The sequence below is a fragment of the Lonchura striata genome, chromosome 19 (assembly GCF_050655825.1).
Source record: "Lonchura striata isolate lonStrDom1 chromosome 19, ASM5065582v1, whole genome shotgun sequence".
In the NCBI taxonomy this organism is placed as follows: domain Eukaryota; kingdom Metazoa; phylum Chordata; class Aves; order Passeriformes; family Estrildidae; genus Lonchura; species Lonchura striata.
In genome coordinates, this window is record NC_140721.1 from 9385566 (window position 1) to 9457003 (window position 71438).

Sequence of the window (71438 nt, forward strand, 5' to 3'; positions counted from 1 at the left end):
ATCTTACAGATGGGCAGGTCAATAAAATGTTTGTCTGGGTGTCAGGGTTTGGTGCTGGAGACCAATCTCACCCTGGATGAGCCTGCCTGCCCCAGCCCTGCAGATGCTGCTGGCTCACGGCCCCAGGTGACACCAGGGCCACCTGAGAGGGTCCATCTGCTCCTGGCCAGCCTGCAGCTCTGTGCCACAGCTGTGCCACACGGGCACACCCTCCCAGCTGCAGGAGTGACCCCTCCTGCTGCTCGTGCCTCTGCCTTTCCAGGCTGCAGCACAAAGCTCCCCATTTATGTGCTGCGGCCACGCTGTCAAAGTATAAGTAATAACTTTCATACTTCCTGAGCTGCATGGTCACCAAGGTGCAATATCTGATGGGCAACAGATGTCTGCTTTCTCCCAGAGTTTACAGCCCTGTGTTATTGCTGTTATTTGCTCTGGCTCCACGCTGCCGGGGAGTGGAGGAGGGGCAGGTCCTGATGCTGCCTGCTGAATGAATGGCACCTACAGTCTTCTTTTTGCTTTTGGGGGGGGTCTGTTTGAAGTGCTGAATAATAGCCAGTGCTCACAGATTGAGCTTCTCTCTTCAGAAATGAAATCGTGTCTCCTGCAGTGGAAATTCCTGGTTTATTCAGATAGCCTTTACCCGAACACAGCTGTGTTCAGCTGAGGGAGACTTGTTGCATTTCTCAAATCTCCCCGTGCCTGCACAACGCTGCTGAAGATAAAATAACCTGGGAATAAGATGGGGACTCCCCATGAGAGGCAGCCTCTCATGAATATGACACAATTTACCATTGCATGAGCTGTCTGTGCTCAGGGACCGAGGGGAGCTATGCCTCCCATGGTGCCAGCAGCACTTCAGGCACAGAGTGTCCTGCTTTATCTTGCTTGATGGAGAGAGTCAGGTGGTGCCTCTGACTCTGCTCTGCTGCTGCTGCATCCTTTTTGCTTTTGAAAAACAGTTGTGCAGCTGTAAAATTCCACTTCGATACCCTCCAGGAAGCCTGGCTTAATGCCTCATGTGAAGGACATGATATGAGTCATTAAAAGCAATTTTTAGAAGTCTGGAGATGACCTATGGGGCTCCAGGAGACTGACTCCTGTGCAGCAGCAAGCAGCCAGTTTGTACCTCCCACCTCTGAGCACCTCCTCGGCAGCTCTTGGCACAGCAGCTCTTCGTCTGGGGAGAGGACTGGGATAATCCTGAGCTGTTCCAGCATCTCCCGTGGGAGCTGATGAGCAGTGGGCTACAGGGACAGCCATGGCTCAGAGAGACTAAATTCAATCCAAATGCTTCCTAGTGACTGCTCAAGCAGCCCTGATGAGCACTTTAAGCTCTTTGCCCCACATTTCAGGAGTGTTGAACTCTCTACTCTGATATCTTCTGTGCAGAAAAAGAGACTAGATCTGTCTGCAGCAGGACCCTAATCTGCAGGGTTGTGGATATTCTCAGTTCAGTCAGAAAGAAAACGGAGGGTTTCTAACCAGGCAGGAGCTTGGGAAACAGTTGGAAAAGAATGCAAATAATTCTTTATCTCTTTTATTGTTCACATTGTTTATAGATAAGTTCTGCCACTGAGCATTATTCACTGCACACCAATGTTTTGAGATGTTTTTACTCTGGGACCAATGGAATTTGTCTAGACGATGGTCTCTATGAAAGAGTGATGTATTTGAAATAAATCAGTTTTACTCTCTCACCTTCTGGAGTTCTTTTGTTCCATCCTGCCTCAACATTGTCACAGGGTACCTGGGGAAAGGCTGGGGACATGTGGCCTGTCCTCCCTGACATCATGTGCCATCTGAGTGCTCTGTGCACTGGTGTGATGAGGGCACATCCAAGGACACTGTCTTGGTTTGAAAAGACAGGAGTCTGTGAAGGAAGGCAAGAGCCTCCTGTGAAATGGAAAAGGTAAACCCCCTCCCTCCCAATTACCACAATTTCAAAATTAAAAGGCTCTCAGGCAAAGATATGGGAATGGGAATAACAGTTCTTTACTAGGAAAAAAACTAAATTAAAAAACTGTAATTAGTACAAACAAAACTAGTGATAGAGTCAGAAACCTGACACCCTGAGGAGTCAGGGTGTTGGTCACAGTGCAGTTAAATGGTGGCTGCTCCTCCTGGAGGGGCAGATGAAATGCTGCTGGAGCAGGGATCTGGAGAAGGGTGGAGTTTTCTCTGAATGTCTGGGGATGGAGTAGCTGGGCCTGGTCTTCCTCTGGGAATCCAGCAAAGAATAAATTGCTCCTCTGGGAATCTAGCTGAGAGGCTGTTCTGATGTCCCAAAAAATGCTGATTTTATACAGGTAGGAATGCTTGGCTACTCCCTCTGGGTGGAGCATCTCACCATGGGATGATGGAACTTTACCAGTCATGCAGGGAGTCATTCCATGGCCCATTAACAGAAGATATCTCCCCGGAGGGAGACATTGTTCTTGGGAGAGATAAGAAAACTGCCCAGCCTCCAAGAGATGGCAAATAGAATCCATGCTGGTCTTACAAACCAGGACAGACACCCAGCTCAGCCACTGTGGAGCTGCCTTGGTCCCTTTCCATGGAGTTACTGCTGGGAGTAAAACAGGCTTTACAAACTCCTCTGCCCCACCCTGTGGGTGCTGTGGCACCCACCAGGGGCTCAGCTGGGGCTCCCCTATCCCCTGTGGAAGGGCTCAGACTCACAGCTGGCTGCCTCTGTCCCTTCCCAACCCTACCACCCACAGCATTACCAGCATGGCCCTGGTGCAAGGGATGAGTCAACATTTCCTGACACTTTGCTATATGGCAACCACAGGCAGTTTGTTTTGGCTGGCAGCTAGGCTTTAAAAGCCTCAGGAGGCTGGGAGGGTGATAATGGCTGTATCCCCCTCCATGAGTGCATGGTTCAGGCATTACAGCTGGAGCAAGGAAAAGAAATGCCAGCTCAGGGATGTAATATAGCTCCATGGAAATACCTAAGCCTTATTGAGCTAATACTTGTGGTAATAGGTATTAAACTGGCTCATGTAGACATGGTCCTGAAGGGCAAGGAAACAACTTCACATCTCCTTTGTAATGTGTCTCTTTCCAAGTCAACCCTTTTTCCTACTTCAGGTGTAGTGTCTTTATGGCTGTTCAGGCTTTGCTGTAGTCTGGAGGTGCTCAAGGAGCCTGTGCCAGGAGCCATTGCACATTTGGGAGGGAGACCCACAAGGAAGGGTCTAAAATCTCTGCAAACACAGCAGGAAAACAAATCCTTCCCATATCTTACAAAAAAAGGGTTTGTAGGGGATTAAATTCCAGTGGCTGTGGTCCTTGGTGCTGCTCTCTGTGGAGCTCTGTTTGCTGGTAGAACTTGCTGCAGGAGAAGAAGTGGCTCCTAAATCACAATATGAGCCCCAGCCTCCCTGCCAGTGCTGGGTTATTTCAGCACACCTGGCTAGAAAATGCCTGGCTTAATCCATCCCTGTGTCTGGAATAGCATCCCAGGGCAGGAAGGAAAAACTTGACTGTGCTATCAGAGATAGAATATGAACCTCCTTCTGCAGCCAAATCTGGTGTTTGGCCACAAAAAATCTCAGGAGAGAGCTTTTCCAATCCAATGCATTCATCTTTGCTGCAATCTGTTCAGGGAGAGGCATCCACAGCCACTGCCTGGCAGGTTGGTCTCTGCCTTCTCCAGAGCAGCAGTACTCTTTATTTTCAAGATGAAAAGGCTTTTATGTGATCTTTCTGAATAACAAGTTCCAGGGTCACAAAGTGTTGTCATCACCCAGGTTAGCTTTGAAAAGCCAAATGCTTTGCCCATTGTCTTTGTAGGTAAACAAAGAGAAGTGGCATCTTTCTACAACCTGGGGACAAAAAAACCTCTGTGAGCTGCTGAGGTGCTGCTTGAGTGGCATCTCAGTCACAGACCTCTTGCAAGGCTGGCTCTCTGGTGGTTCAGGAGCTGTGCATCTGATCCAGCTCCTGCAGCCCCAGGTTCCCACTGTCACTGTGAGGATGGCAGTCAGCAGGGCTGAGCTGCCTCCAGCTGACTCCACCATGGGTGTGCCTGCCTCATGGTGGGATTTTTGCATTTTATATGTCATTTAAAATGGACTGTTCAGATCCTGTTTCTTCCACAGGCCTCTCTTAGCAGGAGAAATGGGCCCCAGCTCCTTTGGTGACATCCAGGGCTGTGTGCATCCATGTTACAAAAGCATTTGCATCTGGACTCCTGTTATGACCAGATTAGAAAGTCTCCAAAGCATGAAAGTCTCTTGGTCTCTCTCCTAGACTGGGCCTTTTTCCAAGATAAATGCAAGTATTTGCAGACAAGCTGTGGGAATGAATGCCTTACCCACTCTGGGGAAGAGGAGAGGGGTCTGGAGAAGTGTTGCAAATTCCTGGCTTGAATGGCTCTTCCTGTCTTTTCCAGGGGCTGTACCCAAAGCAGGACAGCACTGAGTGATTTCAGTGGTGCACTAACAGCCAGATTAGTTTGTCAGCTATTCTCCTCAGCAGGATTGTATTCTCAAGGATCTTTGCTTTTAATTGCTGCCTTTCCATTCCTGGTGACATCTTCCAGAGTGAGCAATGGACTGTGGGAAACCTTGGGCCATTCTGTCTCCACCTGATGCCTGGAGAGGCTACCTAGAACAGAGGCTAGACAGAGTTAAATAATTAAATAGGGATTTATTGAAAGGCCTTAAAGGGTACACCTTGGGCAGTGTGGAAGCCTGGCAGAGGCTACACTCAAGATGGACAAGGGTCACAAGTTTTTCAGGCACTTATAAGTTTGGTCTATTTGCATAACAGAGCTTAGTTGTCCAATTATAGCTTCAGGTAATGAAGTCACATTCCCCTGGTTTGCTTCTCCCCCAATTCACTCTTGTTTATATTTCCAGGCCTGAGGCTCTGAAGATGACCTTTGTTCCCAGGTCCAGAAGGATTGTTTAGTCTGACCAAAAAGTGAAGAGCTAACTAGCATTCTATATTGAGCTCAGAGATACACACTAATGCAGTACAGAATCTGAAAAATGTAAAAGCTAAAAACTTAAGGCATCACATTGGTGTACTGAAAAGAAAATTTGCACACCTGACCTGCCCCTGCTTAACAGTGGAGAAGAGCTGTTTGGTCCTTGTTATGACAGCAGAGCTCTCATGATGACTCAGAGGATGAAGATTGATGAGGATGAAGAGTCCCAGGAAAGGTGCAGCCATCATCTGTTCTCCATTAGACCACCACCAAGGTACCCCCATCCCTTTATCACCTGTACCTGGGCTGCTGGACATCACTTTCAGTACAGCAGAGGGAAAATCCCACAAACTCTCCCAAGATGTCACACGGTCACAGACAGGTTTGGGTTGGGAGGGACCTTAAAGCCCATCTCCTTCTACCCCCTTCCATGGCAGGGACACCTTCCACCATCCCAGATTGCTCCAAGCCCTGTCCAACCTGGCCTTGGGCACTTCCAGGAATGGGGCAGACACAGCTTCTCTGGGCACCCTGTGCCAGGGCCTCAGCACCCTCACAGGCAGGAATTTCTTCCTGCTGTCCCATCTAACCCTGCCCTCTGTCAGTTTAAAGCCATTCCCTCTTGTCCTACTGCCCATATAAGAAGTCTCCTTGCTTCATTTGTAAACCCCAATAAGGTACTGGAAGGCTGCAATGAGGAACCCAAAGAAATGTTTTCACACTTCTTCTCCAAAGAGTTTAGGAGTGTAGAAAGTCATTTATAAATACTAAGGGGAAGGAGGAGAGAGAAAAAAAGCACTGTTCTTATAATCATAGAACATCCTGAGTTGAAAGGGATCCACAAGGATCTTCCAGGTTTTATGGCATGGATCAGCTGCTGCCCTGGTCAGATGCAGGTGTGTGTCTCTGAGCTCGGGGGCAGCCCAGGACCTGAGCTCTGGGGAGGTTTTAGGGCCCTGGGGGCACTGGGACAGCTCTTCCTTCTGCTGTGGGACGTGGCCCTGCCCTCAGGGGAGCCCTGTGACCCGTGGGGTCAGGGAAGTGTGCATTGTGCTGGTGTTCCTGGGTGCCACCCCCGTGCAGGAATGTGATAGGGATGGGAAACCTGTTCCCCCTGGGATTTGTACAGATGTAAAAAAAGAAATCAGGCTCAAAGGGGCTCTCCCCACGTCCCATGGGCTGTGCAGCCTCCGTGTCCAGCCTGTTCCAGGGCTCTGCACAGAGGCTGAGCCTAAACCCAGAATGGAGAGCGCTGAATCACCCAGGAGATTAAAAAACCCAACAATCTCCAAAAGGTTATGCTTTAGTTTGAGATGCTTTGGCCTGAAGTTTCTAAATTCTTCCCCCTTTTCAGCCCACCTCTGGTGCCAGCTCACAGAGATGTGGCCAAGCAGATTTTGATCCCTAAAGCTGCACAACAAATCTTTAGGAGTATTGACTAGGCCGGATGTATTTCCTTCCTCATCTCTTAGCCCTCCATGACTTGGAGATCACTACACAGTGGTGGAGGAGCCTTGGTTTGAAAGGTTTTCTCACTTGGGATTTTTTGGCAACTCTGGTCAATATTTTTAGATTACTTTGAGGTCCTGGAAGTCCCTCCAGCAGCAACAGGTTTGGGCCCTTCTCCTGCAATAAGGTCTGAGCAAATGATCTCTGATATTAGTGCATATGGTATATCAACGGGTTTGGTCTGGGCTGTGAAATATATTCTGTATTAATCTCCCCCTTACCTGTAAACCAGATGAAAAAGCATACACAAACACACCAACTGTTTGATGTTTCTCCTCTGAATCAAAAAGACCTGTCTCCATGGTCCTATTATCTCCTCTTATTAAGTATGTTTTCATGCTGTGCTTTTTTTTTGTGCCCACAGTCAATAACAATTTAAATGATACTCTTTGATGACCTTTGTTCACATCATTTATTTCCATCTCTTTATCTGATTTTGCCAACAGGACCTAATTTGAAAGAGGCTGCAGTTCAGCGGCAGGAGGGATTTAAACACTGTTAAGACTGACATTTTCCCTCATCTCACATCCCGTGGGGTACCTGATTGCAAATTTATAATACACCAGAGGTCTTGCCATCAGAAGATACAGACTTACAGTAACAGCAACTAATTTAAAAAAGATCTCCAGCGCATCAGTGTCTGGGGCTGGTTTACACAGACTAATTAATCCTTATTTGACCTGAATTAACTCTTAATCTGCGTGAAATGAGAGAGCTTTACTGGGATATAGAAAATTTTAAAAGATGGAAAATCCTTTCAGAACAGGAGGTTTCTGCAGCTGAGTGACTTGTGGATTAAAATACTTGTTGGCTGCTGCTATTGTGGAAAATTAGCCACTTCATTTTTCTCCTTTTCCCCCTCCCCTGATGCTAACCAGAAAGAAGAGGGGCAGCAGATTTTTTTGCCACCAGCAGTTGCTGTCCCTTGGTAAGTAGAGCAGCACTGTTGTCCTTGCTGTTTCCTGCTGATATCTTGGGTTTATCAAAGACATCAGCAGCCTGGCACAAGGGAGGAAGCTCATTTTGGTGCAGAGCTCACTGCTGACCCATCCCCTTGCAGAAGATGTCACCACATGGCACGGCAGAAGTGTCACCCTCCCCAGTCAGTGAGCTGTAGGAGGCTTGAAGTAACCACTTAAAGGTTAGCCAGTGCTGCTGTTATCTCTATTTCAAATTACCCCCACTTGTTGGCTTTGAGGTCTTTAGTGTGGCACATAAATCAGTGTGCTGCTCCATCACTCAGTGCTGCCTGACGTGACAGTCTCAGAAGATCACACGATTATAGGGATGAGGGTCTAGTTATAAAATGTGCACCATTTCCCAGTCAGATCTTTGACCTCAGACTGCATTAATGTTGGGCCATTTTTAGGTCCAATGCCAATCTCTGTCTTGCAACATATCATCATTGTAATGCCTGATTTACACTCTGAATTACGGTAATTTATTGTAATAGCATGATTCGACCTTTCCAGTATTTCCTGGTTATATTGGCTGTTGCAACCCTTTCCCTAGAGGTTAGAGGGACTCTGGGGATAGAGGAGGAGGTGGAAGAGCCTAAAAAAGCACATAATGCTGGAAAGGGCAAACCACAAGAGCATCCTGCTAATCCAGGGGCTGGGGAACACATGGAAATTTTGAGTTGATATTTGTGACATGCCCCGTGCCAGGAACAGACCTGATGTGTTGTCAGCCTTGGAGAGGAAAGGGCATCTTCAGGGATGGCTGGAGCCATGTCCAGGAACCTCCAGGAGTGGAGCAGGGCTCTGGGGAGCCTGGCTGTGCCTCACAGTGCCAGCCCACCTGGTGTTTATGGTGCCAGCAGTGTGCAATGCCCCTGAGAGGGGATGAGCCTGTTATAGAGGAAATGAGCTTTGGCAATCAGCGTGTATCCTGGTGAGAGAGCAGAAATGTAAAAGGCCAAGATGGAAAGTGCAAATACAATCCCAACAGTTTCTCTCTTTATTGCTCTCTGCTCAGAAACACTGCTTCTCCAAGGTAGGATTTGCAGGCACAAGAAAAGAAACTGATAACTTACTAGCAAAATAAAAAAAAATTAAAAAAAAAAAAAAAAAAGAGAGAGAGGAAGAAAACCCAGAAACACTGAAATAATCCTCTACAACATAAAGCTTTGATAAAAGCAAAGCTGAGCCTGAGGGTGATGGTACTTTTTCACCCTGTTCTCCAGGACTGAGTTTGTTCCAGAGGACCCAGCCTTTCCTTTCAGGTTTGGAGTGAGTTATTTATTTTCTTAAGGACTGCCCTCTGGCATTCCTTTTGAAATGAATATGTGTGCCTGGCTCTGGAAAACAACAGCAAAAGCAAGCAGCCAGCTCTTCTAATGGCTGTGCTGCCTTCCAGGGAGCAGCATCTTCAGGGTTTGCTCTCAAGGGCTGGGAAGGCACTGATGGGCTGGGGCTCCAGCCCTCCAAGAAGCATTTTTAAACTTTTGAGAATAAAGACTCGGACAAATACAGATGTAATTCTGCTCCAGAGGAGTGGTGGCTGCTGGTACAAAGTTTTGATGGGAAGCAAGTATAAAAAACCACTATAAATAAATAAATAAATAAATAAATAAATAAATAAATAAAATACAGGCTGGAAGAGCTGCCAGAGGTCAGCCTAGAGAAGAGAAGGTTGCAGGGAGAGCTCAGAGCCCCTTCCAGTGTCTAAAGGGGCTCCAAGAAAGCTGGAGAGGGACTTGGGACAAAGGCCTGGAGTGACAGGACACAGGGAATGGCTTCCCAATGCCAGAGGACAGGGATGGATGGGATATTGAGAGGGAAATTCCTCCCTGTGAAGGTGGGCAGGCCCTGGCACAGGTGCCCAGAGCAGCTGTGGCTGCCCTGGATCCCTGGCAATGCCCAAGGCCAGGCTGGACAGGGCTTGGAGCAACCTGGGACAGTGGGAGGTGTCCCTGCCATGGCAGGGGTGGAACAAGAGGAGCTTTAATGTTCCTTTCAAGCCAAATAATTCTGGGATTCTATAAAAATAAAGAAGCCAAGCAGGTGCTGAGAATCTCTGTTCCTGGAAGGGAGGGAAAGGGGTAGAACAGATTGGAAACAAAATGGGACTGGGGTCATCCAGTACCCCCTTTGGACACTTGTCATAGCAATCATGGATTGCAGGTGCCTGAATTTGCTCAAAAGCAGAGGCAGAAGTAACAAATGTGCCTGGAGGAGTGCTGGTGCCAGCGTGGATGTGCTGAGAGCTGCAGGGAGGGACGGGTGGCACAGCCAGGGCTGGAGCTGGAGCTGCAGCACTGCTGGCCCCAGGCAGCAGATGGAGGCCAGGTGATGGATTAGCAGTGACACCAAGGGAGACCACAACATGTATATTGTGCATCCAAGGAATTGTATTTTCAGGTGATTTGTTTTCTCTTGAGCCATCCAGCTCATCTCCTTCAAAGAGGTAATTTATGGTGTTTACCCAAAATGATGGGGTCCAGGGCAGAAGATGGGGTGGAGTCTCCTGGTAAAAGGTCTCCCTTCAGTTTTAGCTGCTGGACACACAATTCTTCTTGCTCTGTGTCTGCACCAGGTGTTTTATACCAGGCAAACATCCATCATTTCCAATTAATCCCAGAGGCCATTTCCATTACCCCTCAGTGGAGCTGACTAGAAATAACAAAGTTTCCCAGAGCTGAGCTCCAGTAAAATATTCTGAGTATCTCATAAGAGATGACTTCCTCTTAATACCAGTGAGCACTTTGTACCTCTCAGACAATGTTTTATTTCATTGTCTCTAATGGGATTGTACTCCCAGAGGCTGAGCTCCTCCCCTGGATTTTCCCTGCAAGCTTGCACTCGACAGTGACACAGTCCCTGGGCTTTAGCTGACATTTTTTCTACAAGTCACGGCCCAAGTTACAACACTGGTAGGAGTTAAGTGCCTCTGAGACTTCTGGCCCTGTGTCAAATCTGGTTAAAATTGCTCCCAGCTCATCTCTCCTAATGAGTACTGGTACCTGTAGGCAGCTCTTTAGAACCTCCCTGGTACCTGGATGCATTTGGCTTTTAAGGTGTGAAAAACCATTATTAAAATGGTCTTTGATCTGATCACACCAAAGCCCCAGATGAAGTTTGTCCTCACAGAGAAGTACTCTTCTGCCCTATAAAGTGTATTTTGTGCTTGCACTGCATAACAGCCTGTCTCAGGAAGGAGAGGCAGCTGAGAGGGGCTGGTGGAATTCAGGAGCTGAGGTTTTTCCACTGATTTCCTCAATGACTTGAGACAGATTTCCCTCATTTTGATATTTGTTCACCTCAAGTGCAGCCAGGTCAACAACAGCCAGCTGGGATTTGACAAGGTGTTTGCACAGGTCCCATGAGGTCCTGATTTGGGGCTTAATGTGAAATTTGCTGGTTAAATAAAAATGCACCTGGGAGGTTTGATGCAGACAACTGTTCTGTAGGTCCTAATCAAAGCTCAGAGCTGATCTCCACACTGACCAGTCCGTACCTAAAGGATGAATCACTAAATACAGGAGATGCATACTGTGATTCTGGGCTGACAAAATCACTGCTTGCTGCAAGGGAAGCTAAACCAGGGGCAGGCATTTCCAATTTCTCAGCTTTCCAAGCAGCCTTCAGGAAAACCCTGCATGTAGTGTGGTTTTATTGTACATTTTCAGTCCATTCCACTGATACAGCCAGGAGTACACACAATCACCTTCATTAGTTTGATATGCAAATGGTTACTTAGAGATACTTCATATCTGCAGTGAGTGGTTTCAAACCTCTCCACACAGGGACACAAAGCTCTGCAAACACATTGTGGATGCCAGGACCTTTGAAAACAGCTCCTTTTAAGCTGCCACTTGCATTCTGCTTCTGAACTGGGATTTTGCACAAATATTTTTAGGTCATTGTTTTAACATTTTCATGCTTGCTTTTCAAGTAGATCATCCTCTGTGATCACAGACAATGGCAACAATTGTTCAGTGGTCTCTTACTCTAATCGAGTCAATTTGCTTTGCTGGGATTTCCCTCTCCCCTGTATTCAGCGTTCAGGACCAAACAGAGTGAAGCAGATCTAATTAACTTTTCTCAAGGGTATTGACTGTCTGCAAAGGAAGAGGAAAGCAATGAGGAATTCATTATGAGAGCCTATTCATTGCCAATTCACACACAGGAGCACATCTTCCTCCTGCAAAGCCGAGGTTTACACAAATTTCCTTATTTGATTGTATTTCCTGTTGCAGAGTGGCACCAGGGGCTAAGTGAACTCCTACGGGTTCTGGAAACAGAGTCAAAAGGAAATAAAGAAAAAGTGCTTCGTATAAACAGTGGAAATTAGAAATTTCTAATTAGCCCTTATTCATTAGGAGGATAAGAAATGAAATGTACTGTAGGCCAGTGCATTATGTTCTCTCCTTTAAGACACAGAAACTGAGCCTGACTAATATCAGATGCTGCCTTCACCTCCCTGGAACACTGTGGGAAGAGTGAGGACTTCACAGCCATGCAAGACAAGTCCAAAGTTTGAAAAATTATGCAGACACTGTCCAAAGTGTAATGGAAAATCATGTGGACAAGTCCAAAGTTTGGAAAATCACGTGTCTGGAAAATCAAAGTGTTTAGGAAATCATGTAGACAAGTCCAAATTTTGGGAAATCATGTAGCCACTGTGTCTGGCAGGCAGCTTTGCCCGGGAGCTGCTGCAGTGTGTGCAGGGAGGCTGGGCTGCCCTGGGTGCCATCACTGCCAGTTCAGTGCAGAGGGTGACAGGAATTTCCATCCATTTGCCTTTGGGGGTGGCTAAAGACCAGAATTTCCCCAGAGGCAGTGCCTCATTTTCCCCAACATGCAGCTGCTCTCGGACACTTCTGCCAGCAGCACAGGCAGCAGTGCCCACCTGTGTGCCAGGGGTAAGAACATCCCTGGGCAGGTGGGTCATACCCGGGGTGAGCCATCAGCACCCCATGAGATGTGAGATGGCAGCAGCCTTCATCCCTGAGGGAGTGTTTGCCAGGGAATTGTTGTGAAATGGCCACAGAGGTGACATTGTCACCTCAGGCTAACAGGAATTCCTGTTTGTAGCTGAAAGTCACTCTCAGCTATTGACACAAACTCAAAAGGACTTTCCAGGTAACCTTGACATTCTGGTGGGAATATTTGCTTGCAGGATGTGCAGGTTCCTCCAGCCATAGCATTGTCATAGGGTCACCTCTGCTTTGGGGACCTGGACCTCTCCAGGCAGGGAGAAGCAGGGGGAAGCTGAAATAGGGTTACTTTGGCTCTGTGAACCTTTAGCTCTCTCTCCTGTGAAGCATTAGGCAATGAGTGAGTCCTTCTGACCACTGCACTAGGAGAAGATAAATGAGGATGGTGTGTCACGCTAGCCAAGGTAGCCTGTGAGCATCTGGGAGCTGTTTTCAAATGTCAGAAGTTAACAAGGCACTGGCTCTTCTGCTAAATTGAAATCCTTTCTGAACCTCCCCACTTCTGACACAATCTGTTGATTGTCATCTCTGCTATACCATGTGCAAATAAATACATAATAGCATCTTGTCAAAATGTATTGCCATTCAAATTGTACCTGTAATCTGGGTGTCTGACACAATCTCAGTGCTTCCTAACAAATACATTTCCCTACCAATTTCTGCAGGATGAGAACCCATTGCAATTTATTCAGCAGTAGGGCTGAGAGCAGGGAGAGGATCAGGGGTGAGGAAGGAAGAGGGAAGAGACATTGTCAGCAACTGCATCAGCACAGCATCAACTCAGATTTCAAGAGACATTCAAGGTATAACCAGAGCAGAATAACCCTCTTCTGGACACAGGTGTGAGCAACATCAATGCTCCCAAAATATTTTGCTGGTGCAGCATCACCTGTTTAACAACAGGATGTTCTACAAGCCTTTAAATTCCCTGGTGTCTTAGCAGCTCTTAGGAAGGCCAGGCTGGGAAGGAGGGAGCTGCAGCAGCTGCAGTGCTATTTGCATTACCCCAGGCTTGTGTGGGCTCTCCATGCCTGCAGCCCTCTCTGCTGCACTGGGGGATGTCCAGCTCTGCAGCCCCACGGGGCTGTTCCCAAAATAAAAGCTGGCTGCTTGCTCAGGCAGTAGAAAAGTAAGAATCACTCCCAGTGGGATAGAGAGAGGAGTGCTGAACTGGGGTGGCTGCCTGGTGTTAGCAGAGCAGTGTTTCACTGGGAGTGGACCAGTCAGGTGCCCCAGGGCAGACAAGCCCTGTCCCTGGGCACTGAGGTGGTACCAGCAGCATTAGGCCACCAAAACCAGCACAAGGGAAAACAGAACCAGAGTTCTGACCAAGGCAAATAGCAACAAATCACCCTCCAGTACATTTTCTAAACAAATAGAAAGCATATTTGCTGTCAGCAAAGTGTTTTATGGTTCCCACCTCGTTCCTGCTGGTCTGACAGCATTTGCAGCTCAGCCTGCTGAGCTGGCTGTGGTGGGACAGCCCTGGCAGGGAATGACAAGGCTGAGCTGTGGTCCTGGGATGGTTTAGGAGCAGCAGTGCCTGGGTCTGGGTTAGAGCACTGAGGAAAGGCAGATATGATGATGGAGAGGCATGAAGCAGCTGCTGTGTTCCCTTCCTCTCTGCCAGGGTGAAGGGATTCATGTGCATTAGGAGGAGCAGCTGCTCACACCACCATGTATTTACACCCTGTTTTGCCTCTGTGAGTGGTGCTAAATTAATCTAAGACACCTGTAAGAGCAATGGGTTCTAAGTGCAATAATTACCTGTATGCATGCCCTATTTACATTCCAGTATATTCTGTTCAATGTGTTGTGACACTGCATTTAGTAAGTGGAGCACAAGGTGCTTTATAGGCCAGGGCTATGCATTTATCAGCTTTCTGCTGTGGTTATCAATGAAATCATTAAATAATGAACAGATTGGCTCAGCTCTATGAAATTACAATCTTCAGTCCCATACATTCTGTAATTTCTGCTGTGTGTGCTGGGAGGCTGCATGGGCTCCTCTGACTACAAGCACCAAATCTGGGAGAGCTGCTGAGAGAAGCTGGAGTTTGCTGCATGGCAGAGCAGGGATTTGGGATTTCATTTCATGACCTTCTCCATGCCTGGGCAAGTAAAGCTGCAGCCCCATTCTCTAGACTCTATGTTAGTAAGAGTTTTACCCCCAGCAGTCTTTGGCTGCCTTTTTCTCCTGTAGGGACCTTAAATCTAATGCCAGAAAAAGCAACCTGGAGAATTGTATTTTACTGAGTCCCAGAATGATTTGGGTTTGAAAGGATCTTAAAGATCATCCCCATGTGCAGGGGCACCTTCCACTGTCCCAGGCTGCTCCCAGCCCTGTCCAGCCTGGCCTTGGGCACTGCCAGGGATCCAGGGGCAGCCACAGCTGCTCTGGGCACCTGTGCCAGGGCCTGCCAACCTTAACAGGGAAGGATTTCTTCCAATATCTAAACTAAACCTGCTCTTCTTTCTTTGTTGCCACAAATGCCAGGAGACTTTGAGAGACCAAGTTTTGGGGTTTTGTGGTGAATGTGTTACATTTGGCCTTTCCCTGCCTCACATATGCAATGTGAGCAAGACTTCACCCGAGGGATATAAGGAAAAATCAATGTTTCCATGACATTACTGTAGGGTACCACTGCTCATGGCTGGAGGAAGGTGTACTGCACCAAGATTAATAAATTAAATGTGTCCTGGGCCATTTCAGGGAACAAGAGCTCACATGTAAGGGTCTGAGTGTGTGTCTGCAGCCTGTGAAATGGGGTGGTGGATGCAGCACTCCTGGTGGGAAAAGCCCTGTGACTTGCCAGGTGAAACCGTGTCACATAAGAAAATACTGGCCACTCCACAAGTTAAAAAACAAGCACACAGATGTGAATTACACAGAGATCCTGACTTACACCTGACATCTTGTACTACACCCACAAAAGTCTGTAAACTTAAAAAAGCCTGTAGAATTTACAGTCAAGGCAGTGAGAGCACTCTGAGCACTGCAGCTTGAGCACAGACAGGGCTGAACCCACCTGAGTGCTCAGGGACATCCCCATCCCTGCTCACCCACTGCACTGAAAGGGCACAGACATGGAAATTTGGGTCCCTTAGACTCATGAAACATGTTCCTTGTGCCTGAGGCCATGGTCAGTGCAAGGCTGATGCAGCAAAATCCTTCTGACAGGAGAACAGTGCACCAAAGGTACATTTTAGAGTGCAAAACATTAATTTTTAGAACAATCCTACTCCTCAGGAATCCCATCAACTCCTGCTGAGTGAGTGAGAGCAGTACCTGGCCCTTGCTGGGCTGGCTTACCTGGACATGGCAGTGCTGTTAACACCCTTCAGTGCTTTGTAAGAAGCACTCTTTGGGATGATTTGGCAGGAGGGAAGGTGTTTCTTCAAGTGCCAGTCTCCTGATTCCCTGCCTTAGAAAAGCTGCACTAATTAAATTGTGGTTGCCAGCAGAGAGGGTATTTTTCCTGGCAGTTTAATGCCTGGATGATCTGAGGGCCCCAGGCAAAGCCGAAGGTATTTGATCCAGCAAGATGTTAACTGCCAGGAAATATCCCAACAAGACAGTGCTGTAATATGCTTAATAAAACATCCTGGTTTTCCTCTGGCACTGGGAAGGCATGGAGACAACATACAACTGCTTCTACACCTAATCCAGCTCGGTGGGCAGAGAGCAGGAGCTGCAGGACACTGCACTGTGGCAAGCACATTTCTCTCCCTCTCAGGATTTTTCATAGTGGTGCACAGAGAGAAATGAAAGAGAAAACAATTTCTGTTTCTGCTCCTTGTTTTTCCCATGTGGAATGTGTTTGGAGAATTGTTTACCTGGGGTGATGTCTTGGTTGGATTCTGGTGAGGATTGTTTGAGCCCGATGGCCAATCCAACCCACCTGGGGCTGGACTCAGAGAGGGTCACGAGTTGTGTGAGAGTTAGAGTCAGAGAAAGTAGTATGTAGTTTTAGTATCCTCCTTTTATAAAGTATATTAATGTACTTTAGCATAGTTATAATAAAGAAATAATTCACCCTTCTGAATTGAGTCAGACATCATCATTTCTTCCCATTAGGTTTGCCTGCATTTACAATAGTGCAGCCCTTAGTCCATCTGGTCAGACATGTGGACAAGGGATTTCCATCCAGAGTGGCAGGGAGGCAGGCCAGAGGAAACCAGGGTTTACTCAGCCTCTTAACACCTGGAAGTCCATGGAAATATTGTTTCTGGTGCCAAAACCAGGGTGTGCTGGTGCAGGAAAATGAGCTGCTCTTGCAACTGGTGTTATTTCTTTTATTTCTTGTATTTTGCTATCTACACTCTGTTTCTGCTGTAATAGTATCGGGGGGGGGGGGGGGGGCAGTGCTGCTAATTTTACAGACAAAACACAAAACAAACAAAAAAGTGCTTTAAATCTAGCAAGGATTAATGCTGAGTTAGGCTAGGATTATAATCTCTGTTTTGTAAAGGGGCACTGAGACAGGTTTAAGGAGCCAGGCAATGACCCATGGTGAGTTAGAAGGAAAGCTGAATTAGCTCTGTCACTTTGTGGAGAAAGAGGACTGGGTTCAGGCTTTCACCAAACATGCTCCATAACCCTCAGACCTCCCCTTTCCTGCCTGTAAGATAAGTCAAAAAACTCACTTTATCTCCTCAAGTTTTGCTCCCTTCTTCTTTTTAGAGTCCCGAGCCCATCAGAGGAGTTTGGTTCTTGCCTACAGGGAGCTGAGGAGCTCTGATCTCTCCCTGAATTCTGCATTTCCAGGCTGGAGCCAGACCAGCAGTTCCCTGGGACTGCTGCAGACAATAGCAAAGCTCACATGAGAGCAGGTTTTATCAACCCACATCATGCCAGAATTAATGGCTGTCTTAATAAAAGCAAGTGAGATCATCACTCTTGGCTTAATTTTTCCTTTTTATTGCCTTTTACATGTAGAAGTAATGATCGGCTGCTGAAATATCTCTTAAGCCAACACTTAAGGACATGTTTAAATCTTCCACTCTCCTAATGAATGGCAGTGTCATTTCAGAGGGAATTTGAGCACATTCCTGGACCAAAAGGAGAGGCTCTCTGTAGGGCTGGTACCCTCTCCCTTCAAAACTCCTGGAACCAGTGAAGTCCCATTAAAACAGGGAGGTGCACTGGGCCTGTGGCTGGTGCTGGCTGCAGGCTCAGGCCAGGGAGCACATGCAGGGTTAAAGGCAAAGGCAAAAGTCTCCGTGTCTATGCAGCCCCTGTCAAAATAGAACCCCCACAAAGTCCCCCACACAGCTTAAGAGATCCTTAGACTTCCCAAGAATCTTTCAAGAGAAATCACCAGGTTAGGGACCAAAGGCTTTGTTTCCCCTTGTTCATCAGAAGGATTTCTAGACACTGTGGTGTCTCCACTCCATCCCAAAAAGAATCAGAATCAGCCTCAAATGTTACTGAAATATGACTTATGAATACAAGGACCTAAATGTAAATGATGTTCAATGTGATTCTAATTCCCAAAAGCCTGTATCACTTTAAAAATTCATTTTAGTCTCTAAATCACTTCTCAAAACCATCCTTCTCCCTCAGATATCACTTTGAGGCATCACTGGTGGAGCTGAAGTGGAAGAATCACAGAACCCCAGGATGGAGTGGATTGGAAGGGACCTCAAGGCTCATGTTGTTCCAATCCCTCTGCCATGGGCAGAGACATCTTCCACAAGACCAGGCTGCTGCAAGCCCATCCAGCCCATCAGGGCCTGCCATTGCTCTACAGCTGCACACATACAGACAGAACAGCTTGCCTTTCTCCACCTAGCATCACTCTGCAGCCTGTGTGAGTTGCAATTAAAGGCATTTAGAGCAAGACATTTTATGCCAAACACCAAAACCAGCAGTAGATCATCCAGATTAGGTCTGTTTGACACAATAATGGTATGGGGGAAAGTGTTTGACATAGCTCAGGCTGTGAGTGAGCAGGGCAGAGTTCAGATGCTCCTCTGCTGTGGCAACCCAGGACAGCTTTTCCCCTTTTCCTCTATTAAAAGGACTAGAGACCTTGCAGTGGCTCCAATGAACACATTTTCCTGGGAGCCCCTGCAGAACCCTGATGGGGTTAACAGGGTGAATGAGATCTTTGCTTGGTGCAGGATTAGTTCATCCATGAGACCCCACCAGGGTCCCCATACAGCCAGCTCGGGGGTCCTCAGCACAGGAGGAACATGGACCTGTCCAGGGGAGCCCAGGGGAGCCCATGGAGGACATGGCAGAGCTGGGGGTGTCCAGCCTGGGGAAGAAAAGGCTCTGGAGAAACTCCAGAACCCCTCCCAGTGCCTGAAGGGGCTCCAGGGGAGCTGGAGTGGAATGGGGACAAGGGATGGAGTGACAGGACACAGGGAATGGCTTCCCCTGCCAAAGAGGATATTGGGAATTAGGAATTGTTCCCTGTGTGGGTGGGCAGCCCTGGCACAGGTGCCCAGAGCAGCTGTGGCTGCCCCTGGATCCCTGGCAGTGCCCAAGGCCAGGCTGGACAGGGCTGGGAGCAGCCTGGGACAGTGGGAGGGGTCCCTGCCATGGCAGGGGTGGAACAAGAAGAGCAATGAGATCCCTTCCAACCCAACCCAACCCATTCTGGGATTCCATGCTTCGGTGATTCCAGGCTGCCTTGGGAATTCTTAGGAGTGCAGGTAGGGCCCAGGTTGCCCAGGAGCTGTCTGGGGGCTACAGAGCCAAAGCTCAGCCTGCAGGTGACACTTACAGAGGGTGGATGCTAAACCCCTGTGCCACCTTCAGCCACCCTGCAGAGCTCTTCTGCTGGACAGGAGCTCCTTGGTCCCAAAAGAGCTACAATGATTGAGCTAATCATCACATAAATATATACATTTTAAACATCTCTTACTTTCAGAAGTCTGATGTAATTTTTTTTTTTCCCAGTAAACCCCTCTGATAGAATCTTCTTGCAATCTTGATTTAATCCTCAAAGTTCTGTTTGCCAAGGCATCCTCTTATCAAATCTCATTTAAGGTCCAAAGTACTCTCTGTTTTGTGTACCCCAACAGGGATGGAGGAAAAGGCTGAGGTGAGAAGCTGTGAGTGAACCCTGTTGGTAGGAGAAGGTAGAAAGGGGATGGCTTTCAGTGAGCAGGAGGTTACTGGCAGCAGTGAGTAGTTGTTTGTTTATTATCCATGGAACAGGTTCCTCAGAGGTGTTGGACACGTTCAGGTCGGGCTGGATGGGGCTCTGAACAGCAATTTGGTCAAGTCCCTGCTCCTTGCAGGGGGGTTGGACTGGATGAGCTTTAAAGTTCCCTTCCAACCCAAACCTCTCTGATTCTTTGGGAGGGCAAATGGGGGGTGGAATCCTTCCCTCCTGCAGCGGGGGCTGCCTGCAAGGCTGATGCACCCAGCTGGTTCCTGCTCTGTGCTTGCAGGGCTGTGGGGCTGGCACTCAGACATCTGGCAGCCTGGGCTGTGCAGCATCTGGAAAACCAAGAGTTTGCCACCCAAAGTGGGGCTCAGCAGGCCTGAGATTTGACTTCTTGTCCTTTCTGGATGAAGGCTGGGAGGGAGCAATCTTCCCCTCCTCTGCTTTTGTAATTGTGTTGGTGCATTTGCTGGGCTGTGCTGGCTGAAGTGCTGACAAATTGGGAAGGCTGCATTCTTCTAGGAGGAAAAACTGCAAAAGTAGTTACATCTGGGAAGCCTCCAGCCCATCTCAGCTGCCAAAATGTACAGTAAGAGAACTGAAACAAGCTCTGGCTTCAGATGCTGCTGGCCTTCACTGCCTTGAGAAGGGGCCTCTTTGCACCGTGGTTTTTGCCACAGCCCCTGTGCAAAGGAGACAGGCTCAGGTGTGAGGCTGGGGTTGTGTGGGGGTAGGAGCACACTGAGAGAGCAGCAGGGGGGTCCAGGAGGAGTGAGAGAGGAGCAGGGTGATCCAGGAGCAATGAGAGAGAGCAACAGGGGGGTCCAGGAGGAGTGAGAGAGGAGCAGGGGGGTTCAGGAGGAATGAGAGAGGAGCAGGGGGGGTTCAGGAGGAATGAGAGAGAGGAACTGGGGTGTTCAGGAGGAGTGAGAGAGGAGCAGGGTGATCCAGGAGCAATGAGAGAGAGGAGCAGGGGGGTTCAGGAAAAATGAGAGAGGAACAGGGTGATCCAGGAGGAGTGAGAGAGAGGAGCAGAGATCCAGGAGGAGTGAGTGGCAGGAGCAGGGGTGTCCAGGAGGAATGAGAGAAGAGCAGGGGGGTCCAGGAGGAATGAGAGAGGAGCAGGGTGATCCAGGAGCAATGAGAGAGAGGAGCAGGGGGGTTCAGGAGGAATGAGAGAGGAGCAGGGGGGTTCAGGAGGGTTTGCAGCTCTGGAGATGCTCTGCTCAGCAGCAGCCCCTGGCACAGCCCTGCAGGTGCTCTGGCTGAGCTCTGCCTTCAGCAGCAGTGTGGATGCTCCCCAAGCTGAGCTGGGACCCACGAGGCTCCCTTAGCACTGCCTCAGCCCTGCCCTCCCTCCCTCTGTCACTCACTGGGTGCCTCTTGTGACAGACCTGGGGGGTGTTTGTCATTTAATGCTGCATTTCTCAGCTTTCTCTTCCCTGCTTATCTCTCTGCCATTTAGTGCCCCACGTTCAAGGGAACCTTGATGGGTTGTCAAACCCCTCCATGAGATGTTTGATTGAAATGTGTCTCGCCTGCCTGGGTAAACCTGGCTGCCTTGGGAAGGCTTTTTTGCTCTGCACAGAAATGTAACAGCTGCTTTCTTCCACCCTCTGCCTTTCCAGCAGAACACAAATGAATTGCCTAATTTCAAGCAAATTTGATAATAAGGTTAGGGTGTGAAAAGTGATTACATTCCAGGGTATTATGGCATTTTATTTAAGTAGACAGATCATATTTGGATCCTCTAATTTTTTTTTTTTCCCCAATTTCCCCAAAAAGAGGACAGAAGTATTTTCTCCTTGCTGGCTACTAGATATGGCTGTGACAAGGCTGAAGCTCATCTCCAAAAAGCACTGCCTGGACCCTGTTTTATTTGTCTAAACATCAGGATTGAGGTGCTATTCTGCAAATGACCTTTGCAACCCTCCTGTATGCCTTTAAGTTGCTGTAACCACGTGTGGAGCAGTGGTATTAATAATAATACTATTCACACCAGAGTCTCCTGGGCAGCTGAATGACAGGATGAATGTGGATTAATATTCCTTAGCCACAAGGGACTGGGAAGGAGCTAGTGGAAGCCTGGCTTGTGAAATTAATAATCACCACCCACTTGGAGGAAAAGGAATTGGATTACAGGGACTCCAAAATTAATAGTATCCCGGGCAAGCAGAGCCTATTGAAATATTCATTGGGTTCAGCTCACCCAAGACAGTGAGAGGCAGGCAGGTGTGATGCATTCTGTAGCCACGGGCAATGCTGAGCTGCCTTCTGTGGCCAGGGGCTGCTGCTCCTCCTGCACACAGGCAGAGTGGCACTAATTGGGCAGGGGAGCTGAGGGAGACCTGTCTCTGCACTGATGAATGCTGCCAGGAATGTTTATGCCCAGAATAAATAAAGCAGCGAGGCTTTTGCACTGAAACACAGGGAAATTGGAGGAGGGAGAGTTAGGGGGTTGCCACGTGAGGGGTTTCAGCAGGACACCTCTCTGGATTCTGGGGGCTGCCTCTGCAGGCACAGCTGGTTTGATTTTCCTGTGTCACTCCGTGGGGTTCTGGATGCTGTGGGGTGTTGCTGTGGGGTGCAGGGCAGGAGTCTGGTGTGTGAACAGGCTCCTCTCCTCCCAAAATCACTTCCTACCTGTGCCAATGGAGAAAACAACTGACCTCACTCCCAGGCACATGAAATAGGTGAGAGAAACAACAAAACCATTGTTGTCTCCCAGAGGAAATCCCCAAAAATGACTGTGATACCCCAGGACCTGCTAAATCCTGCAACGGGGAGAGCAGCGGGAGGGCAACTTCCAAAAGCCATTTGTGGAGTGTATTTTGTGCCTGCTGCTGACTGGGAGGGAACTGGATTCACTTTAGAGGAATAAATGGTTTCCAAATGCTCCTTCCAGTCTTACAGGATGAATTACCAGCTCTGAGTGTTTGATATCAGTAATAATTAAGTGTGGCCCGGGTGCAAAAGTAAAATTTTAGGATTCTAGATTAGGGGTCCAAAGGGGACAAGATGGAGGAAATTGGGTGTGCCTTGTCCTTTTTCTCCTTCTTCATGCCCTCCATGTCTCACTGTGGTGTTGGCATTTTTCTGTTGGTTCAGGCTGGGGACACACTGTCCAACGTAGGTGACAGATATTGGCACGTTATTGTAAATGCAGCCCAGGGAGTTTCTGGTATTGAATGTTTGTAACATCCCACTGAGGGCAGAGCCCCACACAGACAGAACATGTTACAGATAAGCAAGAATAAATAAATAAATAAAAAACCTTGAGAACAGCACAGACGAATTATGACTTCTTCTTTGGCAGTGGGGCTGAAAGACAGAGACTTTCTATAATCTCAGGATCATTTAAATATCAGAGATTCTGACAGGAATTGACTACAGCACCATTGTTTCCTTTCTTCTCTGCCCAATCTGCCTCCTTTTGCTCCAGTGTAGCAAGAGAGAGGTGCCAGGGCTGCCCCACAGAGCCAGCCCTGTGCTCTGGATCTGTGAGGAGCAACCTGCTTTCCTCCCTCACTATGGAAATGCCTCCTCCCAGCAGATCCAGGGTGGACAGAGTGTGTCCACTCGAACAAATGCTCCTCTTCCCTACCCCCAAATCCTTATTTGTGGATTGTTTCCATCAACGTGTAGTCAGAGAGCTCCAAGGAGTGAGCTGTGAAAAGTCCCATCTCTGGCAGACCTGCATGTGGCAGGAGGATGTCACAGAGAGGCTCAGCAGGCTGTGTTGATTTGGGAGTGTTATAGATAGGCAATTCAATAGCTGGCTGTCAATTGAGAGACAGATATTCTATAGATCTATAGTGATGTTACTGTGATATGTCCTCCCACAGCCCTCTTTCCCTCCCCCTGGCACAGCCTCAGTATTCAGGACATTCAGAGCAGGCCAGCTTGGTACCAGGAGGGGAGGTGGGACAACACCTGACCTCCAAACAAGGTGTGAAAAGGGATCTCCACCAGTGGATGGCAGAGAAAGAGTTAACTGACAAACCTTTGAGAGGGGCTAAGGGTACAAAAGGCAGAGCATCCCTTCTGTAGAGGAGCATGTGGCTGGTAGTCACAGGGGGCTCTCAGTGCTGTAATTTTTCCTTATTTAGTCCTTTGTTGTAGTTTTTGTTAAAGTTTAATAAAATTGTTCAAAAGTGAGCAGTTGTTTTTCACAGGAGGCAGCTGTCTCGAAAAGAACCCTGCACAGGGCTGCAAGCACAGGGCTGCCTGGGGCTGCCTCCATCCTCTCCCCTCCATCCCTCCCTTCCTGCTCTTGGACAAGGCTGCTAGCAGCTCCCACAGCCCCTGCTGCCAGGAAAATGAGGGAGATCTCTGCTCTAGAGGCTGATGGACCCCTCTGAGAAGCAGATGTGGGCCAGATGCCACCAAATGTCATAGAGGCAGCATGCTTGGAAAAGGAGAGTGTCTGTGGGACAGCAAAGCCAGCGCTAAATTAAATTGGTTGTGCTATTGAAGAGGGAGGCACTGCCCCTGTGAGAGGGTGTCAAAGTCCTGCAAGCTCATGTGAGATGGGCAGTGAGCCTGTGGTGCTGCCAGCACACTGAATTACTCCTTGAGTGGGTATTTGAAAGGGTAAATCACTGCAGGGGATCATTATTTAATCAGTTTGAATTAAAGATTCCCCAGAAATACAATATTGTGCATTTTAAAAATGTCTGTGTCCTAACTGTGTGTTTCCCACAGCTCTGCTCTGCCTCCAGGAAAGCAGTGATGTTTGATTTCATTCTGCCTCGAGGCAGCCAAAGCATCTGGGTGAAAACCTGGCCCTGTGCTGTCCAGCCCACCCCCTGTCCCAGAGGAGCAGGGTCTGGTGGCACACCCAGAGTTAAGGCTCTTTGCAGGTGTAATGGGCTAAACATGAGCAGTTTTGCAAGACACGTCTCCTGTTTGTCACCCAGCCTCCCAGCTGGAGTTAAGCCCAGAGGAATTGGCCAGGTCACAGCTCCCAGTGGCCACAAGCTGAAAAGAGGGTTTGTTTTGTTGTGTTTATAGTGGGGAAGGGAATTCTGGATGTGCCCCAATGCGTGTTGAAAACCTGCAGGAGCCTTCCCAGCAAAGCCAGGTGTGTGCTGCTCCTGCTGTGGGTATCTCAGGAGGCATCATGAGGTGCCCCATGAGCTCCTGCTGAGAGCTTGGGTGAGAAGAACCCTAAGGGACCTGGGCTGATGTCCAGTGTGTACCTGTTCCTGGATTTTTTTGGCACAGATGGTTTAGAAAAGACATCTTAATGAGATTTATGAGGCTGGTTTAAAACACAAGTGACCCTGCCAACAAGACACATCTGCTACATAAAAAGATGATGATGAAGGGGTAAGATGACAGTTTTGTATCCACACACTTTCATCCCAAGGTGCCTTCACACAACCGCTAAAGATTTAATTTCTTCTAACTTCCATATTTCTTTTAGCTTCCATGTATTCCATATGGAACTATCCATAACTGGGATATTTTCAGCAGGTGAAGATGCAGGAAGCCCTTTGCCCCACCTGGGTGAGGTGGAGCCTGGGGCAGGCACAAACCCCAGCCAGCTGCTGCCCAGCTGCTCTAACGCTCTCCCCTCTCACAGTGCCCCAGCTGAGCAGCACCTCGTGCATTCAAGGTCTGCTTTACACTCAGAGTTTATCTTTGTGCCTGTCTTTGATTAGGAGCTGAAATTGATCTGGAGAAAAGATTTCGTGGCTCCTTTCAGGCAGCAGAGCTGTGATGTCCATGGGGCAGGGTTTGGGCTGTCCAGGGACAGAGCCTGCCCCGTGTCCTCTCCTGATCCATGGCCCAGCCAGGGGCACTGGGAGCCTCATCTGCTGTCACAGCCTGATTTTCCATACAGCAGATCCTGTCCCTTCGAGCACAGACAGGACTTGACCTACATAACTGCAGCTGATGGGGAAGGCAAGGGTCCTCCATTAGGATTTGGCTTCTTTCTTCCAAGCTTCTGCCAAAGTTAAAAAAAAAAAAAAAAAAAAATTGAAATGTCAAACTAGAATAATGCAATTGTTGTGGCAGGTACATTTTCTTCTTCTCAAATTTCTTTAGCTTGTATACGACAATTAATTATGTTTTGCTTTTTTGTGCTGGTGAAGCAAAGGCTGGGGCTGAGGTTGGCTGTGGAGTGGATCCTCAGCCAGGGCTGTCCTGCAGCCTCAGAGGTGCTGGGGAGGAACTGGAAAAGTGGGATGTGAATCCTCTGGTCCAACACCCCATGTCCACGTTATGAGAGGGGAATCATGTCCTCACACCCACACTCCCCCAGGTGCTTAGGGGTGAGCAGTGGTGAAATCTGATAGAGCTAAATATGCTGTGGCCACTCAAAGTGACATAAGCCCCACTGCTGCAGTGATGTGCATGCTGTGAATCTCTCTGAAGGGACACTGACATCCCCTTTCCTCCTGGAGTGCACCACCAAGCTCCAAGGTCCCTTCAGCTGCACACCCAGAAACCACAAAGCCCTGAACCAAAACACTTAAATACCTCTGACCCTTGAGGTTTAATTGCAGTCCTAGACAGACAGAAAAACCTGCCAGCTGCCTGGTGTGCCTCGGGGTGTCCTGCCCTGGCCACAGCAGCTCGGTGTTGGCACCTCCTGCACAGATTCCTGGCTGCAGGAGGTCCCAAAACGCTGACACTTGCTGTCCTGAACCAGCCAGGGTTCTGCATTCCAGGAGGAATGGGGATGCCTGAGGGCCTGACAGGCTTCTGCTGCCTCACAGCTTCTGGATTTCCAAAGCAATCCTGTCCAGGAATGGGAATGGAGTTCAAGTGGGTATTACAGTCTGAGAAGGTTTAAGTGAAGCTGGAGGCAGGGGCTGTAACATCCTTTCTCTGTTGCTGCAGAAGGCAGGGTGGTGAGTTTTGCTTTCTGAGGGCACAAGCCTGCAAAATAATAAAAAATAATAAAAAATAATAAAACACAAAACCTCAAAAAAAACCCCAAACCCAAACCATATGTGACCCAGAGAAACCAGCTGGACTTCCCCACAGCACAGCTGAGGAGGTCAGTGCTTCAGGCAGCTGGGAGACAGATCTCACAGAGAAATGAGCTCCCATTCTGCTCTCTCTTCCCTGCCCCTCTCCAATGCCCCAAAAATCCCTCTGATTTTTCAAAGTTACTGACTAATTAGCAGCAATATGGACTCATTACACCAGAAACTCTCTGTTAAGGGGTGGCCTCTGCTCTCCAGGCTGGGGTTTGGCTGCCCCTGGCAGTGAGACTGGAGGAGCAGGACTTGGCTCATTTTTCAGAAAGCAGGTTTGGGACCAGGGTGTCCCAGCAGATCAAGGGTGATGGCCATGGGGTGCTTCAGGAATGTACCCTGAGGGCACAGAGCCAGCCCAGGACAGCAAAATCCATGGGATCATCACAGCATGGCTCAGGCTGGAAGGGACCTTGCAGCTCATGTCATTCCAACTCACCTGCCATGCGCAGGGACAACTTTCACTATCCCAGGGTGCTCCAAGCCCTGTCCAACCTGGCCTGGGACACTTCCAGGGACCCAGGGGCAGCCACAGCTGCTCTGAACAACCTGTGCCAAGGGCTCAGCACCCTCACAGCCAGGAATTCTTGCCCAATATCCATGTGGGAATTTGCCAGCCTGAGGTAACCATAGACTTAAGGCTGTGGATAAACCTTTAAGTTGGGGTGAGGAGAAATGGCTGCTGGAAGCTCTAATAACAGAGTCATTCTGTGTAAGGCTGTGTTTCAAGTTACACAATGATTGGTTGGTCACTTTACATACAAGGCTGTGTTTCTACTCATTCACGACTGGGCCCCTCCCTCAGATCTACTTTATATATTGTTGTGTTTCCACCACTTTTGGGTCTTTTGAGATCACCCCGTAGCACGTGCAGCTTCTCTTCTTTGTTGTTTTTGACTCAGTTTTATTAAAGTTCTTTTTTGGGTACCTCAATTGTTCCTGTCCCTATTTCTTTTGCCACACCACTCCCACCTGCCCTGGCACCGATGTCGTGGCTGCTGAACCACGACATATCCCACCCAACCCCTTGTCCTACCCCCTTGTCCTGCCACTCCGGGCCCTTGTCCAATGTCCCTCTCCAACTCCCCTGGAGCCTCTTGAGGAACCAAAAGGTTCCTCCCAAACTCTTCTCCAGGCTGAACACCCCCCACTCTGTCACTGATGTGTCCTCAGGCTTGGATTGGAGCTGTGGGTAACGCTGGTGTGAAAACGGAGCTTCAGCTCAGCTCTGATGTTGGCCGAGTGTCACACGGTGTCACCCTGCCTAGTGCCTCACACAAACCCCTCCTTTCTGTGACCCTTTTTCCCCTTCTTCCTGACATTTTGCATCTTGCATCACTGCTCCCCGTGCCTCTGATGCCAACCTGTGGGCAAGGACCAGTGTGAGTGCTGGAGCTGTCCTGCTGGCTCTGATGTCCCCCTGAGCTGGCATCCAGCTGAGGAATGACCCTTCAGCCTTGGGAGCTCTCCCATGGCTCTGATCTCCTCCCTGAGCCAGCATCCAGCTGAGGAATGCCCCTTCACCCCAGGGTCTCTCCCACTGAGACTGTGAATGGTTCAGCAGCTCCAACTCCGCTCAGGAAAGCACTTTGTTTGCTCTGAAGTGGGGTGAGAAAAAAATCTGGACGAAAGGACCTCTGGGAGACCTTGTAAGGTTAAGCCAACACAGAAGGTGCTGAACAGTGGCTGACATGGCAGGGCTGCACTGCTGGCCCTCCCTGGCTCCTACAGATCACCAACACACGCTCCGTGCACACTGCTCCCAGGCTTTCGTTTGCCCATCCTTCAGTTCCCATCTACAGAATCCTTTTATTCCACCTGTGACACAGAAGTTAATTTGAGGAAAAGGATAAAGTGTCACATTCTCTTGAGAAATGAACATGCAAATGGCCTGGAAGCAACCTAATTCTCTTCTCTCTTCTTCTTCTTCTTTTAAATTCTTTTCCCTTCCCCACCATGAAAGCAGCATTAAATCTGCTCTCCTGATCTGCCCTTTTGATAGCTGCTTCCCTGGTGCCAGAGAGGATGGATGGGCCTGGGCTGGGGCACAGGGAGGGCCTGGCTGGCTGGAAGCAGCTTGTCCAGCTGGTCCCAGTGCTGGTCCATGTGGGATGGGCAATGGGAGCACATCATGGGTGTGTCAGTGGCTGTGGGTGCAGCAGAAGGAGCAGGACCAGGCTCTTGGCAGCCCTGTGGGGTCACTGAGGTTCAGCACTGTTGGATTGGTCTGGGAAATGGTCCTCCCCCCCAGAGACCCCTGTAGCTGTGACAATGTTAGTTTAACCCTTCCTTTGTTTCTTGACCTAATTGTCTGAGAGCCAAGTATCTTTTCCTGAGCAGGAGTCTATATAAGGCTCTGCTCTTCCTTTTTTGCTCTCTTTCCCTCTTTCTCCCCTGTGGTCTTGGACCACATCGGGGGGTTAAAACCTCTTTTAGAATCTTTTGCCAATGCCCCTGAAGTATTTCCCCCAAAGCCCTCTCAGATCTGGGCTAGTCTAGTAACTCAGGGGGGCTGCAGGGGTGGGTATTTCACAGCACATCATGGGGCACTTACCCCAAGGGCTCACACACAGGTGTCCTTGGCATTGCCTCCTAGCAGCAGGAACAGCAGGGAAGACAAAAAAAGAAGGATTTTTATTGATTGCTTTGGAAGGAAGGTTGCTGGTGTACAGCGACTTTTGGGAGCACAAAGTACAGGCACAGATCAGAGGCTCCAATTATGCAGAGAAAAATACACAGCTCTAAAAAATAACCCTCCCTTAGAAAGGCTTCAGCACAGTAACAAAATATTAATGTTTAAAGATATTCCTTCTTAATATTTCAGGAAGCAATTGGAAGTCCCACAGTATAGTTCATTCTACTTTTTAAATGGAAATATTTAACTTGGAGCAACAGAGCTCACATTGGCTCCAAGATAAACTTTCCTTGGCAATTGCAGCTCGTGGATAATGCTAAAAGCAGCTCCATTTTTTGGGTGGCATTTTTTTAGCTCATCTTGGAGAGCCAAGCTCCAAATTAAACTGAAGGCTTGAGCAGCTGCTATTTTGCCAATGAGTCCAGAAGCTTGTCTGAGGCTGGGGAGGGGGGGAAAAAAGGGCTGTCTGGAGGGGGAGGCAGGATCCATACAGAAGGTTGGGCTAATTAAATCTGGAGAAGTCACCAGAGAGCCCAGTGTTTCTGCATATTGTATCTTCAAAGCTTTCCCTTGTGCAGGGCATGATAAGGAGAGGATCATCTTGACACTTTCATCTTCTCCTCAAAGGGTGAGCATTGAGCTAAATAAAGAAATAAATACACATTGATTACATAGGGAGGGACAGAAATATCTGCTTGTTCAAACAGCTGATGTGTCTCCAAGGGCTCCATAGGCTCTTTCTGCTCATTAATAACCATTTTTATTATTATTTTTATTGCTATTATTTTTCAATCTGCCAGTTGAGTGCTGTATTGCAGGAATTCCTGTTCTCACACATACCAGCACTGGCACATCTCCCCACCTTTCAGAGAAACCTGGAAGTGGAAAAGCAGAGGTGTGCAGGGGGTGTGTCTGCTCCTGTTGCCAAGGGATGTGGAAGGAAGAGCTGGGTCAGGTTTGCCCAGTGCAGGAGCATCTCTGTTTCAGTGCCAGAGCTGCTGTGTGCCTCCCTCCTGTCCCTGGAAGTGCCCAGCTCCAGCAAGTTCCTTTAACTGGGAGCACTGCATGTCCAAAAAGTCATACTGGCAGTGCATGAAACTGTAGATTTGGAGATTGGATCCCAGGGATCCTCCAGTCCCTGTCCATGTGAGAGCTCTCTCAGCACCTGGAGTAGCTCCCCATCAGCCTCCATGCACTGTGGCAGCACGAGGCTGGTGGCATCCCTAAAACCCCAGGAAAATGGCTGAAAGTCTCTTTGGTTAACAGATCCTCTGACTCTTTTTCCTAAGAGTTGCAGTTGGCATGAAGATTTTGAGATGGCCCCTAAAGCTGCAGGCTTGTTTTTGGAGAGGGTGTCCCAGTGTGGTGGGCAGGGCAGGGGCTGAGGAAAAGCAAAGCAGAGACTCCAGAGGGGTTGATTTTTCACTTAAACACACTGGAATTAGCCCCCCTGATACTAATTCCTGTAAAACAAAAAAGACACAATGATCTGGAGACTAAAACATGGTATAGGCAGATCTTTCCTAGCAGTGTGCTGAACCCCAAATCTGCTCAGAGAGGACTTTGACTTTTTTAGGGTTCATGCAGCATATAAGCCTTCAGCTTCAGAATGTTTTACCAAATGGTTATTCCTCAAGGCCTTATGGTGACTCCCTGCAAAGCAGAGAGGGATTTCTGCAGCTCCTCCAGTGCCTCCTGGATGGAGACACATGTTGCAGTAAGATAGAAAAAATTATACAGAAAGGCCTCATAAAATTAAGCCTGGTCTCCTAAAATCAGTGGCTGGCCTTAGCAGGCTAGCCCTTTGCAAGTTCCCATGCGAAAGCAATCCTGGTGTGAGCAGTTTGTTAACATAACAATTCTATTCCTGGGTGAATAACAACCAGCACCTGTATGAACTGGTTTTACACCATTAGATAGGAAAATAAAACTATCTCTCACAAACAACTTTCCCTACATGGAGAGTTTGAGTGACCAATCAATACAGAACAACGACTTGTTAATGACCAATAAAGTAATTAACAAGAAAGCTCCTGACCAATTGGAGTCACACACCAGGTCTGTAAAACTGTATAAAAAGGAGTCACTTATGTGAATAAAGAGGGGGCTTTTTCCACCATGAAGAAAATGGAGTCTGTGTGATTTATTCCCATAGACTCAGACCTGTGAGCCAGGGCAGAGCTGCTCACAGGCTGCCTGGCAGCTGGAACACCCAGCAAAATCCCTTTTTCAGCTCAGCTGTAGAAACCTGGGGGTGGAAAATGAGGCTGTGAGCGGGGAGGCGCAGCCATGCCAAAGCCATGGCGTGTCCTTGGCCCAGAGGGAGCATCACTCCAGACCTGCCATTCCACAGGCTTGTCCCAAGGCACCCTCCACTGCCCACTGTGGGATGTGGTATCAGCCCAGATGATAATTACAGAGTGAAATGTCAGCCTTATTCACAGGAGCATCATTACCCATTAGCTAATTAGGCATTAGCCATTCCAGCACTGCTGTCAGCTGCTTTTTAAAAAGCCACTGGATATTAGCAGAGAGAAACACTTTGAAATTGCACTTATGATAGCTGGTTTGAAAGAGCAGCGAGGCCTCTGATGCTTTTAGCGTGTTAGAAAGTACAAATACCTCTTTTTTTCCCAGCTCAGAGGAAGAGGAGAGGAAGAGAGGAAGTCATCCCCATCTCTGAATGTGTCCTGTAGAAAAGGACATGGTTTAATCTGGGCAGGGATGTGAACCCACAGTGTCTCAGGTCCTATTCAGTGATGGTAACAGGACCAGTGAGAAGTTTGGCAGGGCCACTGGGCTTGACTGAGATCCACGTTTCAGCTTCAGTTTATATCTTTGGGTGTGGGAAAGTCTGTTTTCTGAGTTTTAACTTAAAAACCTGAACCTGTGGAAACAGAAATGGCTTCTGGTGGTTGCTCTAAATCTTCTCCCAACACCCTTGAAGACCACGGTTCAGCCTTTCCTGGGGAGGAAATCCATGGCAGCTCAGCAGGACCCTTGTCCTGGCAGGGCTGTCTTTGTTTTTGGTAATTCCCCAGTAAAATTGTGTTTCTATTTCACTCTTGAGTGGCCTGAACGTGACACTTCACAGGAGACTTTATGTTTTCCTGCCTGTCTTGTACAGCTCAGAAACCTCTGTGGATTGGCTCTGTAACTCCCCAAAAGCAAAGCTAGCAAGGAAAAATGGGAGTGAAGTGACTTTGGCTGGGTTTCAGCCCATTCCCAGCACCATGTGCCTCTGAGCAGGAGCTACCTGGGACTGGTCGTGTTGCTTTTTACCTTCAAACATCCACTGCTAGAGCTTGTGTTTTCCAAAGGATGCTGCCAGATCCTCATTCTCCTTTCACAGAAATGTCATAGGGCAAGAAGGAAACTCTCCTTCAAGTGTCCAGAGCTTGGAATAGATGTGGTGGAAGGTGGCTCTTCTCACAACAGAATGGGGAAAAGGAGTAAATCCATATTTATATAGATCTGTCATCTCTGTGTAAACCTGGGGAATAAAGAGCAATTTTATGTACATTAGGTAAGGGAGCCATGTTCTCCTTTTAAATGAAGCAAAGATTAAACTGGTCCCAATAGGATGGCTCTTAATTCCTTCCATTTATATATCCTTGTTTTATTATGCTTGTGTGATAGCAGCACTTAGTAAGGCAGACTGAACAGATAAAGTAATCAAAGAAGGTCCATAGGAGTGATTTGCCCAAATTATCAATATATCTAATGCTACTTCTTGCCTTATTTCCCTTATATTTTCCCATCACTTTGCATTTCAGCTCAGTGTTTAACAAGAGTCAGGGAGAAGCCTCTGCTCCTCTACCAGCACCCAACAGGGACCAAGGCTTCTCCTGGCTGCCTCCAGTCACAATGAATGACAACTCCTTTTTGTGGGCTTCTGTGCCTCTCAGCCTGGATTAAGGAAATAGGTCCCAGGTGTGGATGTGACAGCCTGGTCAGAGAGAGAGAAAACTGGATAAGTTTTCCCATTAATCAGCCTGGGAAGCTTTAGGGAGCTGGAGATAAACAATGATAGCCAAATATTAAAACAATCTGCAGGTGGTGTTTTTTAACAATCTGCTGTTTTCCTCATAAGGTTGTATACAAATGGGTGTCTTGTTAATTAGCCAATCATGTGAAATTAATTGATTAAATGATCAATCAGGTCCACGTGTAGCAAACTAAGGTATAAAAGGGGAGAGGATCAAATAAACAGAGCTTTTACCCTTTTGCCTTCTGTGACACCAGGAGCCCTTCTCACCTCAGGGCAGGGTGAAGGCTTACCAGGGATGTAAGCACAGCACAACCAGGTTTACTGATGTCTAAAATTCAGAGTGTCCCACACTGTCTGCCACTGAAGCTGCTGGCCCCAAGGCACTGGCAAGCTCTAGCTGCCACAGCACAGCAGGTATCTGTGCAAGTGTGGGGTTAAAAAAGAGTTAAAAATGGACAGCCATTGGCATTTGTTGTCATGGGGGTGGTGAAACACTGGCAGAGGTTTTCCAGAGAGGTGGTGGGTGCCCCATCCCTGGCCACGTTCGAGGTCAGGCTGGACAGAGCAGTCTGGTCTGGTTTGTGTCCTGCTCACTGCAGGGGGTTGGACTGGGTGGCCTTTAAAGGCCCCTTCCCACCCAAAGCACTCTGTGATTCTATGAAACATGCCCAGCTGGAATCAAATGTCAAGCCTGGAAAGGAAGGGGGATGCTCCACGAGTGGGGTGTGCTGCTGGGTGGTCTCCCAAGGCTTTCCCAGCTCCTTCAGCAGGCAGCAGCCAAGGGAGAGACTCAGGATGGGAGTCCTTATTCCCAGCTTGTTGGCTGTCATACCTTTGTTTTGGAAAAGGTGTTTTTAATGCTAGGAGATTTCTGGAAAAACTGTTGAGCATGAATTCAGAGTAATTTAGAGAGGGAATGGTCTGTGGTGGATACTGCAGGCATGTTGGGTGCCTGCACAATGTGAGGGTGCTCCAGAACAAGCACAAAGAAGGGGCAGGGGGTGGACCTGGCTGTAAACAGGGATGATGCTGTGGCTGTGTCTCCCTGGGAGGGCAGGGCAGGGTGACATGTGAATTCCCAGGACAGAGAGGCACGGAGCAGAAACACCTCCTTGGGCTGGGGGCTGTTTCCAGTGCCAGGAGAGCTCAGCAGGGAGGGGAGGCAGTGGTGTCCCAGCTCTGGACACTGTCCCACAGCCGTGGCAGCATGGCCAGGTCACTGCCCGAGCCCTGGAGCCAGCCAGGGCTGTGTCACAGTGGGGTTGTGTCCCTGTCCCCATGGGCAGTGTCACATCCCACCAGGCCATGCACTGCACCACATATCTGCACCTGGGCAGCAGCTACTGAAGTTCAGCTTTTGGAGCAAAAGCCAACCCGTACCACTGCCAGGTTTGGGCTGAAAGCATCAGCCTTGCTCTTCCTTTGCTATTGAAGCCCAGGATATTTATTTTTTGTGGGTGAAAATCTCTATGGCTTTTCCCCAGATGGGCTCTCCTGATTTAGATATAGCCTAGAAGAGGAGAGAAACCTCCTGTTCCCTGTGGGTTTGTCCCAGTGTACTGCAGTGCTGGTGGAGGCACCAGTGGTAGATTCAAGCACCAGGTGAGGGCAGCTATGCCCCAGCCTGGTCTCACAGATTCCAGGTATGAAACACAGATCCAGGAAAATTGCCTCTTCTCAGAAGAAAATTCAGAATAAAATGTAGGGGGAAATGTTCCTTTTTGCCTGGTCTAGCTCCAGCAGCATTCCTGATGTTTTGCTAGGAGGGGTCCCTGAGTGATCCCTGGCTATTCGAGGTGGGTTGTCCATACAGGGGCACTCAGCCTGGCTGTGCAGCAGGGAATTGTACTGAGAGGCTGTGTGCCTGTGTGTGTGTGTGTTAAACACTTTCCCCAAGAAACGTGTGCATGGCTGTGTACACGTACAGTTTAACACTTATCACTCTAAACTTAATAGGATTACAGAGATCTGCAGACAAATGAACATATCCCTCTATAGCCTTATCATCAGCTGATAAGTAAAAGCCCAAAGATTGTTGAGACAATTATGTTTTGATATTCATCTTAATACTTGTTCAGGAGACAAAATGAATAAATTGCTTTTCGGCACCGCGGGCGTGAGGAAGAGCCCAGGGTGCCTGTGGCTGGGATCCTGCTGTTGGACACAGCATCTTCTCCTGTACTGCAGGGTCAGGATGGAGCTTTGCTCATCTCCCCAGGCTCTGCAGGATGGACACTGTTGCCCTGTTCTTTTGAGAGTTTTAAAGTTCTTCTAAAAGCTCCTGTGCCTTCTGATAGTTACATATTTCAACTGAGTTTTCTCACACATGTTCATGTAAATAATGATTGTTTTGCATTCTTCTTTGTGGGTGGAGAGAATTGATGGACTGTTGGTTTGGCCAGTGTGGTTGGAGAGGCGGCACTTTCACCCTCCAATCCACTGTCACTATTGCTATTGTATATATAGTGGAATCAGAAAATAAAGTGGGCTTTTTTGTGTACTTTTTCTTTCCTTTTCCATCTACCCTGCTTCTGTGAGTTATTTCGTGTCACAGTGTGACAGGACACAACCTGAACACAGCCCCCCCAAGCCCTCACCACAGCAGCTCCCATAAATCTGCTGTTGTCACCCTGATTTCCATGAGGGAACTGAGACAGGATTGCAGCTTGCTGGTCCCTGACCAGCCCGTGGAAAGCAGAGCCAAACCTGTCTGTAATTTTGGGCTCACAGCTCCATGTCCTGGCACCGATGGTCCCATTAACGCTCCCTCCTGCCCAAGGCTGAGCTCAGGCTCTGCTCCCCCAGCTCTGGAGTGTGAGAGAACTGACCCACTGCCAAACCCTGTCCTGGCACACGGCCCCAGCCCCGCAGGGGACACCTCCAGCACCTCCCAGCAGTTCCAGAACTTCATGGCACAAAGGCAGCCAGTCTCCCCTTCCCTCCTCCGGGTCTGCTTCTCACCCTGCGGGTGCCAGGCCTGGAGAAGCAGCACAGAGCTCACCTGGCACCGGGTCCTGCTCCTCCTCTGCAGAGGCTGAATTTCTGTAGCTCCTCTGTCAGTATGGGGCAGCGGGGTGGGAACTGGAGCAGACATACGAGCCTTGCTGGAAGGAAATATCCCCATCCTCTGATGTCCTGTGATTTTTGGCCATGTTCTTGCACTGATCTGGAAGAGTTTTCTGCCCCTCTAATTAGAGTTGGGAATGTTTGTATTACCAAAAGTGTCAAATTGCTTCATTACAACAAACACAGGAGACACTTTGATCCAGAAAATGAGATGACTTCAACTTTGTATGAAGTTGGAGCTCTCCTCAGTGTTTGAGAAACAAAGCAGAGGAGAATAAAGCAGGGGATGCTCTCAGGAGTGAGCTGAGCAGTTTGACTCAGGCTGGTACCTCGGACCTGCAGTGCTCTTGAGTTTTGCCAAGCAACCTGGTAAAACTGAAAAATTTCCACCCAAATTACCTGTAAAACAGCAGCGCACATTGGCAACACCACCAGCATTTTTCAGAAATCATTGATTTTGTTACAAGTCCTTCTTTACATAGGTGAAATCTCTCCAGCTTTGAGCAGTTTCAGTCCAACCCAGCCCCACGTTTTTCCAGGGGAAGCTCCATGGGGTGGTTTACAGCAGCTGCCCTGGGGGGAGCCTGCAGCCCAAACTGTGCCTGCCTGGGGTGGACCTGCCTCCATGAGAAGCACAAACAGTTCTCCTCATGTTCTTACAGAGCTCAGGCCAGGATTTGCAGCCAGGGCTCAGTCTAGGGGGCTGCAGGAAGCCTCCCTGTTCGAGAGAACATCCTGAACATCCTCCAAAGCCAGGAGGTGCAGCCACAGCTGCTCTGGGGCATCATTTGCAGAAGGGCAGAGCTGGGCTCAGCTGTGCTGCTCCCCATGCTCTCCATGCAAGCAAGCTGCCTTCAGCTTGAATCTCTAATCTCTTCTTATCTCTACATCCTTATTCCAGACAGGCTTTTTCTCCTAACAGTGTGTAAAGAAAGCAGGGGGATCTACTTGCCATTACCTGCATTGAAATAACACTGGAGGGTTGTCATCTTTAAATCCCACCAGGCACATGCTTTTGTAACATCTTAAAACTAACCAATGAACCCAGAATCAACCTCCCAAATAGAAAAGGGAGATAAAAGATTCATCCTTCCACATACTTTAACAGTAGGAGAGCAGTGATATTTCAAAAGCAAGACAGACATCCTGGAGGTGAAGGCAAAGGACGCGTGGGAAGCACTGAGAGGATGCAGACTTTAAAGGTGAACAGGAGGGCATCTGTGCTCAGCACTGTGAATGCTTCAGTCACAAGATGAGACCTCTTGATTCTGCACTGAAGTGGAATCACACATTTCTGGCTCTTATTTACTCTGCAAACAGAAAGCAAAACCCCCAGCCCCACTTGCTTCCCGGGGACAGTGGCTGCACTGCCAGGATGTGCTGCAGCAAAGAGGGGCTGGGAGTGTCCTGGCAGGCTGGGCAGTGCACCCACAGCCCTCACCCACCCTGTGAGGCAGCTGCAGGTGGGGTGAATAGCTGTGTGCTTGCAAATGCTTCCACAACACAAGCAGGCAGTGATTTATCAGGAACTGAGGTGGTTCCAGCCTCCAGCAGCTCCAGGTGCAGCTGCAGCCATAAGACCTGGCACAGCATGGGCTGGGGATGGCCAGGTAAAACAAACCCCAGCCTTGAAACAGAGCCCCCGTGTTCAGAAAGTTTGGAAATATTGTGTAAATGCAGAAAATGTGGCACTTTCCAACCCAGCACCCACCTCCCCCTGCAATGCCTGTGCATGTGTGTTTGTATGGAAATGACAGGCAAATCAGCAAACCCACCAAGAAGCAAGCAGAGTGGCTGTGAAAAGCAGTGTTCTTCTCTTATCAAATTTGCTTGGGTTTCCTCTCTTTCTTTTCCTTTTGGCTCCCATCAGCTCATGAGGTGTGTTAAGCAGCTCTGCCAGGGCCTTGCTGCAGGAGCAGCTTCGTGTCCTGCCTCTGGCTTCAGTGGGAACGAGGGTGGCTCTGAATTCCCACCAAGACAAACAAAGCTGCATAAAGAGGACATTAAATTCCTTTCTATAAGGCTAAGTTATTTAAGGTATATTATATTACAAGGTTTTATAATATTAAAGTATATTATAAGGTATAATAAGAAGGTATTTTCTAGTTGCAAAACACTTTTTTGTCATTTTTATTATGAGGGGTAAGGAAGGGAAGGCAGTGAGCACCAAGTCTGAGTCTGGCAAGGGCAAGCTCCATGGAAAAAGGGGCAAGGTGTGTCCTTGGGACATGGGCTCATGGTGTTACTTCAATGCCTGAGAGCTGGTTGATTTTTAAAAGACTAAAAAAATAATCTTTAACATTTGAATAAGTAGCTTGTATTCCTTCTTCTCAGTCTTTTCCATGGACATGGAGCCATCAGCCAAAGCAGGGCCAAAATCCCAGTGGAGATGTTGCTTTTCCCTGTTTGTTGCTGAGCTGAAACTGCTGTCACACAACACCTTGGACACAAAATATTGACACAGCTTTATCCAATTACAGTCTGAACCTGTGGGACAAAAATCTGCTGGCAGCTGTTAAATGTGATGGCATTATCTGTGTCTCTGGAGGTGGGAAGCTGTGGATCACCAGATGTGGAGAGACTGTGCAGGGAATCCCACGTGGAATCCGTCCATATGGGCTTGCCCTGGATTTACAGTCTCTTTTAGATTCTTTGTCTCAGCCAGTGTCCAAAATGAGATTGTACAGACTTCTGGTCCTTCCCATCATGCTGAACAGAGGAGGGAACAGTACATGGACATGTTCCTGCCCCCTTGGAAAGGCAGCCTGGGTGTGATGGAGCAAAAATAGCCCAGAGGACCCTGGCACAGAGAGGCTGTGGCTGCCCCTGGATCCCTGGCAGTGCCCAAGGCCAGGCTTGGAGCAGCCTAGGATAGAAGGAGCCATCCCTGCCCATGACAGGGGATGGAATGTGGTGGTTTTTAAAGTCCCTTTGAACCCAAACTAGTCTATGATTTTTGTAAAGAGCTTTTTCCTCTGATCCTGGCACAGGATGCTGTCGGGTATGAGGCAGCCCAGCTTCTTCTCTGCACAGCTGGTCCCACATGGGTGAAGGGCACCTGAACCCTGGATGAAGCATAGCTCTAGTTTTGCACAGACAGATATTCCCAGGGGGATATGTGTGTTATTAAGGGAACAAACTGATGTGCAAGTTGGCTGGTTTTATCTTTCTTTTTAATTTTTTTTTTTTTTTGAGCCTGGCATCTCGCTCTGTATGAGAGGCAATTTAGAAAAACAGCTATTGAATGTTTTTAATTCAAGTATGAATGTGTCTTCAGCTGGGGCAACTGATTGCCTTTTCCCTGAGGGAATGAGCTGTCTTATAAAGCACCATTCACTGCTATAATGGCCTGCTCCCTTTGGGGCCAAACACTCCATTCTAACTAAAAGGGGGTTGTGTACAAACAAGACTTAATGCATCCCAACCAAAAATGCTCCATCAAGGCCCTGAGCCCAGTGGTGAAGTCCAGGACAGGGATGTGCCCTGGTCCTGCTAGGGGCAGGGAAATTCCAGCAGCAGCTCAGCCAAACTGGGACTGGGGTGGCTGGAGGGCACTGGAACCACATCCCCTCCCTCCCTGGCAGCAGGGGGGGAGGGCTGCTCCCTCTGCTCGAAAAGGCAGCTCAGCAGACAATTAATTAGCAGCAGGGCTGGTTGCATGGCAAAGACACACCGTGCACCCTATCTGCATGCAAATATCCCCCGGGCAGGGAGGATTAGAAGAGCTGGCAGGAAATGATGGCTGGGAGGGTTTAACCTTGAATATTGCAAAAGGCACTGCTGCTGCTTATTTTGACACATGTGTGGGTCAGCCAGACCATGGAGGAGAATAATTAGGGAGGAAAAGGAATGCAAACTCTTATTATTGAAGATACCTGGGGGCTAACGGCATGAATACATTTGTTATAATTGACCCATGGCCCGATGATGATAATTCCTCTGTAGAGATGGCCACCTCATCTATTCCGTGTGCCAACATGGATGTAGGAAATAATTGCAACCTTGGCTCCATCTCCTTTCCACTCTTCTGGAGAATAGCTAATTTACGACAGAAAATAATGACTAATGTTAGAATAAACAATATTATGACTCAAGTGACTTATGAGTGCTGCAGATATGATGCACATTTAATAGGACATGACTTAACCAGACATGTAATTTTTTTTCTGAGCAGACTAAAGTAAGTGTGGCAGAAATGCCAGAAACAGCTTTGCAATTGGAATATGCAATTTAAAATAAGTAAAGATTACTCCCAGGTAGTTTATTGCTTTAACTACATCAAGGCAGGTCCCTGTAGCAGACTGCATAATGACTCTCATTTCATTTTTGGTTTGTGTCAAATATCTTCAGTTAGTTTTGCTTTATTGGCTTCATGCAATTTATTGCAGCACTAGAATGTGATTGTAATGCAACTAGTATTTTAGTTTTATCTTCCACTGGTAATTTTTCTTCTTTATGGAGCCTATACTGTCTGCATTAATAAAAGCCATAGAAATTATACAGCTTGGAACCAGGTTTTAGTAAGTGCCAGTTTGCCACAGAAGATCTGAACTAGCAGTGCTATCTGCAGCTCAGAGGAGGACAGATCCTCTGGCGGAACGGGGGCCAGGATGCTCCATGGCACCTTCTGGGCTCAGTGCTACTTCCAAACACGACCCAAGCACTCTTGTTTGTCAGAAGGGAGCACAGAGTGAATTCATCTCATCAACAGCAGCTGTTTCTGCCACATAGCCATGATTCAGAGCTGTCAGAGCCAGCCCAATCTTGAAGGGTTTTGTAGGCTCTGCCTGGAGACCCCAAACACAGCCTGAGAGCTGTGCTTGGCCTGGGTGTGTCTGTGACACCTCTGCTGCTCAGGAGAGGAGAGGGTTTGTCCTGGCTTGTAAGATCAGCATGGATTCTATTTGCCATCTGTTGGAGGCTGGGCAGTTTTCTTATCTCTCCCAAGAACAATGTCTCTCTCCGGGAGATATCTTCTGTTCATGGGCCATGGAATGACTCCCTGCATGACCGGTAGAGTTCCATCATCCCATGGTGAGATGCTCCACCCAGAGGGAGGAGCCAAGCATTCCTACCTGCATAAAATCAGCATTTTTGGGAAACTAGAGCAGCCCTTCACTGGATTCCCAGAGGAGCAGCTTCTTCTCTGTTGGATCCCCAGAGGAAGACCAGGCCCATCTACTCCATCCCCAGACCTCCAGAGAAAACTCCACCCTTCTCCAGATCCCTGCTCCAGCAGCATTTCATCTGCCCCTCCAGGAGGAGCAGCCACCATTTCACTGGACTATTCCCAACACCCTGACTCCTCAGGGTGTCAGGTTTCTGAATCTATCACTAGTTTTGTTTGTACTTATTACATTTTTTTTAATTTAGTTTTTTTTTTTTATTGCCTAGTAAAGAACTGTTATTCTCATTCCCCTATCTTTGCCTGAGAGCCTTCTAATTTTGAAATTGTGGTAATTTGGAGGGAGGGGGTTTATCTTTTCCATTTCACAGGAGGCTCTTGCCTCCTTTCACTGACTCCTGTCTTTCAAACCAAGACAGGTTACTGCACAGAGCAGCACCTGGGCTTTCAAAGGCAAGAGGCTTCTTCCAAGCCAGGCAGGGACCTGAGGAACTTTCCTGCCCAAGTGCTCAGCAACCAGCAGCTCCCAGTGCAGCATCTTCAATAATTAGAGTTTGCATTCCTTTCCCTCCCTAATTATTATTTAAAGGTCGATGTCCTGGCTTCTTTCATCCCCCTAGCTCTTCTCTAAAACCTCCTACCTGGGCTGCGCCTTCAATCCTGAGGTCAGTTTTGGGCCCCTCACTACAGAACAGGCATTTCTGCTGAGGCTGGAGCGTGTCCAGGGCAGGGAATGGAGCTGGGAAGGGGCTGAGCCCCAGGAGCAGCTGAGGGAGCTGGGAAGGGGCTCAGCCTGGAGAAAAGGAGGCTCAGGGGGACCTTGTGGCTCTGCACAGCTCCTGACAGGAGGGGACAGCCGGGGGGTCGGGCTCTGCTCCAGGGAACAGGGACAGGAGGAGAGGGAACGGCCTCAGGCTGGGCCAGGGTGGGTTTTGATGGGATATTAGGAAATTTTCTTCACTGAAAAAGCTGTAAAGCATTGCAACAGGCTGTCCAGGGCAGTGATGGAGTCACCTTCCCTGAAGGGTTTGAAAAACCCTGTGGATGTGGCGCCTGGGGACATGGGTTAGTGCTGAGGGGATGGTTGAACTAAATTATCTTAAAGGGCTTTTCCAATATAAATGTTTCTGTGATCCTACTTCACCAAGGAGTAAGAACAATTAGTACTTAAAACCATGTGAGGTGCTCAGAAGCCCCCCAGTGCTGTAAGCATCCCCAGGGATGGGTGACCAGCACTGGTCTGGCTTCCCCTACATGTGCAATACTCACCTGAAAAGCTCATGTATCTACAAATTTGTACATTTTGAGGTGTTGATTAATTCATTAAAGCAGCTTAGGGGTACAGTTTTGGCTGTGTGACTCTCAGTGAGTAATTACAGTGCACAATTTCTGCTCCTCTTTTAACATTTCTCATCCCTTATATCGTAAGTCACTTTTTCCTCTCATGAACCACCAGACAAGTCCCATCAGCTACTTCCCCAAGCACTAAAACTCCTTTCAGTAATAAGTGTGCTCATGCTCCTCAGCAGCAGCACTTCCCTTCCTGATTTTGGTTTGTTTTGGCCACAGCTGAAGGTGCTCTGGGGAGTTCAGGCCAGCCACAGCATTCACATGGTGCTTGTGAGACTCCAGCTCACTCACCCCTCCACTAGTAAAACAGTAAGAAAAGCAAAAAAACACGAGTGAAAATCTTTTATTAGTATTTTAGAGAGCCCACCTATGCAAGAACCCAAATAGAGAGGGCAGCCCAGGACACACCCCCAGGGGCTGAGGGTTGCAGAGGCATTTCTGAGAACCAAACAGCCAAACCCCACAGGCTCTGGATAGGACCTGGGTACCTAATTACCTCAGGCACTCTTAAATTTGCAGGCCAAAAACACCCAGTGTATACAGGGGGTGGGGTTCTGAAAGACTGATTGTGCTTGCTGCGAAATGAATTTCCTTTAAAGCTGCATTTATTGCACTCCATGGCCCCCATTAATCAGTAAGTTATATCTGGCCTTCACATTATGGTGAGAGAAGAATGTGAAATATTCCTAAGCTGCAAAATTACTCAGAACTGGGGGTGGGGGGGTGGGGTTCCCCCTTTGCATTTGATTTCAGTGTGGAAAATAAGTGACTTTTTGCTAATGTCTGTCTGAAGCCCGGCTGTGAACTTGGTTTGTGTGAGGAGCCCCACACCCATCTGTCCCAGCACAGCCTCTGTGGCACCCCACATGCCCTGGGGTGCTCATTCCTGGTGCCTTTCTGGGGTGACTGTGTGGGAGCTGATGGATGGCTTGGAGAAGAGTGGGAGGGCTGCTAAGGGCAGAATTATTGCCAAGAAAGGCTGACTTTGCAGCCTTTGGTTATCTTTTGTAAGAAGTGGCGTTGTGGTTTGACCAAAACTTGGCTATAATGCAGCCTCAAAGCTTAAAAAAAATCAAGATCTCCAAGAAGTTGAAAAAACATCTATTTTCTTACTTGGCTAACTCAGTGTAATAATTTTTAGAAGTGTGAAGGTATGAATCTGGCAAAAAGACGAGAAGTTTTTTTTTTTTTGTATAAACCAGTAACCAACACTTTGTTGGAGCAGGAAAATGCTTTGCATGAAAACATGTCTGTTTGAGGTGCTCAGTGTAAGGTTTTTGGGGCCAGAATGATTTCCTCAGTGAATATATATACTCACAGCAAGGTCTGATCTTTGCAGGGCCATGAATGCCATAAATAAAACATCCTGCTAAAAACACTGCTGTCCCCGAGGCCTCCCACAGGCTGCTCATGGCTGGCCAGTGCACTTGAAAGTTGTTAAATCCTGTATACACAAACATCTTATTAACCACCCTTTCATGGGAAGGGAAGAAAAATCAGCTCCATTGAGCAGCTTGACCCTTGTGAGTGCCTTCCCATGGCTAAGGGAGCTCCTACAGAATTTCATGGTGGTTTAAATCACTCCTGAATAGGAGCAGCTTCCCCTAGCATGTACCCTTGCACCTCTGCAGAGCAGACACGGCACTCCTCAGCGTGGGTAACTCCACCTTCCTTCCAGTGCAGAAATTACTCAGTAAAATCGCTGTGGGTAAATAAGAAGTCACTTTTGTAAAGCCTCTCTTTGATGATGCTAAATGAATTCCCAGAGGGTGGATAAACTTTCTCACAATGAGGACCATTTGCAGAACAAAGAGGCAATTTTTTTCTCATTTCAGTGTTTTCTGACATTTCCCCCCTGGGGGAATAAATGGGCCTATTATTCTACCAGATTCCCTGGCATTTGCAGAGCCTGGGTGGGGATGCTCCAGTGCCTCCAGTCTTCAGGCTTTGCCTTGCTGCTTTGTGGTGACACCCAGCTGGCCTGAGGTGGCACCTGACTGCACCAGCTTCTCATTTGGGAGCAGCCTCCCAAATTCCTGAGCTGCTGAGCTGAAGCTGCCATGCTGGGAAGGTGTTTAGGGATCTCATTCCAAATGCCTACACAGGGAGCTGGGGCTAAATGCCACCTAAAGGGTGCCCAGGTAGAAGGATCCCCATGGGATTTACCCTGGGGGACAGACTCAGCACTGATGTAGGAGGGGGGGAAACAAAATTCAAGAGTAGGGATTATGTTATGGATCACTCCACCAAAAAAAAGTCTGAATTTAACCTGATGATGCAAATGTTCCTGGCACAATGCAAGCCCAGCAATGCCATTCCTGGTGGATTAGTCCCACCCACTGATGGGAAGTATGGATAAGGAACCCCACAAGTGTCCCCAGGCTGGTGTTTGCAGGTAGACAGCTACAGCCTGTGGCCACCACTCGTGTAGCAGCAAAGTCCCATCCCAACCACAGCTCTGTCACGTTGAATAACCTCTTCTGCTGTGCTCACAGCTTCTGCTGGGCCTGAGAACAGCCAAGATCAGGAAGGCAGACAGAAGGAGCTGGAAAGGAAATAGGGAATAAGAATAATATATTGGGAAATACTTGGTATGAAGAGAAGTTTAAAAAATATATTTCCTTTTCAATATCATCTGCTGTACAAGAGCTTCCAGGGAGGGTAAAATCTCACTGCAGATGGGTTATAATCCTTATTGATACAGTAAATGGAACTATCAAGCTGGAAAAGATCATATGGCAGTTAAGATAAAGGTTTGACTTGTCCCAGAACCAGGCTTATCAGGGTTTAGCAGTAAGTGAGTTTTGTTGCTTAGACTGCATTTAAAAAGGTCATTGATTTGCAGCTAATACCAAGTTGTCATAGTTTCGTGAGTAAGAGCTTGCAGTTTTCAGAATCAAAGCCTTTTCCTAAATCGATAAGAACAGATTCAGTGAGATTGCCTGAGCCCACTGAGGCAGAGAGAGAGGCAAGCAGCAAATCCACCCTGGCTGTGGCAGGAGAGAACAGCTCTGCAGCCTGCAGATCCCCTCAGGGTCTGCACTAAAGGGCTGCCAGGAAAGCCCAAAACACTCAGCCTGGCAGCAGATGGGCTGAGAGGGTCAGGGACCAGCAGCTGCCTGCTGCAAACCTCCTTTGAAGCAATTAGCTGATTGATCTGGGCTTTGCTGGGCTGAGACACTGTATTTCCTGCATGGTCCAGTCAATACCATTGGATTTTCACACTGCTGGATGCAGAAATACACACGCACAGCCAAGTGTGGCTGGAAAAGGGGGATTCCCACCTTGGGGATGGGTTCAGGGGCCTCCAGTTCCTCCCTAGACACCAAGTGGAGGCTTCAAAGTCTGGAGAAAGGAGCAGCTGCCTCAGCAGAGCCTCTTGCTATTCCTGTGTTTGCATCATTGATGGCACAGACAAGACCAGGGCTTTAACCTTCCCGGCTGGCTCTCCTGCTTTTTGTGGGACAGCTCCAGGTGTGTCCCAAGGACCCCACTCCTTCCCACCAGCCCCAGCCAGGGCTGCCTCCTGCTTGTCTGCTGCCACATTCCCAACCAGCCACATTTCCTCCTCTGTTAACCCAATTGCTGGAGAAAACCAGCCTTCTCAGGGCCTGGGTGTCTGTGTGACCCCAAGATTGTAAAAATCCTCGTTCTCCCAGCCCGCCCAGCCAAAGGAGGAGTCAGGATGTGTAGGATCAGCTTCTCCGGGTTGTTTATTTCCCCTTAGCTATAACATTCTTTCTCTGACCTGCTGAGCTCTGTCTAACAGGTTGGCCATGGCATTCTGTCTGCCCTCTAGGATGGTGTTTACATTTTATACTAAAAACATACGTGTGCTATGTTTACAGTTACGTGCCAATATCTATCATTTATGTTGGACAGTGTGTCTCTACCTTAAACCAACAGAAAAGTGTCACCATCACACCAAGACATGGAGGGCAAAAAGAAGGAGAAGAAGGTCAGGTCATGCCCAAATCCCTCCATTTGTCCCCTTGAACCCCATTCTAAAAACCCCAAAATTCCATTTTTTTTTCACCCTGTGTTAATCCAACTACCACACTACTCAAACCCTTGTGTCTTGTAATTCCTCATTCAGAGTTGGCAGTTTTTTCTATGGGCTGAAATCGAAGCCACAGGTGTTTTTGACTTCATGCCAAGGTCTCTGAGCCCCCTGCCAGGGTCTGGAGACAGCCAGGACAGCCAGAGGGATGTCCTGGACTCTGACAAGCCTCAGGAAGCAAACACAGTGTCCTGCCTCAAGGAGCATTGGCCACCTCCAGCTAGATCTGACAGAGAGAGGGGGACACTCACACGTGTTGGTTTCTTCCATGATGGGAAAAGTTGGGCAGGCAGAGAAGTGAGGTGGCATTTATCTGCTCAGCAAGGGAAAGGCTCCCAGCTTCCACTTCTATTAAACTTCAAAGGGTCCCCACAGCAGAAGGTGAGGGGTCACCAAGCTTCATGTGTTTTATGGGTCATGTAGCAGCTTATTTCTAAATCAAACAGAGCAGAATGCTAGAAAGTGCCACTCTGGTGTTTGGTATCTCTGCTTGAAGCCATCCATAAACACAAAAATAAAACACACACACACACAACAGTAGCTCAGAGAGGTGCACCAGGGTGCCCACAGCTAACTCTCACACTTGGCAAAATTGGGCAAGGAAGGCTTATGTCTTTATGGCACTGGTTCAATGTGAATTTTATGTCTGGGGTGAAAGTTACTACAAGGTGAAACTATCAGAAGCTATCATGGAGCAGCTCTGCCACAGAGACAGGCTGAGAGAGTTGAGGCTGTTCAGCCTGGAGAAAGCTCTGGGGAAACCCCAAAGTCTCTTCCAGTGCCTGAGGGAGCTGCAGGAGAGCTGGAGAGGGACTGGGGACAAGAGATGGAGGAACAGGACACAGGGAATGACTTTCCACTGCCAATGGGCAGGGATGGATGGGATACTGGGCAGGAATTGTTCCTGGGAGGGTGGGCAGGCCCTGGCACAGGTGCCCAGAGCAGCTGTGGCTGCCCTGGATCCCTGGCAGTGCCCAAGGCCAGGCTGGACAGGGCTGGGAGCAGCCTGGGACAGTGGGAGGTGTCCCTGTGAAGGACAGGGGCTGGGGTGAAATGATCCTGAAGATCTCTTCTAACCCAAACCATTCTATACCTCTGTGAATTACCTAAAATGTTAGACACCTTTTAGACAGGAAAATGCAAAGTAAACCAGGCTTAAGCTTCAGAAAGGGCAAAAGATGATCTGGCTCAGCTTCCACTGAAGTTTCAGAGAGAGGGTTTTTTTTTTCAAGAGGAATAAACATGTTGAGTAACAAAGCTTCCCACAGAGCTCTTGTATTCTGCATCCCCTGGATGAATCCAGTACCCTGCCCTGCTCCCCTTGAGCCTCCTGCTGCTCTTGGGGCTGGTTTCCTGCTATTTGAGCACCTTGCCTGAAGATTTGGTGTCAATTGCCACCCTACAGTAACAGAATAAGAGTTAATTTGAGCAGGTAACTTGAGCACATGCTTCATTTGAAGGACGTGGTCAATTGTGTCTCCTGTTGACACGAGCTCTCAGCCAGGCTCTGCACACACCTCCTCAGAGCCTTTCCAGCTCTCAGTGCCCGTGCTAATCCCAGTTAAGCCAAGGGAACATGAGCATGTGCTTGACGTGCTAGTCCTGCTGCTAAGCATATGCTTAAGTGCTTTGCAGAGTTGGAAGTCCTGAGCACCAGGGTTGCCACGAGGCTGGGAACAGTATCACCTTTATCCTGAGCATAAAGTGAAGGAAATATAATATATTAAAATAAAAATAATATATATATATATAATATATTAAATAAATATATTGTAAATCTAAGAGGCAGCCCAACTCTACTAAGCTCCATGGTATAATCTCTCTTTACCTGAAACTAAACAGCAAAAAAAAAAAAAAAAAAAATCACAATCCTTTTGAGATCCAGACAGTCCCAAGGTTTGCACATTTATGATGATGTTAATGAGTGTTATCATATATGGATGAAAAAGTATTTGCTGTGAGTGATTTGGAGACCCAGGCCATAAAGAGAGCAGATCTAAGCATAACAGGTTGTCAGCTGTATCCCAGCTCAGTTCCTAGAAGACAGGCAAACCTTTACTATTCCATTTTTGACCTGACACACTGCAGAATGAGGGGTTTCACAGGATAACCACCAGTCTCTTGCTTTTCTGGAGTATAGTTTAGTTTACAGACTTTTCTAGGCTATAGTTTCTGCATACCAGAACTCATCTATGCTTCCTTTTCTCTGTTTTCCCACCCCTCTTCCTTAGCCACCCTCGCCTTCCACCTCCCTTTGAGTGAGACAGCCACAATATCTCCAGTGGAGCATTTTAAGAATCCTTCCTTGCGAGGCTTTCTATTTGGAGTGCTGGTACAACAAGCTGCATTTGAATCCCATCAGCCCAGCAGAACTGCAAACTGCATTTCACACGCAGAGAGATGATTCTTTCCCTGAGGAGCCTTTGTCAGCCCCTGTCCCTGCCCTGAGTGGCAGCAGGGTGACAAAGGAGCCTGGCACGCGCTCCCTGCCAGCCCCACAATGGCCTCTCTTGTGGCCTGGGCTGCTGATCCTCCTCCTCATCTGTCTGGATTTGTCATTTGTCAGCAGCTCTTGTGACGGGGCCAGCTCTGCAGCTCCTGGCTGTGGCCAGCCCAAGGTATATCTGGCAGTGAGGCTTTGTGTGCTGTGATGTATTTCTTTGGCAATGGGTAACATCATTTTTTGGCTCCTTCCACGGCCCCCTGGGTCAGCTCTCACTGCCAAAGCTGCTGTGGTAGAGAGCTTCAAGCCTGCCTGCAAGTTCAGTGGGTTAGTCTGGAGCTTGCCTTCTGACCACAACAGAAATCATCCATCAGGGAATTAGCCAGTGCCAGGATCAGCACACTGCTGGGACATACACACTGTTGGAGAAGGGAAGACCTTCAAATATTGCTTATTGCAGCTCCTGCCTCATCTTCTCTTGCAGTTTATTTGCACTGTGATATCTTCTAATGCTTTTTCTTACAGCTTCAGCACCTGTGCTCTTGTTATGCCGGGACTGTACCAGGTGTTGCAGAGGAAATTCCTTTTCCAGCTCCTGTGGTTGCAGAGACATTTTAACCTGTCACTGGACTGCAGCCTCAGGGTCTGGGGAAAAAGCACCAAATTTCACCCAAACCTCAGTGCTTAGGGAAGAAAAGGATGGGGGTTGATGAGGAAGCCATCCACGATGTTGAGGAAGCCACCAGCTGTGTCCTTCCAGCGCTGGGGACAACTCCTTGGTGATCTCCGAACCAGGGAATCATTTCCTGTTTCAGCCCGAGCCCCAGGGGACACTGGCAGGGGTGGTGTGGCTGTGAGGAAACCCTCAGCACAACTGAGCCCAGTGCTTTCCTGGAGCTTTTGAGGACAGCTGAAAGATGTCCCAGCATCAATAATAACCATCAGAGCTGGCAAAGCCACAGGAACTGTGGTGAAGCCAACAGGGATGTGTGGGCAGTTCTGCATTCTTCTGGCCCAAACCACCCCCAAATGCCCTGTTAGAAGGCACCACGGGGGCTGCTCAGGCCAGGCCAGTGAGGCCACCATGCCTGGAGAAGGCCAGGTGACAGAGGCAGGGCTGCAGCACATCGCTGAGCTCTGCTCTGCAAACTCCCCCACTCTCCTGGTGGGACCAGCGTGTGCTCAGCCAACAGCCAGCCAGGGTTTGGAGCATGTGTTGTGTCTGAGAAAAGCAAAATCAATTCTGCAACTGGCCCAAAGGCTTCCTGACTGCGCCAGTGTGCCCCAGCCTCCTTTAAGGGTAATATCAGCTCGCTCACTCTGCTCTTCGCCTTCCTCATAAAAGAGCATTTTCCCTGTGGCACTGAGAAGAATGTAACAGATAGATTTATAGCCATGAGGGGGAAAAATAACACTCTCACTACCAAAACAGCAGCCTGTGAACACTTTGCAGCAATGTTTTTTCTTCTGCAGGAGTGCAGTGCTTCTGCACTAACCCCTCTGCTGGCAGCCAGCCTGGGGACACTGTCCTGTCCTGGCAGTGCTGGCAGCAACGTGACTGGAACCCCATGGTAAGGTTTGGCATGTCTGGGGGAAGGAGGGGGAACCAAAGCTCTGCTGGGTCCCACTGGGTTTGCATTTTGCCAGCCTTGCTCAGAAACTCATTTTCAGGGTGATGGAGAGGATTGGCCAGCTCTGAAAACAAAACTTGGAAAATCTGTGTCTTTCCTCTAAAGCTTCTCAGCTGGCCCAATGAATTGATTGCCAGAGATAAAACCTGATGAAGAGGCAATGTTTTCCCAGCATAGCACTTGACTCCAGAAAGCAGAAGATGCAATAGATTTTGTTTATGTGCACGTCCACTGTTTTTTATTTATACATAAGTACTTCAAGCTCATTGCACATTGCCAAGCAGCACAGCAGAGCTGCTTTCCCCTGCATTTCCCATAGGAATAGGATTGGAGCACAGCATGTGGGAAGGGCTTGGTGCTTGTGGCATGACAGAGATCAGTGTGCCAACAGCAGGTCTGTCCCAAGAGGGAATCCAGAGAAAAGACCTGTATGGTGGTTAATAAGGAATAGGAAAACAGCTGTACCATGGTTAAGACCCACTTTAGAGAAGGAAGCTGATGAAAATTGGCATTTTTAATTCCCAGGCTGCAAAGGAGGGAGAGAAGGAAATCCAGGAGGGAATGGCAGGAGGGAATGGCACGAGACTGGGGTGGAAGGAGAGCACCACAGTGGGCAAGTGAGGCCAAGGGGGGATGTTTGGGCACTTCTGCATCTCTCCTGTGCAGGGCAGCCACCAGAAGGTTGTGCTGGGCACAGACAGAAGGGTCTTACACTTGGCACTGAATCCTGTGTGTGGATGTGCAGGTGTGTGTGGGTGAATATGCCTATCTTAAATATCTCTTAAAGCTCCCTTAAACTCATCAGAGTTATGCTGATCTTAGAACTCTATTGCCTGAGTGGTTTTGCCAGTGAGCAGAGGGTCTGTTGGAGGCAGTACCTGCCATTACTGATTCCTCCCAAGTGCCTTTGAAAGCTGCCAAAGGCTGCCAGCATGGGTTGGGTGTGAGCAGCTCACCTGGGAGGCTGTTTGCAACCTGGTGGCTCTGGTGAGCTCTGCCTGGCACACTGTGCCCCTCTGTGCACAGCCCACAGGAGCTCCCATTCACAAGCAGCAGCCTCACGGTGGGGGGAGGAGATTTGCTGACAAATTGCTGTCATTTGCTAACCTCGTCGTGGCAATCTTTGTTTTTCCCTTTTTTTTCCGGAGGCACTCCAAATGCTGAATGCCAGCATCTGTTACGGACCAGAAAACAAGCAAACACTGATATTCCTGGTGGCTTTGAAAGAGCATTTAATGCTTAGTTCTCTACACTTGCCTTTACCAGAAAAATCACTTCAGGATGTGCCTAGCATGATTATGATGAGGAGTGTCTGGGCAAAACCAAAATAGAGAAGGCAGCCCCTTGCTACAGACAGGCTGAAAAAAAATCCATGAGTCTTCCTGCCAGATGTTGACATTTTGATTTGCATAAAGGTAAACTTTTGAGTCAACAGCACGTTTAATTTTCTAAAACACCTCCAAGAAATAGGGCATGCTAACAGATAATGAGTTTGCATCATTAGCAGTTTTGTCAGACCTGTATCCTGGCGAACTGGCTCAGAACATCTTTGTTTCTGCTGCCTCTGAGCACCTCCCCATGAGTGTGCAAGGAGGGAATGCAGCCAAGGGGTGCCCAGGAGCTAACAGAGGGGCAGCTGTGACTTGGGAACTGAGACATTTATCCATGGATTGTGAAAGAACCTGCAGCTCCCAGGACATGTGGAGACAGTGCAGAAAGAGCCCCAGCCCCAGCACCCTCCACCTGCCCTCCCACCTTCCATCCTCTGCAGCTTTGCCCTTCACACAGAACCCTGTGAAGTTTTCACCTCACAAAGAAGTAACAAGACCTGTGAGAGCATCCTTGTGAAGAAACAAGGATGTACTCACCTCTCAGCTGGGGGAACCAAGACCCAAACAAATAACCCCCTACCCCACTGCAGGGGAAATCATCCAAGCCTGGAGGAGACAGCCCAGATGCACCTCCCTGTGCCCCAGCTGCACTTCTGGCTCTCCTCACTGAGCTAAATTAAGCTGCAGCAAGATGCCAAAGCTGAAGGAGAAAATAAGATCTCAGGACAAGCAGATAACTCTTTCCAAGTCACCTGTAAATCCAGAGAGGAAACGCTGCAGGTGACAGTGGGCTGGGCTCTGCACAGGAGCACTCAGCCTGCTCTGGGATATAAACCCTGCCTAGAGCCAAAATTCCCCTGCTCTGGAATATAAACCATGCCTAGAGCCAAGAATTCCTGCCACATTTCACTGGGCTTTGGGTTTCTGAAGAGGCCAGGAGAGTTTGACTCCTTTTGAGTTGGGCTCAGCAGTGCACAAAGCTCCTGCCTTGAGCTGTGCTGGGGCTGGGGACCAAACAGCAGGAGCACATCCCAGGTGCCACATGCAGGGTGTCCTGGCTTGTAAGATCAGCATGGATTCTATTTGCCATCTGTTGGAGGCTGGGCAGTTTTCTTATCTCTCCCAAGAACAATGTCTCCCTTGGGGAGATATCTTCTGTTAATGGGCCATGGAATGACTCCCTGCATGACTGGTAAAGTTCCATCAGCCCATGGTGAGATGCTTCACCCAGAGGGAGGAGCCAAGCATTCCTACCTGCATAAAATCAGCACTTTTTGGGACACCAGGGCAGCCCTTTGCTGGATTCCCAGAGGAGCAGCTTCTTCCCTGCTGGATTCCCAGAGGAAGACCAGGCCCAGCTACTCCATCCCCAGACCTTCAGAGAAAACTCCACCCTTCTACAGGATCCCTGCTCCAGCAGCATTTCATCTGCCCCTCCAGGAGGAGCAGCCACCATTTAACTGGACTGTGACCAACACCCTGACTCCTCAGGGTGTCAGGTTTCTGACTCTATCACTAGTTTTGTTTGTACTAATTACATTTTTATTATTTTTTAATTTAGTTTTTTTCCTAGTAAAGACCTGTTTTTCCCATTCCCCTATCTTTGCCTGAGAGCCTTTTAATTTTGAAATTGTGGTAATTCGGAGGGAGGGGGTTTACCTTTTCCATTTCACAGGAGGCTCTTGCCCTCCTTCACAGACTCCTGTCTTTTCAGACCAAGATGAAGGGCAGAGCTGCTCTGCTCTGAGCCCTGCAGCCCAGCCCAGCACAGGGGTGCCCAGCTGACCCTCCTGCCCAGCCCAGGGCTGGAGCAAAGCACCTGCTCACACAAGGAAATAAGCTTGTTATTGCTGCTGGAAGAGCAGCTAAAAACAGCAGCTAAGGGAAAACCAGACTCTCCTGTGTGTACCACAGAGCTGAACCAGCTCTCGTGGTCTGCAGAGCCTGTTCTGCAGCACTTTCCTCTACCAGGGCCACGGTGCCTAGCCACAAAGGCTGGCCCTGAGCATGGATCCCAGTCTAGGGATGAGATGGAGAGATGATGGAGAGATGCCCAGCAGCACAGGACTCCTGGCACCCCAGAGGAGCTCCCTGCTGCTGCTCCCAGCGTGGTCTCACAGAGCTCTCCAAGAGCTGGAGAGGGAGGACGAGACTGCAATGCAAAGCACTATCATTGCTGTATTAGCCTCAACTGAAATGTGCTACATAAGTGCAAATTGCTGTTATAAATCATAAACATCAAAAGGCCATAAGTGCCTAATAATGGCCTAAGTGGCTAATTTGTTTTATGTGCTACTGGAAGAAGCACCGTAAAGATATGGAACAAAAAATTTCCCTCATTGTGGTTTGGCCTCTGATACCAAGAAAGGCTGGAAGGGGGTGGGAGCAAAGTGCTGCTCTAGCACATATTCAGGAGCATTTCACATCAAAGCCTGTAATTAGAAACACAGCACAAACCCCTGCAAGAGCCTGGTCCCTGTGGGAGGGAAATGTGGCCAGTGCTGGGGGTGACCCCATGGGTGCATGGGGCACCTGCTGAACAGGACAGAGAGCAGTGGCACCAACCCAAACTGTGAGCAATTATTTGTGAAAAGAGATGAGGAGGTGTTGTAGCTAATGGGCCCTGCCTCTGGCACTGCTGAGCTACGTAAGTGGGGTGTGATGCCTGCTATATTCCCCTGCTCGACACTGTGTCTCTGCAGGGACCCAGCAAGACCCAAAACACCATCCTGAGCTGGGCTGAGGAACACCTTCAGCCTGGCCTGGCTCCTCTGCACCTCTGTTTCAACGTGGCAGTCTCCTTTCTCCATCCAAACAACCACTGTGTGCCCTCTGTCCATGTTTTAATTGCTCTGGGACTTTTGGGGTTATGTGCTGCTCTGAAGGCTCTTCCTGGCTGGCTGGCTCTGCTTGTGAAATTAGCCTTGAAGAGCCATAAATACCCAACCCAGCCCTGCTGTGCCTGCTGAGATGTTCCTTGTGCAATTCTTATGCTCTTCAGGTCGGAGCTGCCCTGCTGCTGTGCCTGGCCCAGGACAGGCTGGGGGTGTTCCCTGCACAGCTCAGCTTTTGGGGTTTTGCTGCTGGGGCAGAGGAGGCTCCTGCAAGGAACTGCTGAGCCCTGCCCAGACCAAGCCCTGTTTTAGGATGCAACTCATTGAACTCATCTTCTCTTGGTCCAGAGACCTGGCCATGCCCAGAACAGCCCAGATGGAACCCCTGAGAACTGGGCAAACTCCAGAGGGCACCTCGTGGTCACCTGAGTGAAGCATCACGTGCAGATGGTTTATTAGGGATGAGCAAAACCAGTCTTCCTTAATAAAGTACCTGAGCATGGCCCCTTTTTTCTGCCCCCACTTTCTTTAGATATTTTGGCTCTAATTTACAGTCAAATCATGGTGTCCCTCTCTAATTGCCACAGAAGAATTCCCACAGGTGTATTTGATCAGAATTATGTGTTTTGTTATGATGCTGCAGTGAGGATGTTGTGATGGCAGGAGAGAAACATCAGACCATGGCGAGGACCAGAAGCCTGATACTGAGGATCCATCCACATGACCTTGTATCCCAGATGGATCATGTGGGAACTGTTCCCAGCACAAGGAATTAATTCAGTAATATTTCAGCACAGGTACAAATGATTTAGAGTACCAACAGTGCTGCTTTCCTGTAATACATTGCCCTGCACAAAACCCTTGAGGGAATGGCTCAGGGAATAGCCCTAATTGGTCTGTTCCTCTTATGATATCTGTGATAACGTAGAGGAAGAAGAAAACCTCTTTGTCCTGAAATGGCATGCCAATAAACAGCATTTTTAAAAATAATTTCTTTGATGCTTATCACTTCCATAGCACATGTTCAGTGAGCACTACAAAGAGCAAGCACGGACTGTGGCTGACCTCTGCATGCCCAACGAGAGGAGCAGCACCCACTGCAGAGCTGCATTTGTCACCTTGGTGGGGGCGTGGGAAAAACAAATCCAGCTTTTACAGCTGTGCATGAAGGCACAGAGAGAGCTCTGTGAGCTTTGGAAGTGGCTGAACGGGCAGAGCTGGGCTTGGCAGCTTTTGTGGCAGTGGCACAGAGTGAGTGTGGACACCAAGCTGTCCCCTCTGTGAGTCACAGCTGAGCCTTCACTAGAACATAACCCTGGAAATGTGTCTGAGGTTGGAAAATGTGGCTGGGTGTGTGTTCTGTCACCATCAGTCAGAGCTGGGGCAGTTCTCTGCTGTCCATGGGCAGTTTTCTTTATCTCTCCCACAGCCAATCCTCCCTCCAGAAGATATCTTCTGTTAATGGGCTATTAATTATTAATTATCTTCTGTTCATGGCCACTGAGTGTCCCTGCATGGCTGAGAAAATTCCATCATCCATGGGGAGATGCTCTGCCCAGGGGAGGAGCCAAGCATTCCTCCCTGGATCCAATCTGACCTGGGAACAGCACAGCAGCCTTTGCCCCCTGCATTCCCAGAGGAGCAGCTTCCTTCCCCCTGCATTCCCAGAGGAGCAGCTTCCTTCCCCCTGCATTCCCAGAGGAGCAGCTTTATCCCCCTGCATTCCCAGAGGAGCAGCTTCCTTCCCCCTGCATTCCCAGAGGAGCCCAGGCCCATCTCCCCCAGCCCTGGAGCTCCAGAGGAAAACTCCCCCCTTGTGCAGGATCCTGCTCCAGCAGAAGCACAGCTGGCACTGCAGGAGGGCTGAGCCACCCTGGGATGGGGCTGTGTCACCTCCCTGACACACAGGGGGTCAGGGCATGTTCTCACTCTGGAAGTGTTGTTTTGTATTACTGCGTTTTTAAATTTTATTTTTATTTTCTTCCCTATTAAAGTACTGTTATTCTTATTCCCATATCTTTTCCTGAGAGCCTTTTAATTTCAAAATTGTAATAATTCAGAGGGAGGGGGTTTACATTTTCTATTTCAAGGGAGGCTCCTGACTTCCTTAGCACACACCTGTCTTTTCAAACCAAGACAAAATGGAAAGTGTCTGTTCCTCCACCAGCCTGCTCAACACAGGGAAAAATGGGAGATACACGTGTGTGTTCAGCTTTCTGAGGAGAAACCACTGAGGTCTGTGATGATCTGTGCTAGCTCTGGTGGTCCTCAGATACACTTTGAGCCAGTTGAAGGCATTAACCAAAAGAAATCTCCCCCAATTTGTTTGGGGTTTTTTGTTTTTGTTTTTGTTTGGTTTTGGTTGTTTGTTGGTTTTTTGGGTTTTGGGGTTTTTTGTTGTTGTTGTTGTTGTTTGGGTTTTTTTTGTTGTTTTTGGTTTTGTTTTTGTTTTTGTTTCGCTGGGCTGTTTGTTGGGCTTGTGGTAAAGTAAGTCAGGCTGCCACAAGAAATGTCTATTGACCACAGCCTGAAGTGAGCAGGAGGAGATGAGAGAGTGGTAGAAAGAGAGTTTGGGACCTCACTGTGGACTAGGCAAAGCTCTCCTTTCTGAGCAGAAGAAAACAAGACATTTCTGACATTTGCATGTGGTGCAGCAGAGGTGTCAGCAAGGACAAGACTGGAAAAGAGAGTGAGAGACTGCCTCTGCTCCTGGGGAGTGCCAGGCCTGGCTGTGTTTCAGTCCATTTGGCTGCTTCACCACCTCCTGCAACAAAGCAGTTGATGTGAGATCTCTGCAAACCCCAGCCCAGGGACAGGTAACCCAGCCCTGCAGGACCTGCTGCTCTGCAGGAACTGCAGCTCTGCACCACCATGGCTGGGGGAGAGGGCACTTCACATGGCCTGCTGCCCCTGGACACTTGAAAGCAGAAACAGGGTCATTCCCCACTCCCTGGAATGCTTTAATGTGAAAAATGGATTCTTGTCTCTGCAGTCTTAGCTCCCAAAATCTTTAAACTGCCAGTTCATGTCATTCTGTTACTAACTGTAAGTAATAAACCACAAATAGTGTACTTTATTGCTGCTTTTAAGCAGAAATAACTAATTATTGATCTGTTTGCTGAATGACAGTGCAGGTGTTATGTTCTGACAGCGGGAACAAGGCAAGGGTCAGTCCATGGACCCAAGAGCAGAGATTTTCCTCCTCTGCACTGGAGCATCCTCCTCAGGGCTGGTCCCCAGCTGCAGCCATCATCTCTGAGCAGCCTTGCAGGGATGGGGGTGTGCTGGCAGGCCATGAACACCTGCACCAGTTTTCACCAGTGCACCCAGACCACTGGTTGAAGTTTTGGTGTGGCCAGAGCTGTCTTGTAATGGGGTGTGCTGGTGCTTTCTGCTCACCCTGGCCCTGCCTGCCAGGAGGTCGGTGCTACATGACAAAGCCCCAGATGATGAGGTTTTGTTTCAGAAATCTGGCAGTGACCTGGTGTTTATGAGGTCTTTATCAGGGTGTGTGGCAAGCACATTTCTCTCCCTCTCAGGATTTTCATAAAGGTGCACAGAGAGAAATGAAAGAGAAAACAATTTCTATTTCTGCTCCTTGTTTTTCCTATGTAGAATGTGTTTGGAGAATTGTTTACCTGGAGTGATTGTTTGGTTGGATTCTGGTGAGGATTGTTGGAGCCTGGTGGCCAATCCAACCCACCTGGGGCTGGACTCCCAGAGAGGGTCATGAGTTGTCTTAGAGTCAGAGAAAGTAGTATGTAGTTTTAGTATCCTCCTTTTATATAGTATATTGATATATGTTGGAGTCCAGAGCTTCCCTCTGGCTGCCCTGGCAGGTCTGGGACCCTGGCAGGGGTCAGGAACCCCCTGGACAGAGCCCCCAGAGACACTGGCTGTGATCTCTGGCCATGGAAATGAGTTTTCAATCTTACAGGATCAATTACAAGCTCTGAGTGTTTTATATAAGTAATAATTAAGTGTGGCATGGGTGCAAAAGTAAAATTTTAGGATTCTAGATAAGGGGTCCAAAGGGGACAAGATGGAGGAAATTGGGTGTGCCTTGTCCTTTTTCTCCTTCTTCATGCCCTCCATGTCTCACTGTGGTGTTGGCATTTTTCTGTTGGTTCAGGCTGGGGACACACTGTCCAACGTAGGTGACAGATATTGGCACGTTCTTGTAAATCCAGCCCAGGGAGTTTCTGGTATTTAATGTTTGTCACATCCCACTGAGGGCAGAGCCCCACACGCTGCCCTGCAGGACAGAGCTGGGCAGGGCAGCAGAACATGTGAGAGATAAACAGAATAAACAACCCTGAAACCAGCACAGACGAGTTATGGCTTCTTCTTTGGTGATGGGGCAGAAAGAGACTTTTTACAATCTCAGAATCATCAATACCACAGATTCCAACAGATGTATTTTAGCATAGTTATAATAAGGAAATAATTCAGCCTTCTGAACTGAGTCAGACATTGTCATTTCTTCCCACTGGGTTTGTCTGCATTTTCAATAACGGTGTATATATTGAGTTCTACAGCACTGATTGCCACGTAGAGTTGCATACAAATTGCTGGCTCTCCATTCAGTGGAAGTGTCTTGTGAAGAAATGCAACAGGGCAGAGATGTGTGCTGTGCCTGTCCTGCTTGGAGCCTGGCATTTTCCTGGGGCAGAGCAGAGGCAGTGGGTGCCAGCCCCTGCCTGCTCTGAGCTACGGGCACTGAGGGCAGCAAAGCCACTACAGGAAATTCCTTCACCCTGGGATAACCAAGCAGGCACTGCTGCTGTCCACTCCTTTTCTTCTTCCTGTGCTCATCTTCATGCCTGCCCTGGGGGATAGCTGCCCTTTTTTCTCCTTTCCATCTGTGTGCTGAACTGCTGATGGTGCCTGACCTCATCCCCATGTGCTGCTGCTGCTGCTCTTTCCCCATTCCCCATTTCCCTGGTGACATTTGCTTCTTCAGTTATTTCCTTTTGGATCAGTAAGTACCATGAAAGCACCATCCAACCCGCCCAGCCCTCTGAGCAGTGCCAGGAATGAACTGTCACTAATATAATTTCATATCAAATGAGATTACCCTTCTCCCCCATTAGGCACACTTCTCTTCCAGGGATAGTGGCAATGCAGGGACACAGCAACTCCTTCAAGCAAAACCTGCCTTCAGCACTGGCTTCTAAGGATGCCAGTCAGTTCCAGGCTGTGGCTGGTGCTCTGAATCCGGGGATGAGCAGCAGGACTTGGCCAGGGCTGAGGCTGGATTGATGGCACCTGTCTGCCTGTTTCACATGCAATTGCCTGCAAACAGCTACGCCTCCCGCCTGGCACAGGTGGCTGGAACTGATGAGTGCCACCCCCGGCAGGTGTGGCAGCCCCTCGCTGCTCCAGCGACCTCTGGGGATCCTGAGGGACACATCAGGGTGGCTCTGTGCTGCTGCACCCCTGAGCCCTCTGTGCCCATCAGGGTGGGTCCCTTGATCACCTGCACCACAGTCCCAGGTGCTGCCTCTCCTCTGAAGACACGAGCCCCTTTGCCGAGACAAACCAGTGTGCAGTTCAGGAGATAATTTGGCGAGGGAGCAGCTCTGGGAAGCAGCACAGGCAGGGCTGTAGCAGGACAGGCTCTTCCTCACCCTTGAGCCCTCCTGCATGAGGCCAGCAGGCAGCAAATGCAACCAGTGCCATGACAGATGCTGTGACACTAACCTCCCCTTTCCTTCAGAAGTGAAAACTATGCAGGAAAAATTGTTTTAAGGCCACAAAGACACTCCATAGGTCTGTGGCAGGATCTGGTGTACATCCTATGTGGCATGGCTTGATAAATCCCAGGACAAGTAATTGTGCAGAGAGCTGCCATGAGCCTTTTGCAGCTCATGACCAGAGAGCAGGGACTGATGCTTGGGTGGATGGATGCTGGTTTGCTAGCAAAAAGCTTTCAGGATCTAATTTCAAGTGCTTTCAGCTCTTGCCAGGCTTCCTCACTGCTGAGAACAGAAGGAAGGTTTTTCATACTTGTATTGTTAAACTGTGACCCTCCCAGGATGTTACAAAGGATTTCACAGACAGGTAAGATCATTCACAGATCCATTCCTGACCAAGAAGGGATCAGCAGAGGAGCTCAGGCTGCACCTTCCCCTTGCCCTGCACCTTCCCCTTGCTCTGCTGGCAGCCTGTCCCACTCAGCATGCTCTGGGCAGGGTTTCCAGCAGCCTCCACAGGGCAATCATTGCTCTGACCTGCTCACTGGGGTCACACAGTGCTGATTTAGAGACCAGGCATTTGGGTGTTTTGAGAACGATCCAGACTAGAATTTCTAACAGCACTCAGTGTCATGGGGTCAGTGGTCAGAAGAAATTGCTTATCTGCCTTGCCTTCCCTGTGGACAGGGCACAGATCTGCTTTTCTTTCTTCAACTTAGGAATAAAATAAGAATTTTCATTATCTGTGAATTGTAAGAGGAAAATACACATAATGATGGTGGCCCAGAGCCAGGTCACTCCAGCCTGCAGCTCTGTTCCTCCAGGCAGGTCTCTGCAGCTTCCTCAGCCACAATGAGCTGTTACTCCTTGCTCCTCCTTGGATAACTGGCCATGAGAAACTGGTCAGGACACAGCAATTTTTCCTCCAGGTGAGGTTTTTGGTTGGTCACTGGCTCAGGACAGGGCCAGAGGGTCCCTTTGTGTGAGTGATTCTTGGATGGACCCACCTGCCTCTCTCAGCTGCAGGGTGTGCCTCATCCCCAGATTTGTCAGCCTCGTGGCCCAACTCCAGCTGAGTACATTAATCTGCTTACCTTGAAAAGGAAAATAATCCCGTGGATTTGCTCTTGTCTTGCTAGAGATTACTGGGTGTTAGTTTGTGGGGTGGCTAAAGAGTTTCTGTATTATTTGGAGTTAAAGTGATAGTTTGGTGCCAGGCTGACAGCTCCTGGCACAAATCTGCTGCCATAGCATCTCTCCTGGCCTTTGTTATGGATCAGCTTTACTTCTCTGGGTTAGTTTTACTCACAAAATCAGAACTTTGCTCCTCAAACTGTCCCTGGCAGTCTCAGGGGAAGCCCAGAGTGCTCTGCCCTCAGAGGCATGCTGGTGGGAATTCCTGTGCCAAGCAGTAGGGATCTTTCATTTTCATCTCTGTGAGACCTTCAATGCTTCAGCTCCTCGCTGCAGTGGAAAACAAGGGTTAAAATGTGGGAGCAGGAAAGGGAAAGGTCAAATATGTAAAGCCACTTTCATGTACTTAGGAGAAGAGTGGTAACAGGAGAGCTGTTAAAAAATTTTATAGCTGGCACCAAACAACACTGGTGTTAAAAATCATGGAACTGTTTAATAGCAAGTGGAGGTGTACATTACTTAATTAGAGGCATACAGCAGTGAAGCCAATTGAGAGATATTATTTTAGTATTTTTTTCCAGAGGGCATATCAAGTCTACTCACGAATTAATAAACAGATTGTAAAGCCTAAGCAAGCATATTAGGGAAGTGCATGTGTGTGTACTGGGTCTATAGACTGGGGCTATGCACACTTGTTTGTTTGTTGCCATTGCATGTGAAATATGTTCCTTGTTTTCCATATAAACCTCAGTGGAAGAATTATAGCATATTGGGTTTTTCCAAAGACTAATTAAGATCTTCAGAGTTGATGTGTGTTTACAGAAAAAAACACAGCATAAATGAGACCTAAACCAGCAGCACTCAATTAACCCATGAGTGGTAAGGTGCAGTGGCTGTCCCCTCAGAGCCTGCTTTGATGCACAGGAAGAGGGAAAAAGTCACAGGATTCTCTCTATTTCTCTCACCCTCTGATTTAAGTTATCATTGACAAGGCATTTTCTGAACTGCTAAAAGCTGTCTGCAGTTTAATGCACACCTCTGCCCCTCTCTCAGCTCTCTTAGCTGCTGTTAAAGGTAGTGGATTATGAGGATGTGTCAGCCCAAGGTGATCAGTAGTAGGACAGGTGTGGACTTTGTGTAAGGAGGGACCATCCTGTCTGTAAAAGGAAGTTTCCCCCAAATGGAGGTGGTGGATTTGCTTTGATGAGGACAGCATCAGCCTTTTAAGCCCCAGTAAGGCTACTCTCCACCAGGCATTTTCCTAACCCAGTTTGGTTTTGCCCCTACCACTGGTTTGACTCCATTTTAAACCCACTCATGCACCTTCTTTAATTCACAGTTGTCACTTTGGTTTCTGTGCAAAGATGAGCTGTCCAGCTCCATGCACTCTGGGCTGTGCCTTGCACAAATCATGTGGTGTTTCACTTCTCCTTAGCAGGCAGGGAGCTTCCAGCCTGGGGTCACTGCATGGCTCCAGCTCTCCTGGCTTCCTCCCACCACTCTGCTCTGCTATTTGATATTTTAATATCAGCAGTGTTGACAAATTATGGCAAAAAGTCTGTCCCTTGTGGGTATCTCAGTGCACTCGGTGGCACCAGGACTTGCACCCCTTTTCAGCCAGTGAGAGAAGGGGATCTCCTCCTGGAGAGATCAGTTCTGGCCCAAACCACTCCTCACACGGCCCAGGCTGCAGGGAAAGACTGATGGATTGCACCTCAGAAAAGACAAGAGATGGTGAGAGATGCTACTCACTTCCAAAAAATTTAAAAAGTCTATTAAAACTATCAAAATTACAACAGAAGATTGAATAGAGAAAATATTACAGTACCAGGAGCAGAGAATTTTCCCACCATGTGCTCACCCACACAGTGGAGGTTTCACCTTTTAACCTTTTACCCCTCCCAAAGTTCTGTCCATTGACTCCTCCTTCCCTGTCCAATGCTGGGATCACTTCTGACATCCTGATTTGGGGTCAGCTGTTGCCATGGTAACTCCCAAATGTCCCAAACACAGAGCATCCCTGATAACAACATAAAGGGGGGTAAAACATAACTATAAATCTATAAAACTTCTCCTAAGATATACACATGATATTTGCCTTTTATTTGTGAGAATCACTCATCACAGAACTCATTTATCACAAGATGAATGACAGACTTTGTCTCTTTTGCTTGGCTGGGGGCAGCCCCACAAGCAAGGCAAGTAATGAAGATAATGATGAATGAAGGATGCAAACCTGAAAATACTCCTCCTGTGTTTGTACTGATCTTCCAGCAAAGGCCACATTGCTGACATTTCAAATGGAGATATAATTTTCATGCAGTGGCCCTCCCTGGGCTGCAGTTAAGCAATTTATTTCACAGAGATTCACAAAATCCCTTCCTGCAGCCTCAGCCCAAACAGCCCCAGTAGCAAACACCAGTTTGGCCAGTGCTCCTGGGGAGGGGCTGCTGGGGCCAGCAGCAGCCACGGCACCAGGGAGCACCTGGCACTCCATGGGGAGAGAGGTGCTGAGCTAATGGCAGGAGGGGGTTCTGTGTGTGGCTGGAGATGATCCAGAAGGGAAGGAGATCACTGCCCTCTCTGGAGCTCCCCAAATTTCCTCTTCAGGGAGACGTGGCCACCAGCACCTACCACGCACCCAAGCAGAGCTTCAGTCCACAGTCACCACCTTTCAGCAGAGCTCTGAAGAGTGAAAGCCCCAAAGCTTTACCAGGATTTGGGATGGGATGGGAGCAGCTCAGCAGAGAGCTCTGCCCCTGCTGCCCAGGAGCTTGGTGCCACCCTGGTGAAGCCTGGTCAAGCTTGGTGCCACCCTGGTGAAACCTGGTCAGATCCAGCTTCTGCCCTTTGGCTTTGTGAGTAAGACAGAGAAGCCCAGGGTTAGGTTACAACATGTTTGGATTATTTTAATAACTGAAATTTTTTCTCTTAGAAGAGTTTTTCTTTCATCCTAGAACCTGGAACTAATTGTACATGTGTGGTCCAATTAACTATTAATTTACCCCATTAACTGCTGACACTTATACTTTTACTTTATATCACATACACGTTTGTGTTCCCATAGCCTGAGCCTAGGAAGCTTGTCTGGAAACGATGAATTAAAGCAACATAAAGGTGTTTAGAATTACCTATCTTAGCAACAGCTTTGGGAAGCTCTGGAAAAGAATGCATCACAAAAATATTTATTTTAATAATAAAATCTCAAATTAATTCACAAAGTTCTGATCTTCCCACTGCTTCCTGCTAGAGAACTGATCAGGATAAAACCATATTTGATTTTCAATGGCAGCAGGATGTGTCTGGAGGGCTGGGAGAACACTCTTGGAATATTTCTTCACCCTGCAGGTTTCCAGTCTGTATCATGTGCACAGCACTGTTGCCTTAAGGCCTTTTTCCATGCAGCTCTGCAGGGAATAACACCTTCTCCACACCATGTCCAATTTGATTAAGTCTCTGCCTTGGCACAGCGAGCGAGCAGGTCCAGCCCAGGCTACCCAAGGACAAGACTCTGACTCCAGGGCTGTGCCCAGCTTTGTGCCAGCTCGGCCCCCTGGACACCAGGAGGAACTGACACCACACAAGGGCTCCAGTTCTGCCACAGAAGCAGCAGCTGGCAGCGATGCTGTGGAAGATGCTCTGGGAAGGCAGCCTGCTCTTCCCTGGCTCTGTGTGCCTCTGCAGCACAGCCTCAGCCTGACCCTGGTGGTTCTCTGGTTATGGTATTTAGGGACATGGCTTCGAGGTGCTTGCAGCAGGGCTTGATTTACTGTTGGACTTGGGGATCTTAAAGGTATTTTCCAGCCTACCTGATTCTGTGATTCCACGTGCATGGGCAGTGACAGGCAAACATCTGTAATGGTGCTGTGGACAAGAGAAGGGTGTTTTGTACCTACACTGAAGGAATGACAGAGACCTGGTGGAGTGAGGCCAGAGGTGTGAGAAAGGATACTCACTTTCAAAAAAATTTAGAAGGTTTATTAGAACCTTATCAAAAATAGAACAGAAGACTGAATAGAGAAAATATCACAGCGCCAGGAGCAGAGAATTTTTCCACCATGTGTTCACCCACACAGTGGAGGTTTCTTAACCCTTTATCCCTCCCAAAGTTCTGTCCATGGACTCTTCCTTCTCTGTCCAGTGCTGGGATCACTTCTGACATCCTGACTGGGGGTCAGCTGTTGCCATGATAACGAGCCAACCTTCCCAAATATCCCAAACCCACAGCACCTCTGATAACAGCACAAGGGGGGTAAAACACAACTATAAATCTGTAAGACTTCTCCTAAAATATATACATGATATTTGCCTTTTAATTACTTGTGACAGTCACCCTTCCCATTACTCGCCTATGACAGAGGGATGTAGAAAATGTCCTGTGAGGAAAGCCTCTGCAAAGGGGATTGTTCATCTTGGAAAAGACAAGGCTCCAGGGAGCCCTTAGAGAACATTCAAGTATGTAAAGGGAGCCTGTAAGAAAGATGAGGATAAACCTTTTAGCAGGGCCTGCTATGCTAGAACAAGGGGGAATGGTTTTAAACTAAAAGGTGGTCAAATTAGATTAGATATTAGGAAGAAAGTCTGGAGTATGAGTGGGGTGAGGCCCTGGCACAGGTGCCCAGAGCAGCTGTGGCTGCCCCTGGATCCCTGGCAGTGCCCAAGGCCAGGCTGGACAGGGCTGGGAGCAGCCTGGGACAGTGGAAGGTGTCCCTGCCATGGCAGGGGTGGAATGGGATGAACTATAATGTCCCATTCCAGCCCAACCCATTCTGTGATTCTGTGCTGGGAGATTTAACCACAATAAGTTATGCTTTAACATGTACAGACAAGAATAAAAATGAGAACAGAAGGGAAAGACACCCCCTGCGAAATTCTGTGATTCCTGTTCTATCCAGGGTCAGGTGAGGTTATCACAATGTTCTCTGCCAACCAGAGATCAGGTGAGGCACAGCCTCCTCCACAAACCTGTGCCTTAAAATACACCTCAGCTATTTACATTTGGGTCTGGTATCCACCTGCCTGTAAGTGTTGCCTGACAGCTCGTTCAGGAACATATGGTGTCATTTTAAAATGTGCTCCTCCACTTGAACATACCTTTGGATATTTCTCAATGACTCCTGGGTGCTTGCTGGTGTTGCTGTACTGTGCAGTGGGGTATGTGAAAAGATGGACTGGTTCTGGACAGGAGTGCCAAAGCTGGTGCTGTCCTATCAGTCAGCACTGATCCTTACCAGCTTCACACTGGTGCAGCTCAGCTAAATAAACTGCATTGCTCTACTGGATTTTCATTGACTTAATTATACAAGCATGGAGGAGGTATAAAAGACTGAAAATCAAAAGAAAAAGCAGAGTACATATTTATTTAGGACAGGATCTGTTCATAATCCAATTGATAACTTCTTTCCTGTGTATTGATCTTTTTCTTGTGAGAACTAACTTGAAGTTTATTTCCAAATTACCTGACATCAAGCAGTTAAAATACTGCAATACAAAAAGTAAAAATTCAATTAATAAACTAGTATTGGTCCCAATATTTGATTAATGTACTACATTTCCTTTACATGAGTGTGAACACAGGGGGTGTCCAGCATGAAGGGAAAGCTGCTCTCTGGAGGAACGGGATGCAGAGTCCCTGCAGGATGGCAGAGCACACCTCTTCTGGTGCTGTACTGAGAACTGCTGGGTGAGATTTTCCTGGGGTTCTTGAGAACAAAGGCAGGAGAAGATAAGGTCTCTAGGTGACAGCACTCAGTCCCTGCCTGGCAGGGAATCATAGGGTGCTTTGGATTGGAAAGGGTTAAAAGCTCATCCAATCCTCTTCCATGAGCAGGGATGTCTGCCACTGTCCCAGGTTGCTCCAAACCCCAACCAGCCTGGCCTGGGAAACTTCTAGGCCTGGAGGAACAGTGGAAACCAACAGTGATGAGAGAACTTGGGAGATGGAACTGAAATACATGCAGGGAGCAAAGGCTTTGAGGAGTTCCTGTGCTGTGACATGAGACAGAACTCCATCCCACTGTACCACACTTGCAGGCAGCACTGTGAAAATAAAGTTATCTCATGAGACAACTCTGTCCTATAATGAATTTCCAGACCAGCACAATTTCCCCAAGAATTTTGGGCAAAGATGTTGTCCACACCCAAGAAAAAAAATCTTACTAAAGATGAGGGTTGCTTCCCAGAAATGGAAAGAGAGGAGCTTGACTCTTTTCCCAGCTGTCAGTGCTGATACTATTGCTGTAGGAGCAGCTTGTACACAGCATCTCTTTACAATGGTAGCAGGGAAGCTGGAATGTTGTTATATCAGACTATCAAGTTGTTATGTTGGATTACACATAATGCTATCACAAATGACAGAATGCTTGCCTCCCATCAAAAATTTAAAGAGCAATAGACCTCTTTTCAGCTGTCATTGCTGATAACATTTTATGCACAAGTTTATTCAAGCTCAAATAGAGATGCAGCCTGTCAATAAAGAAGCCCTGGCAGATTGGGTATTGAGTATATTAAAGCTAACAGTACTAATGCGACTGTACAGCCTAATCTGACATTTTAAAACTGTGACAAAATGAACCCTCAAAGTTCTCCCCAGTCACTGCAGCACGGCACATTCGCTGCGGGGTTTTATGGAGTGGAAATCAGAGTAGGAGAAATGAGACAGGCTGAAAACCACAGAAAGGTCAGCAAGGCTTGCTTCCCAGGAAACTCTGCGGATGCCTTCCCTTCCTCTTGCTCTTATCTCATCTGCTCTGCTCCTCTCTTCCAGAAAAGTGGGTAGAGCAACAAATAATGGCCCTAAATTGCTGCAGAGGTGACACAGATTACACATTAGAAAAAGCACTCGAGTGCAGGAAGGGTTCAGCACGGGAGGAGATTTGCTGGAAAGGGCATAACACCCACATCATTACAAGGCTTTAAGAAGGGGTTGGGGAAACATCTGCCAGGAATGAGCAGGGGTGGCTGACTTTGCTTTGGAGACCCAATGCTACTTGGTGCCATTCACTTTCCTGGTCTCAGGAACAGACATGGCTTTCTACTGCCAGCAGAAAGGGTGTGTGAGTGCTTGTGTGCTGGAACTGTTTGGACCAAAAATAGTCTATTGAAATCAATAAGGAGCTGTGGTTTTACAACAGATGGCCTGGTTATGCTTCCTTTTCCCCCTTCCTACTCTTATAAGAGGTCTCAGCAGCTGTTGCTGATCTTTTGAGGGATGCAAAATCAGGAGAAAGTCTTTTCCAGGCCTGGGAAAGTGGAGCATCCAGAAATTTGAATCTGTCCTTTGCAGCTGGCAAATATTCACATGGACAACTTGATCTTCAAGAAAGACAGTCTGTTCCTGGCAATCTGTACATTGCAACTGTGGTGTCTTCATGCTGTGCTTGGTGCTAAAACACAAGCCTCCACAGTTTGATAGTTCCAGCTAAAATCCGAATCTGTATGCAATGCGTCCCTTCCTGGGGGGGGAAGGGGAACACAAAGGGCTGCTGAGGCTGGAGCCTGGGCATGTGAAGGCTCACGGGTTCAGTGATATATCTGTGTGGCTTTGGGAGCAGTGGACAGCCTCAGCCAACACCAGCACCACGGCAAAGCCTTCATCTCCTGCAGATGAAGCCCTTCATCTCCTCCAGCTGCTCAGAGGAGTGGTGGAAAGGAAGGTCACAGAGAATCCTACAGGCTGCAGGCAGGGCTCCCCCAAACAAACAGCACCACTCCTGCAGTCACAGCAGAGACATATGAGAAGAATGACTTGCACTGGAAACAGAAGGGAGGTAACTTCCAAGCAGATGTCCCATCCCTGGAGAATCCAAGGCTGGCTTGGATGGGACCTGGAGCAGCCTGGTCTCATGGAAGGTGTCCCTGCCCATAGCAGGGTGGAACAAGGTGCCTTCCAAGCCAGACCGTTCTGGGATTTCATGGTGTTCACACATGAATGCTGCTGGTAGCATCATCAAAAGCACAGGATTTTAGGAGGCAAGCACCTCGTCCAGATAAGTGAAGGATCACCACAAGCAGGGATTCCTGAAGCTACACCTCCCTGCTCCAGAGGGGAAAAAATTATTGAAAACATTAATATAATCCTTAAAAGATTAAAGACAGCTCAATGACAGTAAAGGAAAGAGAAAAAATTGCATCATCTGGCTATGGTTTTTACGAGCAAGAAGTGAGGACAAAAGAAGGGATAGACCCTCTCTTTAAGGGTACATATGGTAGTTAAGCATGTGGAATCTTTACCTCATCTTTGAAAATTAGCAAAAGCCTCTGCCATGTGGCTGCGTCCCATCTAACACAATGCTTACATGGAAACTTGACCTGTGAAAGGTCACATATCCAGTGCCTGTTGCTGTGCTGACTCTAGAGAAGTCTTTCTGGTCACCTTGGCAGATTTGAAGCTTGGGGATTACAAGTGTGAAGGATAAGTCCTCAATTTATTTATGCTTTAAAAATATTTGTGTCTTCAATAATAACTATCAGTGTGGTGAAATGAGGTGTTTGGTTTCTGAAGTGACTCCCTGTGTGTATCTTTGGTTCTTCACTGTCTGTTATTTAGGAAAAAAATACTTTGAAAAATAATGACAACATCTCTCAGAAAATAATGAGTTCCTTCCAGTTAGCTGTTGAATTGTTTACTGCTGTAGCTGAATAATAACAGCACATCAAAGACAACTGCTGTAATTAAAGATTTGTGAACATAGGTTAACAAATTAGTGTATTATAATGTGCAATTGTCTAATTAAGACAAAAATGCTGGTTCCACGTAAAAGACCAATAAGAAGAAATTATAAGGGAGAAAATAAGATAGACAACAGCATTGATACTACAGAACATTGGCAAAGGCGTTATCTGTGACTTTTGAATGGTATCACTAGCACCCCAGGGGGAATCAGCATTTTTGTGGATTAATTTACAGAGAAATTCAGTCTGCTATATGAATCCCAAGAGCTGGTTGAGGACTCCCATGAAAAGATTAAATTTGTCCCCGACTGTTTAAAGCATTTTTCATTCTTTCAGCACTCAGAAGACCTGGGAGCAAAGAGGCTGTGGCTGCACACACCCAGGAGAGCTCCGAGCCCTGATGTGACCAAAGGAGATGTATGACATTCCCAGGGTCGCTAGTGAACATGGAGGCAGGGTGGGAGAAATCCTGTTGTTTCATCAAAGCTAAAGGCAAAAGTCCTCTTGAGTTCAGTGGATTGAGAGTTTTATTTGGAGAGACAAAGGCCAGTGCTTCCCCACAATGAGGAACAGACAGCAGAGTGAGTTTGGCTTTGATTCAAGGAGGAACCAGGAGGAACTTCCACGGGGAGTTCAATGCATGGATGCTGAGCTCTCCAGACAACCCTGCTCTGCCATCAGGAGGGACATTCCTGAGTGCTGAGTCCCCCAAGGATCTGCCTGAAGGAGAGCTGAGCCCCTGGGAACCAGCTCTGTGCAGGGTCTGGGCTCAAAGCCAAACCCCTCATCCCTCTGTGCCCTTTGCTGGTGGTCTGTAAGGGAATGTGTGGCAGGGCACAGAGCAGGAGTCAGATTCTGAATGCTCCTATAGAGTGGTTTTACCCAAACCAGCCAGAGCCCCTGCACAATCCCTGAGTCACATTAAGAGCCCTCAAGGCTGGTGTATACACAGGGGAGGATAAAACAGGTC

At 48.3% G+C, this 71438-nt stretch overlaps 1 long non-coding RNA gene across 1 annotated transcript; it reads right to left on the bottom strand.

Annotated features, from left to right (window-relative positions):
- Positions 1 to 27970: 27970 nt before the first annotated feature.
- LOC146765797 (uncharacterized) lies at positions 27971 to 34737 on the bottom strand. The gene is made up of 3 exons (XR_014949590.1): positions 32872 to 34737; positions 32417 to 32627; positions 27971 to 29774 (listed from the first exon to the last, which is right to left on the bottom strand). It is a non-coding gene; the product is annotated as an uncharacterized LOC146765797 (long non-coding RNA).
- Positions 34738 to 71438: the final 36701 nt, after the last annotated feature.